General features: G+C 56.0%; 2 protein-coding genes across 2 annotated transcripts in view; one reads left to right on the top strand and one right to left on the bottom strand.

Annotated features, from left to right (window-relative positions):
• The first annotated feature begins 31,038 nt into the window (after positions 1-31,038).
• Positions 31,039-64,343, top strand: TUBGCP3 (tubulin gamma complex associated protein 3). The gene is made up of 22 exons (XM_052650061.1): positions 31,039-31,215; positions 35,979-36,086; positions 37,789-37,856; positions 39,291-39,368; positions 40,530-40,747; positions 41,923-42,095; positions 42,814-42,932; positions 43,529-43,654; positions 44,498-44,566; positions 44,912-45,044; positions 45,537-45,703; positions 49,060-49,170; positions 49,493-49,601; positions 50,597-50,786; positions 51,892-52,027; positions 52,345-52,413; positions 54,460-54,595; positions 59,294-59,382; positions 59,530-59,661; positions 60,792-60,932; positions 62,689-62,805; positions 63,359-64,343. The coding sequence occupies exons 1-22, from the start codon at positions 31,140-31,142 to the stop codon at positions 63,515-63,517; spliced, it is 2,724 nt and encodes a 907-aa protein (XP_052506021.1). The 5' UTR covers positions 31,039-31,139; the 3' UTR covers positions 63,518-64,343.
• Positions 64,344-67,854: 3,511 nt separating this feature from the next.
• Positions 67,855-69,109, bottom strand: part of SPACA7 (sperm acrosome associated 7) — a 15,384-nt gene continuing 14,129 nt past the window's right edge. The window contains exons 6-7 of the mRNA XM_052650047.1: positions 68,245-68,367; positions 67,855-68,006 (exon numbers count right to left, since the gene is read on the bottom strand). Of these exons, the coding sequence (XP_052506007.1) occupies positions 67,855-68,006; positions 68,245-68,367 (275 nt within the window). The remainder of the gene's footprint in view (positions 68,007-68,244; positions 68,368-69,109) is intronic.

The raw sequence follows: 69,109 nt of genomic DNA, 5'->3' as shown, positions 1-69,109 counted from the left end.
GAACCTGGCTCTGCTGGGGGCCCTGGGTGAAGGTCAGGTCCCAAGAGAGGCGCCCCCGTGCAGGGCCCCCCAGGCTGCCTGGACTGCCCTGTCAGCGGGCGGCGCTGGGGGGATCAGGCCGGGCTCTGAGCCGCCGTCAGGACGCCGTGTCTTGGCCCGGGTGCCCGAGCTGGCCCCCGGGTCCTCTGTGCTCCTCTCTGCGCCCAGTGGACCCCGCAGGAGCCGGAACCACAGTTCTGTGCTCTTTCTGGCTCCCTCACACCTCTGGGGCTCTAGGGGCCACCCCCGGCCCCCCACCCAGGGGACTCCTTTTCTAGGAGCTCTGCTAATGAGACGGACAAGTCGCTGCAGACAGCTGGCACAGCTCGGGGAGGCCCACGGCAGGACTGGAAGGGGGCGTCTGGGCTCCGCAGTGCGAGATGTCGATGCCGTCGGTGTTTCTGTGAAAGAAGCGCGGCCTGGCCCTGGCTCTCTGTTGCCTGAAATCAGTGTTCCCTGTAATCTTCTCCTCCCAGATATCACCTCAGCAAGGGAGATTTTGGGGGTGGTCAAGCTTTACAGCATCACCGATTATCAGCTCATCTGTCTACCCATCACTTTATTCATCAATACGTTATCAATCCCTATCTGACCAGACTCGGGTGTACACGCTGGGTCAACACACTTTCATCCTTGGCCAGGGAGTCCCTCGCTGGTTACTTCTGATAACGCAGTAAGTGTTATAAACGCACACCCCAAGCACAGCTAGGGCTTGAGCGTACCGACCTTGAACCTTGTGACTGCACGTCGCCCCACCCACGCCAGCCCCCTCCCCCAGCCCCAGGGACCCAGCCGCCTGAATCCCGTGTCTGTCCTCACCTTACCCTCACTTTCCTCTGGCCTTGCATCGCAGGCGTTCCTAAAAATTGTGTGTGAGCGTGGTTGGTGTCAGCTCTGTAAGCAGGTCTTGGCCTTCCTGCGGTGCTGCCAGACTTGCCGATCACCTATTAATTGCCGCTTCCCCACGTTGCTCCGTCTTGCTGTGGACCATCCGTTCTGCCGGTCATTGTAGGAAGGCCGCGTCCAGAGCTGTGTTGCCCGACTGTGAGCTCTCAAGGTAGCCCATGGGCCATGGGTCCGGCGGGGGTCAGGAGACCCCGTCCGGGACAAAGGGTGTGTCCCTCTTGGCCCAGCAGGCAGCACCAGCGTCGGCAGAACCATGCGGCCCCCTCGTCAAAGCCCCACGGTGGGGGGGGGGGGGGCGCCGATAGCCAGGTGGGGTCCGCACACGCAGAGGGTGCGGGGTGGAGGGGCCCTCACTCAGGGACGGGGATCTTTCCTTGTAGGCGACTGGTATCCGGGGCGCCAGCCACACTGCCGCCAAGGCTGTGAGCTGCACGGACCTTCTGGTACAGCCCGTTGGGGACCTGGGCAGGTGATCCCTTACCTGAAGGACATGTAGAATATGAGAGATGGCAGGGAAACCAGCTTGCAGTCCTTCAGGTCCTGTTGCTAAAGGAATAGAAACTTCTCAAAGAAAGTAAACCTCCTAGGCCTTTTCCATCCATTTGCCTATTAAAAAAAGTGAACTTACTTGCTTTTTACCACTTTTCGGGGTAAATGAGCTGAGCTTTAAAGGAGAGCCCAGGAGGGGGAGCGTTTCGGTCCCCGAGTTACGGGAGGTGGACGGGGAGTGGAGGCTACTGACGGGAGGTAGGCGGCTGCACCTCGGTTTTGCCTCTTGGGTCGTTTTATCCAAAGTGACCGCGGCCACACATCCACCAGGATGGATGCCAGCCGCCTGCACGGCCGCAGCGTCGAGCGGCAGTTCACGGACCTGACTGCGTGTTTGTGCTGATTCAGCCTCAAAGTCAGGGCGGACAGAAGGGACCCGGTTCCAGGAAGGAGAGAGCTCAGGCGGTAGTGTGGGGCAAGGCCCGGGCTGAAATCGAGCTGAGAAGACTCGTCTGGTCAAGAACCCCTTTCCCTCCAAGACTGTCCGCTCAACAGCCCTCGCAGCTTCTGCGGTGACTGAAGAAGCGCCCCCCGGGGCACCCCCGGGCAGAGTCCGACTGCTCCTACCCCGGGCACGGAGGCTCTCAGGCTCAGCTGTACCTGGGGCTCCCCGGGGGATGTTGACAAGCCCCTGCCAGGCCACGGCCACACCAAGGGCAGCGGAATCCCGGTGGCTCCAGGTGTCCGTTTCCTCACAAGGTGTCCAGCCCGCTCGCTGTGCGCTCTGGGTCGACCTCACGTGGACCCGGGCACAGACGGCGTTCACGGAGTCGGTGCTCACTTGAACTCAGTAGCTTCTCTTGCCCTCGCCTGTAGGATGGAGACCCAACAGCTCTTTCCACCTGGGGTCCCAGCCCTCAGTGGGCAGCTGGAGGCAGACCCCAGGGCCAGGGCCCCAGCGCTGGCCAAGGCTGGTATGGAAGGCTCCCGGGGGAGGCCTGAGGCCCAGCCTTTGCTGCCGTCTGCTCAGCACCGGCCCGGGGTGTCGCAGGGCCGGGGTGCAGGTCAGGGAGCCGTCGCGATTGGTCAGGCCCGCCGTCCCCTCCCGCCAATTCCACTTGGCGGAGAGCGGCCCCTGTTCCCCTGCACAAAGTGTCCTGAGAGCTCTTGCAGGGCCCACCCGGCTTCTCCACGAGATGCGTCCTGGGGTTCAATCAGCAGCGGAGGTGCCTGGTGAGCTGCGCTTGGGAAACGGGGATTCTCCAGTCTCCAGGGGCTCAGCCCTGGGCCTCGAGGCTTCTCTGTCCGGGGTTTCTCAGATTCCGGGGCAGCTGCGGGAAGGCCCGGGTCCCTGCAGCCCGAAGCAGCGTCCCTAGGTGACAGCCTGGCTGTGGAAACAAGGCTGGTTTCGGCTCTCCTTTGGGGCCTCTCCCACGTCCCCTGTGTTTCTTTAGACTTGGGGCTTCTCACTGGAGCTGACCGTGCTGACAGAGAGAAGAGCCTCAGGCTGAGCTCGGGGAAGGAAACTCTGGGGCGCTGTAAAGCTGCCTGGAGCCTCCTGGCTGCTTCCTGGGAGAGGCGTGGGGGCTCTGGGCTCCAGAGAGACGGCCTCACGGAGGGCGGGGCCACGTGGGGATGGAGGTCCCTGTGGGACGCTGTCATCCACACCCAGACCATCTGTCACCGGTCTCCCGGTGCCCCCGGGTCGAGCTGGGGACCCGGCAGATGCTGGGGGAGCCCGCGAGGCTGGCGGGGAGGCGTCACGGTGCTGGCTGGCGCCGCGTGGCCGTGACATGTGTGCCTCTGCCTGGGCGCGTGTGGACCCCTGGGAGGAGCAGGCCGCAGGGAGCGCAGGGGTGGGCCAGGCCGCTGGGGGTCTCATCCACCCTGACTTGCTGGCTGGTGCTGTTTCCAGCTTCCTCATCTGTGACGTGGGGACTGCTATAGTCCGTGAGAAGCACGCCGGGGGCCGTGTCACGCGCTGAGTGCCACCAGCGCCGGCTGTCCCTCCCTGCCATCCAGGAGGGAGCGGGCAGCCCCAAGCCCAGGGGGCGGGGGACAGGTCCAGCGCTGTCCAGTCTCGTATCTCTCCCGTCCGGCGAGCCTGGGCCCAGTAGCCTGCAGGCACCGCCCACCCCGCTGGCCTCAGACCTGCCGAGCGCGGGCCCCTCTGTCCACCAAGGCTGAGAGCGGCCTGACGGCCTAGCTGCTGTGTCTCAGCTCCATCACAGTCTCAAAGTAAAACGGGAAGCCCGGTCCTACTATTCCGGATTGGTGACTTGGTTAATTTGTAGAACCAGTTGACAAACTGAACGCAGGCTTGTCAGACACAGCGAGCGCAGGGCACAGATGAGGAGGAGAGCCCCAGACAGAGGGGCCCGCTGCAGAGACGGTGGCTTAAACGCCAGGTGAGGGGAAACAAGGTCTGACCTTTGAAAGAGAGGCCGATTTTTTTCCATCAGAAAAGTGAAAGGGCGGGGCATATTTGAAGCCCCCAGGAGTGGATAACCAGTATCAGCCAGATCAGCTCTCCCGCCAGCACGCGGCTCCGAAACGGCACTCGGGTTCTGACCATCTGCAAAGCTCCCGGGCTCTTGCTTCTCCTCTGAAGATTTCCAAATTCTGAAATAGCTAGATTTGGCCCAGAGAGCAGATAGCCTGAAATTGCTTGCTGCTGCTAAGTCACTTCACTTGTGTCCGACTCTGTGCGACCCCATAGACGGCAGCCCACCAGGCTCCTCCGTCCATGGGAGTTTCCAGGCAAGAGTGCTGGAGTGGGCTGCCACTGCCTTCTTATTACATTTCACCTAGAAAAAGGTTTGGAGGATTTTCATCTGGTATGGGCCGCATGGTTCTGCCTGGCCTTCCGGACAAGCCCCGTGGGCCTTTTGCTTGTCCCCTGCCTCTCTGTCAGCGACCGCCAGACTCGGGGTCACTGTGTCAGTGACTGGGGGACAGTGACTCGGGGCCGGGATTCCCTTCTGCTTCTCCGGCCCCTTGGCCAGCGGCAACACCATTGTCAGCGCCTCCTTGGGCCTGGGGAGGGGGCGCCGGGGCCCCTGAGGTCCTTTTCTCTTCCTCTGGACCCCGTCCTTTCAGGGCAGAAATCTGAGGCGGCCTGGAGGCCACGGAAGGATGAGCCCCGCTGCCTGCAGGCATTCTCCCCACTGCCCAGGGAAGAAAGAGCCTGTCGAAACCCAGGGACGAGCTGGGGCCGGGTGAGGGTGCTTCGCCGGGTCTGCCTCGCTGGAGGAGTGGACGGCCCCGGCCCTGTGCAACCCCTACCCCCATCAAGCTGTCTGCAGGGGAAGGCAGGGGCCGGGAGACCAGGGGCCAAGGAATGCGAAAGCCGCGAGCGGCTCCGGAGGAGATCCTGTCCCGGAGTCGAACAGGACGAAGGGCGCCCTGGGGTCAGTGATGCGGCTGGGCCACAGGCCAGGTCGGAGATCAGATGGGAACCTCACATCAGCGCTGAGTTCACCGGCCTCGACCAGGGCTCGGGGGTTGTGTTAGAGAACTTCGTCGGCTGAGGAAACCTGCCCCGAGGTCTGCAGAGGGTCGGTGACGTATGTGGCCGGGGTCCCGCGGCTCGGGGAGGGTGCGTGTTCACACGATCACCTGTGTCTGCCTGCGGTGGCTGCCCTGGGGGCTCAGGCCGTAGAGAACCTGCCTGCAACGCGGGAGACCCGGGCTTGATCCCTGCGTCGGGAAGATCCCCCGGGCTTGATTCCTGGGTTGGGAATGTTCCCTGGAGAAGGAAACGGCAACCTGCTCCAGTATTCTTGGCTGGAGAATCCCATGGACAGAGGAGCCTGGCAGGCCACAGTCCATGGGGTCGCAAAGGGTCAGACACGTTGAGCGACCACTCATGCATACACACGTGTCCGGGAGAGTGGGGACACCTTCGCCGAGCACGCAGGGCGGGACGCTAACAAGAGCTGAGCCTGGGCAAAACATTTATGGTCATTTCTGAGCTGAGCCTACATGTACTGTTAAGCGGTAGATTTTCCAAATAAAATCAAGTCTCTGCAATGAATGTTAATCTCACTGTGAGGCCCCTCTCTCTGACACCCACACTGACACCCACAGACACACACACTTACAAACACACTCTCTCACACACATCCAGACTCGCTGACACTCATACACACCCACCCCACACTCACGCATACCCCACACTCACCCACACACGCACTCATACACACTCTCTCACACACACACCGACACTCATATACACACACTTACCCACACTCATACACACACACACACTCACCCACACACAACCCACACTCACCCCCACACACCCCACACTCACCCCCCACACACACCCCCCACACCCCACACACTCTCACACCCATACTCACACACACACACTCATACACACTATCACACACACACACTCACCGACACTCATATACACACTTACCCACACTCATACACACACACACACACTCACCCACACCCCCCCACACACACCCCCCACACCCCCCCACACTCTCACACCCATACTCACACACACACACACTCTCTCACACCCACCCACTCTCACACCCACACCCCCACACCCACACTCACACACACACTCGCACCCACCCCCTCTCACACCCACACTCACACACACACTCGCACCCACCCCCTCTGACACCCACACTCACACACTCACACTCACACACACTCTCACATGGCATTTTCTCTCTCACTTTCCCTCCCCCATCATTCACGAGGCCACGCAGGCCTGGTTTTCCACGGCTCTGTTTCATTGGCAGAGCTAGTTTGAGAAGGTCGGTGTTTAAGCAGATGAACCAGGGACGTGGCAAACTTTCCAGTGTGAGGGGGTGACGGAGCAAAGCTGCGTGTGCCTGTGACGGCAAGCGCTTCGAGCCGGTGTTTGCCGCGGTCAGAGTTCACCTGCAGGTGCCGAGCGAGGCCAACGGGCGACTCATGTTAGAGACCCCGGGCTCCCCGCAGTCCTCCAGGCAGTCTGGGGGGCGAGGGTCCCCGGGTGCGTGACCACCCCAGGGCTGTCTCAGCCTTCTGGCTCCAGCCGGCCGGCCAGCATGTGGTCACCACAGTCCGGGGAAGCGGGCGTGGCTCTCGGTTTCCACAGGGAGATATTCATCATCGTATCTGTCCCTGCAGGAGGCCCTGGGAGCCGCTGACTAACTGCTGAGGCTGCGCTGTGGAATCGGGGGAGGCCCAGGGCACTAAGGCCTTTTTCTACAAATAAGAAACCGGAGGAGGAGGTCCCCACGGGCTCCAGCTTGGCTGCCAGCCCCCTTTCTGTGAGTCTCTCCATCCTGCAGGGGGCGGGGGCAGGCAGGCGCAGGAAAGGAAAGGGAGCCTTGGTTGGAGGGGTCCCTCAAGAACTCAGCGGGGGCCTTGGAATCAGCACTAGAATGAGGGGGTCTTTCATTATCTTACAAGCGACCTGACCGGGCGATTGGATCAGGAGCCAGGGTGGAGGGGCGAGACCCACACCTGATACTTAGGGCAGCAGCCTCCCCTGCTGCCGCCCCACCCCGCCTGGACACCCGGCTTCCAGAGCCCTCCGTCTGTAAGCCCTGAGCCTGCCCTCAGACCTGAGCTCCCAGCCCCCGCAGAGTCGTTGTTAAGCCCAGGATCCCGTTACAAATCGCAGAAGGCTCAGGGAGGAGCCGGAGGAGGCTCCCTGAACGCTGCCCTGCCTGGCACCGGGCAATACCCGACCTATCGATGGATAGACCCATGGATGGGCGGGTCGGCGCCATGCTCCCCTGCCTCTGGTTTAAGCTCCACTGAGGCTCAGAGACCACCCACACCCCGGGCGCCCCAGGCAGGCGGGCACCACGGTGCCTGACTCTTGGCCCCAGACTCCGTCCGCCAGTTCGGGGACGGGGTTCTCAGCACGGCCTCCTGCTGGGAGGTGTGGGCCACCGTGGGACAGCACATCGGGGATCTTTCTTCCTCCAGCTCTAGAGCAGCCTCAGCGCCACACGGAGAGGAAGGAGCTGGACCATCACTGGCACAGGAGCCATAGCCCGCCCTGGCCCTGGATACCGATGTGCTCCTTCACCTCTGACCCCAGCCTGAACTTAAGCTGCAGTCAGACCTCCAGAAACTCGGGAGGATGGGGGTGAAGAAGGCTGCGGAGTCAGCGGCAGGTGGAGCCTGCTCTTCCACCGGGGGTCTAAGGGGACCCACATTCCCATGCTCCAGCCCATGTCTCTGCCGGCATTTTTATGAGCAGTTCTCTTTCCAAATGAGCGCAGTGCGTCTGCGCACAGACGCAGCTCCATGCTGGGGCTTATCTGTCCCACTGCTAGTAAACTCCTGGTCTGGGGAGGGGACACCCGAGGCAGGAGCCAGGGCTGGTGAGCAGCCGTTTCCCACCTAATATTTCCTTATCTGCTCGCCTCACCCGCGAGACCCTCGAGGACAGACGTGCACTTTACTTCTCGCCAGGCTCCCAGCACCGACCCAGGGCCCAGCCTGTCGCAGGCACCGAATAAGCATTTTAGACGAATCCATGGGTGAAGCAGAGGCTTAGAGGCGACTCAGCAGGGAGGACGGATGAATCTGATGGCAAGGGGGGTAAAGGTCAGAGGAGCAGGACTCCTGGGCCGGGGGGTCAGGAAGGCCAGTGGGGGGTGACGCCGCAGCTGCAGGCGGGGAGGGGGGTTCCGGGAGGCGTCCAAGGAAGCACCCTGGCCAAGGCCGAGGCCATCTAAGCGGGACAGCCTGCTGTGGCCACAGGAAACACCAGGAACCACCCCCGAGTGCTGTCAGGAAGGAGGCGGAGGAAGGGCGGGAGGACCATCCTGTCAGCCCCGCGCTTGACGTCTGCACGGCCTCCGGCTGCCGAGTCTGAGGGATGACTCACGGGGCAGAGAGTGAGGAGCGGCCGGAGGCTTTCACAGGGAGACTGAGGCGGGAAACGGCTTTACTTCTCCGTCTGAAAATCAACGAAAGAAGAAACCTAACTTGGGAAGGTGCAACGATTAGCTAGATCCTGTCTGACCCTCTGTGAGCCCGTGGACTGCAGCCCGCCAGGCTCCTCTGTCCATGGATTTCCCAGGCAAGCATACGGGAGTGGTTGCCACTTCCTCCTCCAGGGCATCTTCCCGACCCGGGGATCGAACCCGTGTCTCCTGCCTCGGCCGGCGGGTTCTTTACCCTCCGACCCACCAGGAAAGCCTGGTGCTCAGTCGTGTCCGACTCTTTGCGACTCCGTGGACTGCAGCACGCCAGGCTTCCCTGTCCTCCGCTGTCTCCCTGCGTTTGCTCAAACTCACGTCCATCATGTGATAAGTAGATTAGGTAAATTCTTCTTTGCTTAGTTTCAGAACAGGAAGCGTGGAGAATGTGCCCGAAGACTAAATAGAGAAGTTCAGTGCAAACAAATGAGACTCTGGGTACACGTTCCCACAGGGAGCACAGCCACACCCAGCAGAGGGCTGTGCTTACAGCCCCCGACACCAGCAGAGTCCTCCCAGCACTTCCCGTGGGTGGCAGACTGCATCCTGGCAAAATGAAGCGGCTTCAGTCACCTGGTTAGACACAGGAGGAACTTTTAAAACAAATAAGTATTACTTAATACGTTCAGCAAAAAAAAAAAAAAATCAAAGTCTGTTAACCTCAAAGGATAGATTGGAACCAATATTTCAAATGTTTATATACATATCATATGGTATGTTGTATATTTAATAAAGTAGAAATGTAAGCTAAGGCTATTTTTTTTCTAAAACTTGAGAAATACATGAATCTCGCTTGAAAGAAAAAAATACTTTGGCTGTAAAGTTTCAATAAATTATTTTTTAATTATGCTAATACTCACATATGGACAGACCTTCCCCAGTAGTTCAGATGATAAACAATGTGCCTGCAGCGCGGGAGACCTGGGTTTGATCCCTGGGTCGGGAAGAGCCCCTGGAGAAGGGAAAGGCTACCCACCCCAGTATTCTGGCCTGGAGGATTCCATGGACAGAGGAGCCTGGTGGGCTACAGTCCACGGGGTCACAAAGAGCTGGACACGACTGAGCGACTAATACTTTAAATGTGCACAAATGTACAATTATGTATGAGCTCCTTATACTCATAGGAAATTAAGCAAGCCAAAGCTATAGAATCAGTAAAGCCCTAATGAGCATCATTTCATCCGAACAGATGAGCCATCCTGGTCTCTCTAAGATTCTGATGAGTTGCACGTTCTGTGCTTCTCTCGCTGGCCGAACAAACTCTTCTGGTTGTGAGTATACACCACCATCTGAGTCGTCGAGATCACATTTCTCTTTCTCTCCAATAAATCCATTTGGCCGCGGCTCATTATTTAGACGAGCCAGTCATAATCATGCGCCATCGGAACCGTGTGGAAACAGAGAAACAGCTGCGCAAATAAGTGAATGCGTGTGTGCACTAGTCGCCAGGCGTGTCTGACCCTCTGTGACCCCATGGACTGTAGCCTGCCAGGCTCCTCCGTCCATGGGATTCTCCAGGCCAGAATACTGGAGTGGGCTCCATTCCCTTCTCCAGGGGATCTTCCCAACCTGCTCTCCTGAATTGCAGGCAGATTCTTTACTGTCTGAGACATGAGGGAAGTCACACAGGCAAAAAAAAAAAAGAAATCCATAGGAGATATCTAGGTCTTCCCTGGCTCCATGATCCCTTGGATTTGCCACCGCTTGAAGTAAGGAAGAAGCAATTTCAAATGCATTTTGAAAACTGGAAGGTCCGAGGGGGCCTTGCCAGGGCTCGTGAGTGGTCTGTTTGGACGTGTGATGGGAGGAAATTCAGAAGACAGAAAATGCTCTGGTGTCTTGTAGACAGCTTACGAGCACGGTGAGTACAGGGCAATGCCGCAGGTCACCGAACGGCTGCTGAAGGTGGATGGGAGGAGCTCCGGCCTCCTCTGGACAAAGCGCGCGAAGTCCATGCTGGAATCGCTGGGGAGACGCTGCCAGTCCACCCAGGCACCGAGGAAGCGAGAGACGTGCGGAGCGAAGCCTGGCTGCAGTCAACCGCCTCTCGCGAGAAAGTAAGCTGGAAGGACGGAGTTACCTGTCTGAACTCGGAAGCCTTTGAGTGCAAGGCTGAATTCTGTAAAACCAGGAAGGTCAGAAGGGTGAACAGACTGATCCTAAACCCAGATCCCAGAATCTGCGGAAACTTACTTAGTTTGGAAAAGACACACTTAGTACTTTCCAAAGAAGGCATAAATTTTTCACAGCAAGTAAATTCATGGGGCCTCTGATCATATAGTTAACACTAGGGAGGTTTGGAAGACTTTAGACGTGACTGGTGGTTGAGACGTGAAGTCCCGTGGAGGGAAGCGGGGTTTCACCCACCTGGGGTCAGCCTGAGGAGCCCACGTGTCATCACCGTGGGGACAGAGTTCTGGGTGGTGGACCTCGGGCTTCTGCGATGACGACCTTGTGGGGAGAGGCTGCCTGGAAATGGCGAGCGCTGAAGGTAGGTTGATGGCCTACCAATTCAGAGGAAAACAACTTTCAACCTACTGGTGATGTTCCAAACTAAGGGACACCAGACTCCACTTCTGCTCTCGCACGGGGACAAGGCGAGGAGCAAAGGCGCCTTTTCTCAGCCTCCCGAAGCGCTTACGGATGCTTCCCTCTTGGCCCTCCCTCGAAATATTTATGACTCATGAATGGTCTTTCCCCTAAGTGCCTTTTGAATTGTATTTAATCAGCATTCATTTATTTATTTATAGCAAACACTTATTGAAAGGCAATACGTCGATAGTGGGAGGCAGGTATTAATACAATGTGGCCTCTGCCCCTCAGGAGCTCGTGGTCCAATGGATGAACCGCAGGTCGAGAGCCGAGGGCGCTGTGCAGAGCGTGGGCTCAGCCCCCACAGGCCAGCGGGCCAGCTGACCGCCCCAGCACCTGAGACCCCTTCCCGAGGGCTCCTCCGGTGTCCAGACGTGTGGGGGTCAACGCCCTGGCAGCAGCCCCGGAGTTGGTGGGCGGGGGAATGACGATGCTGTGTATACACGGAACATAAACTCTCAGTGAAGACAGGGTGTGAACCTGGGCGCTCTGCTCCTCGAGGGGCGGCTGACGGAGCAGGAACCCCGGGGGAGGCAAGGACAGTGATGGGAGCTCCATGGACTGGGGACCACGGTCCTGACTCCGCGGAAGGAGATGGTCCTGAACACCGGGGGTCATCTGGGCGGCTGGGAGGTGATGGGGACCGGGGTGCCGGCCGCAGGGCGGGGACAGGAGCAGCCCCGGGGAAGCGCCGCTCGTGGGCCCGCTCCCTGAAGGCTGCCCTGAGCCTCGTCCTCGGGAGCGACAGCCGCTGCCCGTTCAGCCTCTGGGCTCCTGCACTGTCTGCTCGTCCCGGCCCCAGGAGGTGGGCCGGGCAGCTCCTCTTATCCCCAACTCCACGGAGGCGTCCACAGTAAAAAGTGATGAGGATAAAACCTTGCGAGCTGTCGTTTTAGCTGGGTTTTGCACTTCTTTTCCTGGTTGAATATCAACAGCCTGCCCAGACTCTGCAGGACTCGGTAAAAGATGATGTGAGACTGGCCTCAGGGGTCCTGGGGCGTGGTCATGGGCCTCTGCTGGGGGAAGGGCCCCCAGGGTGTCAGGAGTCAGGTCGGGGATGACCTCTAGGGACACTGCACAGCGGGCATACGCAGGCCAGAGGCAGGCAGCAGTCCGCGAGCAAGGCGCGTTGGAACTGCGGCGGCTAAGAGCGAGGCTCTGCGGAGGAGAGGAGGGGGCTGGGGCTGCACGCAGAGCACCCGCCCTGGGCCAGGCCCCCGAGACCCCGGTGGGGCCGTGGCTTCCTCGTGCAGCTGTGCAGCCGGGACTGGGCACGGTGGGCAGCGCCGACGACCCGCCCCCTGCAGCCGCCGGGACACGCTCCTCCCGCGCTGAGCAGGGGCACAGCCCGTGCGGAGCAGGGGCACAGCCAGTGCTGAGCAGGGGCACAGCCCGCGGTGAGCGGGGGCACAGCCCGCGCGGATGCCTCCTGCCCTTCATCTCCTGCGTCGCTTAAATACACGGCAACCACTTTTCTCTCCAGCCATCTGCTGCAAGCACTACAAGCCTTGCAAGAAATGTGTCCTTGGTTACAGTCTGATGACCTATGAGATCACTGCAGAAGAAAAGCGTTTTTAACCATCATTTTATTTATTTTGCCAAAATTGCACTTTCGAGCCTGCCCCTGGCAGGGACCACAGCACCATTTCTAAGCATTATCGCGAAGACGATGCTGGCGGAGGGAAACCTGATCTAAAACACCCCTTCTTTGATATTGATTTAATATCAGAGGGCCATTTTCTCTTCGTCTCAACCAGATGCTAAAAGGAACTTGAGGTGGATAGAAAGGACATTTCCTGAGCAAGGTAATGCTCATTACCCTAGAATAAACGGCAGCTTGTTTCCTTCCTTTGAAACATCTTCGAGCATTTTTTATATATATATAGAAAGAAGCTTGTAGCTGTGTGTTGAGACAGCAAGATTCTAAAGGATAAAAATAAATGCGAAGGACACATTTTTGCCTGTTATGTGTGTCCTTCATTCTTTGCAGTTTTATCGAGATATAATGATCAGTAACACCGTGTGAGTTTAGGGGGCAGGACACGGCGCTTTGATACATACAGAAATGATCACCTCACCAGATGAGTTAACAGATCCGCCACTCTAAACAGTTGCCGTCTGTGTGTGCATACGTGTGGAAAGACCATTTAAATGCCGTAGTGTTCAGTTCAGTCGCTCAGTCGTGTCCGACCCTTTGCGACTCCAGGGACTGCAGATGCCAGGCCTCCCTGTCCGTCACAGTCTCACAGACTTTGCTCAAGCTCAGGTCCTTCAAGTCAGTGGTGCCATCCAACCATCTCGTCCTCCGTTGTCCCCTTCTCCTCCTGCCTTCAATCTTTCCCAGCATCAGGGTCTTTTCTAATGAGTTAGTTCTTGGAGTCTGTATTGGAAGCAAGCTGCAAATATTCGACACAGTTTTAATAGCTTTGGTTCCCAGGCTGAACACCAGTTTCGCCAAGCTTATGCCTCTTCTAACTGAAAGTCTGTATCCTTTGAGAAACACTCCCTCCCCCACTTCCTCCACCTCCCAGTCCCTGGAAACTAGCCTTCTACTCTCTGTCCATGAGCTGGACTTTTGGGATTTCACGATAAGTGAGATTGTACGTGTTTGTCTGTCTGCCTGGTTTCACTTTGCACAGCGCCCTCGGGCCCAGCCCTGCTGGTGCCAACGGCAGGGTCTCCCCTCTCTCTTGGCTGAATAGCATCCGGCGGGACTGGCACCGCGTCTTCGGTCCACTCACTTGCTGATGCAGGCTCAGTCGTTTCCAGGCCCTGGTTACTGTGGATCAGGCGGCACTGAATGTGGAGACTGAGATCCTGGTTCCACCTCCTGCAGATAAATACCCGCAAGTGGGTGGTCCTGTTTTGATTGTCGAGGACCGCCCCCCCCCCACATGCTGTTTTCCACGGCGGTGGCGCCGGCTTGCGTCTCCACCCACAGTGCTTGCGTCCCTTTGTTTCGGCTGTTTCTGACTTTCTGATGCTGCCCATCCTGATACGTGGGCAGCGTCTCTCACCGGGGCTCCGGCTCGCATTTCTCTGATGACTAGTGAGCCGCTTTCCTTGTATTTGGTGGCCATTTGTGTGTCTTCTTTGGAGAAATGCCTCCCAAGCCTTTTGCCCATTTTAAAATCGTATTACTTGTGTGTGGTTGCCGAGTTGTAGGAGCTCCCCGTCTACTTTAGATGTTATTTGCTCACACTGGGTTCACAGAGTCCTCCCTTCTCTGCCGTTTTCTAGAGGCGGCCGGCTGAGGTGCACTGGTGAAACCGTCTGGCTCTGGATATTTCCTGTTCAGAACCTTGAGTGCAAGGTCAGCTTTCTAAGACGGCTGTAAACCTACTCACGCTGCCCACTTCATCTCGGCTGACTTTCTGCAGTGTGCCGTCTTCGAGGGGCTGGTCCCTTTCTTCTGAGCTGTCACATGTGTGTGCCTTGTTCACAGAGCTCCCTCTCTGTCCTTTAGTGACCACAGGCTCTGCAGTGATGCTTATTGTTTTATACCCGACACCTCTGATTTGGGTAATCTATTCACCTTTCTCAGGCTTTCTAAAGGTCTGTCAACTTTGTTCATTTTTAAGCAGAAGAACTGACTTGGTGTTTCATCGAATTTCTCGATGTTTTTAATAATACCGATTACCGCCTTTATCATTTTTTTTTTTTTTCATTTTTCTTGCTTTGGACTTGTTCTGGCCTTCTCTTGCTAATTTCTCGAGCTGGGAACTTCTGGTATTGGCCTGAAACTTCCCTTACTTCCTGTTCTCGAGCTGGGAACTTCTGGTGTTGGCCCGAAGCTTCCTGAAGCTTTCCTGTCAGCTCTGCTTTCGGGCATCCCGCAGGTTCTCACACGCTGCGTGCTCACCTTCAATGATGCAGCTGCTGGGGCCCTCTCAATGCCGTTGTGGCCTGCTTATATTTCAGCAAGGTCAAAGTGTTACCAAGCATGTCTTCGCTTTGTAATTAGAGGAGTGAAAATTCAGTGTGACACGTGTCTCCTGCCTCCTCAGTCATCACGGAAGAGGCCAAGTCTGACACCAGGGTCAGAGGAACGGCCGAGAGTCCCGGCGGGGAGGAGGGAGCAGAGGGCGCGTGCTGGGCTGGGGCGGAGGGCACGGTCCGGCCGCGTCGGGCAGGGATGGCTCGCTGGCCTCTGCGTCCGCTGGGTTAAGACATCCGTCTCTAAGACCCTGTCCAGCACCTGAGAGGTGTTTGTGAGATGATCAGACTTGGACTCAGATTTAGGACCGCAGGCTCTGAGGCCAGAATGCTCTCTTTTACAAAGTGAGATGAAAGACAACACAGTCTTCATTAACTGACAGAATAATTTTCCACACTTACAACATGGCTCTAGAAATTTCACCTAGTATTCGTGACATTGTCTGTGACTTGTGTGTTTCAGATGGGCAGCAGAGCTCTGGACAGTGACCAGGGCACCCTGCGGAGAAAACCGTCCCTGCTGTGGAATCAATAATCTCTACAGACCAGACTCCTGCTCATTGATTAGATGGGGAAGTTTCCGCCTGCAGGGCAGGAGACACGGGCGAGCCCTTTGCTGGGAAGATCCCCTGGAGAAGGGCACGGCAACCCACCCCAGTGTTCTTGCCTGGAGAATCCCATGGACAGAGGAGCCTGGCGGGCTGCCGACCACGGGGTTGGAAAGAGCTGGGCATGACGGAATGACGAAGCACTATGGCTGCTGAAATAACTGTACATGTTTACAGGTTTTGCTGCTTTTCACCTTTATTTTAATACAAGTAGCACAAGAGTCGCGCACATGGAGTGCGGCAGTAGGCTTCCTTTTTAAACAGACTCAATGAGAAAATTAGTCTCTTTGCTGTTCCTTTTAATGTGATCTTGAAAAATTCAAATAGTGAAATCTACTAGTAGGCATTCCATAACCTATTATATAAACTCTTAATTTTCAAAAGTTTATCAGGTATTTTTTTAAACATTAACTTGTTGAATCCTCTCAAAGTTTGGCAAGCTGAATATGTTCATTCTATTTTAAAAATCAGAAAATTGAAGTTGGAACGAGGAAGCTGCTTGGAGTCATACGTCCACTAGCAGGCACTGAGCCCCACCTTCCTGGTGAAGCCTCGGTGCCCTCCGCTGTCTCCTCCTTCCTCTTACTGATGGCAGGGTGAAACAGTCTCAGAAGCATTCCGAAGATGAGGCAGACTCTTCCAACATCATTTTTGAAGATAGCATTCAATTCAATTGACACAGCAAAAACACACTCCCGATTACACACACTACCAATTAGCTCTTTGCAGTAAGGCAGGGACTGTGGGCCAGATAGAAAAGTGAAGGATATAATGTCTGCTAGAAGGGAATGGCAAACCACTTCAGTATTCTTGCCTTGAGAACCCCATGAACAGTATGAAAAGGCAAAATGATAGGATACTGAAAGAGGAACTCCCCAGGTCAGTAGGTGCCCAATATGCTACTGGAGATCAGTGGAGAAGTAACTCTAGAAAGAATGAAGGGACGGAGCCAAAGCAAAAACAACACCCAGCTGTGGTGTGACTGGTGATAGAAGCAAGGTCCGATGCTGTAAAGAGCAATATTGCATAGGAACCTGGAATGTCAGGTCCATGAATCCAGGCAAACTGGAAGTGGTCAAACAGGAGACGGCAAGGGTGAGCGTCGACATTCTAGGAATCAGCGAACTAAAATGGACTGGAATGGGTGAATTTAACTCAGATGACCATTATATCTGCTACTGTGGGCAGGAATCCCTCAGAAGAAATGGAGTAGCCATCATGGTCAACAGGAAAGTCCAAAATGCAGTACTTGGATGCAGTCTCAAAAATGACAGAATGATCTCTGTTCGTCTCCAAGGCAAACCATTCAATATCACAGTTATCCAAGTCTATGCCCCAACCAGTAACGGTGAAGAGGCTCAAGTTGAACGGTTCTATGAAGACCTACAAGACCTTTTAGAACTAACACTCAAAAAAGATGTCCTTTTCATTATAGGGGACTGGAATGCAAAAGTAGCAAGTCAGGAAACACCTGGAGTAACAGGCAAATTTGGCCTTGGAATGCAGAATGAAGCAGGGCAAAGACTAATAGAGTTTTGCCAAGAAAAGGCACTGGTCATAGCAAACACCCTCTTCCAACAACACAAGAGAAGACTCTACACATGGACATCACCAGATGGTCAACACCAAAATCAGACTGATTATGTTTTTTGTAGCCAAAGATGGAGAAGCTCTATACAGTCAGCAAAAACAAGACTGGGAGTTGACTGTGGCTCAGATCATGAACTCCTTATTGCCAAATTCAGACTGAAATTGAAGAAAGTAGGGAAAACCGCTGGACCATTCAGGTATGACCTAAATCAAATCCCTGAGGATTATACAGTGGAAGTGAGAAATAGATTTAAGGGCCTAGATCTGATAGATAGAGTGCCTGATGAACTATGGAATGAGGTTCATGACATTGTACAGGAGACAGGGATCAAGACCATCCCCATGGAAAAGAAATGCAAAAAAGCAAAATGGCTGTCTGGGGAGCCCTTACAAATAGCTGTGTAAAGAAGAGAGGCGAAAGCAAAGGAGAAAAGGAAAGATACAAGCATCTGAATGCAGAGTTCCAAATAATAGCAAGGAGAGATAAGAAAGCCTTCTTCAGTGATCAATGCAAAGAAATAGAGGAAAACAACAGAAAGGGAAAGACTAGAGATCTCTTCAAGAAAATTAGACATACCAAGGGAATGTTTCATGCAAAGATGGGCTTGATAAAGGACAGAAATGATATGGACCTAACAGAAGCAGAAGATATTAAGAAGAGGTGGCAAGGATACACAGAAGAACTGTACAAAAAAGATCTTCACGACCCATATAATCACGATGGTATGATCACTCACCTAGAGCCAGACATCCTGGAATGTGAAGTCAAATGGGCCTTAGAAAGCATCACTACGAACAAAGCTAGTGGAGGTGACGGAATTCCAGTTGAGCTGTTTCAAATCCTGAAAGATGATGCTGTGAAAGTGCTGTACTCAATATGCCAGCAAGTTTGGAAAACTCAGCAGTGGCCACAGGACTGGAAAAGGTCAGTTTTCATTCCAATCCCTAAGAAAGGCAATGCCAAAGAATGCTCAAACTACCGCACAACTGCACTCATCTCACATGCTAGTAAAGTAATGCTCAAAATTCTCCAAGGCAGGCTTCAGCAATATGTGAACCGTGAACTTCCAGATGTTCAAGCTGGTTTTAGAAAAGGCAGAGGAACCAGAGATCAAATTGCCAAAATCCGCTGGATCATCGAAAAAGCAAGAGAGTTCCAGAAAAAGCATCTATTTCTGCTTTATTGACTATGCCAAAGCCTTTGACTGCGTGGATCACAATAAATTGTGGAAAATTCTGAAAGAGATGGGAATACCAGACCACCTGACCTGCTTCTTGAGAAACCTATATGCAGGTCAGGAAGCAACACTTAAAACTGGACATGGAACAACAGACTGGTTCCAAATAGGAAAAGGAGTGCGTCAAGGCTGTATATTGTCACCCTGCTTATTTAACTTATATGCAGAGTATATCATGAGAAACGCTGGGCTGGAAGAAACACAAGCTGGAATCAAGATTGCCGGGAGAAATATCAATAACCTCAGATATGCAGATGACACCACCCTTATGGCAGAAAGTGAAGAGGAGCTAAAAAGCCTCTTGATGAAAGTGAAAGAGGAGAGTGACAAAGTTGGCTTAAAGCTCAACATTCAGAAAATGAAGATCACGGCATCCGGTCCCATCACTTCATGGGAAATAGATGGGGAAACAGTGGAAACAGTGTCAGACTTTATTTTTTGGGCTCCAAAATCACCGCAGATAGTGACTACAGCCGTGAAATTAAAAGACGCTTACTCCTTGGAAGAAAAGTTATGACCAACATTGATAGCATGTTGAAAAGCAGAGATATTACTTTGCCAACAAAGGTCCGTCTAGTCAAGGCTATGGTTTTTCCAGTGGTCATGTATGGATGTGAGAGTTGGACTGTGAAGAAAGCTGAGCACCGAAGAATTGATGCTTTTGAACTGTGGTGTTGGAGAAGACTCTTGAGTCCCTTGGACTGCAAGGAGATCCAACCAGTCCATCCTAAAGGAGATCAGTCCTGGGTGTTCTTTGGAAGGAATGATGCTAAAGCTGAAACTCCAGTACTTTGGCCACCTCATGCAAAGAGTTGACTCATTGGAAAAGACTGTGATGCTGAGAGGAATTGGGGGCAGGAGGAGAAGGGGACGACAGAGGATGAGATGGCTGGATGGCATCACCGACTCGACGGACGTGAGTCTGAGTGAACTCCGGGAGTTGGTGATGGACAGGGAGGCCTGGCGTGCTGCGATTCATAGGGTCGCAGAGTCGGACACGACTGAGCCGCTGAACTGAATTGAATTGAGGTTTTTTTCTCTAAAGCCCGTTGATTGGATTAAGTTGCAATACCCAGGTCTCACGGTGGCAATTCACCCCTCTGAACACCAGAGGGCAGCACCAGGCCGGCTCACGGAGACCGCCCGCAGCGACCCCCATCGCCTGGCTAGCGCCCCCGATTACCCGGCTGCAGCCCACCTCGGGCCTCTAGGGGGCGCTGGTGGCCTGGCGCTGTAATGACGAAGAGGGGATTCCTCGCTGGTCCTCGGAGGGTTTGCGGAATGGAGGGAAGAGTTGAGAAAATTCTGAACCAAACTACATTTTCTCCACCTAGTGATCCTGTCAGATTTCTGAATCCCACGTAGTGAATGCTTCCTTCAAAAATGTTTCTACTCTATGTCCTGCAGCAAGAATTCCAAATGATTTCCCAGGAAAAAAGAACCTGAAATTTCCACACAGCCCGCCGGGGACTTTCGGAAAGCAAAGAGCACTCACTGGGAAGGAAAAATAGCGTGGTGCTTTAAAAAAGCACACAGAGACAGGGGCTCTGACATGGCGCGTGCCAGCTGGCAAAGAATCCTTTTCTGCCTGTGGGATCGTCGTGCCCTGACCAGGGATTGAACCTGGGTCACAGCAGAGAAAGGGCTGAGGCTTAACCACTGGGCCGCCAGGGAGGCCCTGCAAGATGTTTCAATACACAATTTCATATTTAGTAAGTTTCTATCTTTAATAAGGTTTTATATTCAATACGTTTTATAAGTTTTTATCACCTAATTCTTAAATGAAGTGTTAAAATAAGCAGTATTAATATACTTCATGTTTGTGTGTTCAGCTGCGTCTGATTGTTTGCAGACCCAGGGGCTGCAGTTCAGACGGCAAAGAATCCGCCTGCAATGCAGGAGACCCAAGTTCAATCCCCGGGTGGGGAAGAGCCCCTGGAGAAGGGAATGGCAGCCCACCCCAGTACTCCTGCCTGGAGAGCTCTATGGACAGACCATGGGGTCCCAAAGAGTCAGACACGACCGAGTGATTTTACCCACTCACTCGCTCGCTCATGGACTGTCGTCCGCCAGGCTGCTCTGTCCCTGGGATTCTCCAGGCAAGAGCACTGGAGTGGGCTGCCGCCTCCTCCTCCAGGGGATCTTCCGGGTTCCGGGACCGACCCCGCGCCTCTCGTGTCTCCTGCACTGGCAGGCAGGTTCTTCACCACTAGGGCCACCTGGGAAGCAATGCCTCTTATAGGCCATCACTCACCAAATAGAGATTTAAACATTGCATTCCGGTTAGTAAGTTAGGCTTCTTTTAGTTACTCTTAGGTAGTGTGTTAAGGGCAGAAAGAACCTAGCCTGCAAGAAACATGGATCCCAGACTCTGCTTGACCGCTTGGCGCTGTGCCAGCTTAGGTAAAACCCTCAGCTTCTCTGAGCCGCAGGCTCCCTATTTCCGCAGCTGAGGTCACACAGTCCTCATCAGGGAGGCCTGGCGAGGAGAGCTGTCTCATCTCCGACGCCTGGTCGGCGGCACAGGTGTAACTGACGCAGGTGCTCAGGGTCACTGGCCAGAGCTCAGCCTGGGCGGCATCCAGCTCTGCTCTCCTCCGCAGCACGCCTGCCTCCACCGTCCTGGCCAGGAAGCCACGGTTCCAGCGCGGCCGAGCCTTTGCGGTGTCCCGTGGGTGGTCCACGGCGTGGGGGGGAAGCACTCGTGCACCCGCACCCTGCCCTCCCCGCCCCATGGCGCTGCCTGGCCGGCCTGGGAAGTGGAGGCGGCCCGACACCCCGTCTGCTCAGGAGACGGGCTAAGAGAACGCCATCCCCAGGGACATGGCTCTGATGAAGACTCAGCGTCTGGGTCTCCTCTGAACTCTCGGCTTTCCAAACGGACTTCAGCCGGTGGTTTGGGTCCAAGGCTGACTTCACTGGCTTTAATGTTCTTTACGTATAATAACAAAGCGTTTGAAAGCAACGGGGCTTCTAAGATGGGGGAGAGGAAGGTTCGTCATGTGAACTGTGGCATGTCCTTACACACTGCTCCGTGGCCATGCAGGGCCAGAGGGGGGCTGGGCATGCAGATGCTAAGACATTAACGCCCAAAACAAATTTGCTGGGGGAGGACGGCCCGGCGGCCCAGCAGCGAGGACCGCGCCTTCCGATGCAGAGGGCTCAGGTTCGATCTCTGGTCGGGGAGCTGAGATCCCGCACGTCTCACTGCCAAGCAACCGAAACAGAAAACAGAAGCAATATTGCAACAGATTCAGTAAAGGCTTAAAAAATGTCCACGTTAAAAAATCTCAAAAAAAGAGAAGACTAACGGGGGCTGTCCCTACGGGCACAATTATGCCTGATTTTTAGCCTTCAGGTACTTTTGTGGCTTCTCAATTTTTCCATGTACATTTGCTACTTGGGGGCAGAAAAAAGTCTACTTTAAAATAAGCATATGTATATATTGCCACTGAAATAAGAACGATTTTGTAAGTTAATATATGGAGACCATTTCCCCAACTACAAAGATGACAGAAGAAAACTCTGAGAATAGAAAATGAATGCTTCAATTGAGAATAAGAGGCCACAATGCCAAGACTAAGGAAAATGGGGTAAAACCTAATAGGACCTAGTAGAAATTAGAACAAAGCATTTGGCATTGATTGAATTGTTTTCTCCCAGGAAAATAAGAAATCCTATCTGGTTATGGCTAAAATGCTGTTTGGAGTTCCGGAAATAGAGCTTCGGCAGTGATGCTGTGTCTGGGAGCTTGCTCTGAGAGCCCAGGGAGAAACAGTGATCTGATCAGAGACGTGGACGGTCTCACGATAAAGAGCTGAGGGTCGGCTTGGAGCAGAGTCAGCGGGATGACAGTCTGGCTGTGAGGGGAGCGAGGCCAGTCTCTCCCCCCCCCCGCCCCCCGTCCACCCCCGGCCTCTTCATGCACACGTCACCTTCATCCCCCATCTGTACACACAGGTGAAAAAGACCCGTGGGACTCGCGTGTGGGACTGCTACCCTGGCTTCTTTTCCTTCCACGGGCCCTTGACGCGTTTGCTTATGGCCGCACGGGTCGTCACTGCTGCACGCGGGCGCTCCCTGGTCCTGGCGAGCAGGGGGGACGCGCCCGTGCGCCCACACCCTGCCCCCTGCCCCCAGCTGCGGCGGGCAGGCCTTTCTTTCTGCGGATTCTCCTGTCGCGGGTCACAGGCTCCAGGCACTCGGGCTTCGGGCTTCGGCAGTTGTGGCTCACGGCTTAGGTGTCCTGTGGCACGTGGGATCTTCCGGGACCAGGGGTCACACCCGTGCCCCCTGCGTTGGCAGGCAGATTCTTTACCACTGAGGCGCCAGGGAAGCCCTCTCCTGAACTGTTAATGGCTTCTAAGTTTCAAAGCCAAGCCAAGCCAATCTACCAGACATAGAGAAGTGGTAACTGAATTACCCACAAAGAGCCAAGGCGTGCCTAGTTTGAGGAGAAGGAAGCTCTGAAGCAGCCCCCTTACAGCCCAAAGGCAGCCGTGGGCGCTGCAGATGGCGCAGCCCTCTCGGGAAGTGCTTCCGTGACGGCTGGTGAGGGACGCTGGGGTGCCAAGGTCAGAGGTCAGAGTGGACGAGGCGCGGTCCGCTCGGTTCTTTCAACAAGAACCCCAAATTCATAAAACACCTCCATTTTTGCTTTTCAGATCAGTAAGTGGGCAAGAAGTGAAACCAGCAGCCCTCGTAAGGAGCGGAGGCGCCCGACAGCCTGCCTCTGGCCTCGGGGCTCTTCCTGCGCTTCAGTCAAGTCAGTCGCTTTCATAGGGAAAATAGCCTTTTTATCGAAATGCAGTGGGCTTCCGATGTCGCGTCACGTCTGCAACTTCTAAACTGTAAACTGAGTCTGCACACAGGGAGGCTTCAGACTGCAGTCCTTGCCTTGGGAATATCCTCACGGTAATCTCATATTTACATTATACTCCGAATGTGAGCACTGGGGAGGGACTGTGCGGGTGTGTGGTTTGTGCAAACTGAAGTGTTAACGTGTAAGACGCTTTGATTCTGTGCTTCATGTTGTATAGACTTGCCCTGTGTATCCCAGCTGTGTCTTTAAAAATACCCTCGAGCCGACTTTACGTAACAAGAACAAGCGGCCGGGTTGTACACAGTGGGTCCTGGGTCTGTCCCGTTGTCTTGGGAGGACAGTAGATGGACTGTTATGACCAAGAGCAAATGCTGTTCTCCACTCTGCAGAGATGAGCTGAATTCTGCTGCTGCCAAGGTAACGCAGGATAGGTATTTATAGAAATGAGAGAGCCATCCAGTCATTTCGTGTGCTTCAAATCAAGCCCGGAGCACAAAACCCCAGCCCGGGAGAAAGAATCTATTCAAACTGCCTGGGAGACCCCAGCGCCCACGACGGCTCCTGGAAGGCTTGCAGCCGAAGGTTCTGTGGCCCACGGAGGCTCCCTGGCTCCCATTGTTGATTTGGGCGCAGCGTTTGTTCTGCAAAAGGGGGCCAAGCGCTCTAATCATCCGGAAAACCAACTTCTTTTTTTCAAACGCTTAATCACATTTCTCCTTTGCAGCTTTCCTCGGACTCCTCAGGACTGAAGGGCTGAAGACCCGGGAGCTGCTCCAAGAGGTATCAGCGCTCAGGAGTGTCTTCACGAGGTGTTGAAACGGACTGCCTTTGGGTCCTGACACCCAGATGTGAACCCTGGGTCCACGGCCGGCTGAGACCTCGGCAGAGGGACTCATGGCTTCGGGGGGCAACGGGGGAACAGGATGGGGCTTGTGGAGATCAGCAAGGGGCTACTCCGTGCTGGACAGAGAGAGCAGGTCGCGGGGCCCATCACAACCCTGGCAACGCTGTGCTGGGCTGGTGGGCACCATAACCCAGCGGTCCCTGCAGAGGGCCCTGGGGGTCCTGAGTAGACGGAGGCAGCCTGGGTCCCAGAAGCATCACAGACTCTGGGACACGGGGGCCAGCCTGGGCCTGTGGAGATTTAGCTTGGGTTTATCAGCCTGATTTAGCCTGGGATGCCGTGACCAGTGGTGAAGCCAGATCTTAACTCCCTGCCCGGGAATTGAATGTGAGAAGCCTGGAAGGGAACCACGAATCGCAGCCACCAGACCAGTAAAGGAAACAGGCTAGAAGCGTTTCTCCCTGGATCTCTGCCCGGGTGAAAAAGGCGTTCATCGCGGAGGAAGAAACTGCACGCGCAGGCTCAGAGGTTATTCCTGGCGGCACAGCGCGAGAGCCCGCGGGGCCGCGCAGGCAGCAGCGCTGTGCTCGGCCGAGAGGACGCGGGGCAGAGACGCGCCCAGAGCGAAGGCGCGGACGGGCGCCCAGGGGGGCGGGCGCAGGGGAGGGGCGGCCACGCCGCTCAGGCTGGGCAGGTCTCCCTTCAGCCAATTACTGGTTTCTTCTTCCACACCGGACCTACCCGGGGACCCACCCTGGGTGAGCACACCCGCCTCAGCCAAGATGGATCTCAAAGTGAAGGCTTCTGGGGAGAGCAAGACTCATTACGGCCTGGCATTGGCCCTTGACTTTTGACCCACAAGGAGTCTTTCTGCACGTGTGTAGGGTCTCTTTTGTCCCGAAAAGGGCGGAGCGGAGGCCCTTGAGCCCTCACTCACACAGGGTTTTGCCCTCTTTGTCCTTGCCGTGACTGCCACGTTAACGTGCTCACAAAAGACAGACGCTGGCCTTTGCCCTGTTTCTGTCATCACTTCCGCTCCGGAGGGCAAGCAGGAGGCTGATTGTAAATGCTTCAGCTGGAGCCCACCCATCTCTTGACTCAGAAAATGCTGATAGCTCTAAGCATCCAGCCTGAAGCCCACTTGGTGCCCCAACAACTGCAGACGGGAATCCAGCCTGGAGCCCATCTCTCCCCTAAGTCGAGCCTACTGACGGTGCCTGGGGCGATGGAATAGGGCAGAGGGCAAGGAGGGACGTGCAGGGCGCACTGTCGCCTTCAACCTGGCCCGAGAGGCGTGTCCGGTCCCCAACCCTGGAGGCAGGTTCCAGGTCTCAAAGACCAGTCGCCCCGTGCCGACCTCAGGCCAGACCCTGCAGACGTGGCCCCAGCTCCGAGGACAGCCTCTCCACTGCACACCTCCACCTTCCTCACGCCTCACGATGGCTCTTCTTAGACTTGGGGAATCTTGAAAAAGTTGTTCAAACCTTCTACCAACAGAATCAACGTATCCCCAGTCACCCCCAGACAACAGAGTGAACAGTTAACCAGATGGGAATGAACTGGGATGTTCACGTTGGTAAATGCACGGTCAAATGGGTAGAGATGAGGGCAGGATGGAATTTTGCATCCAAATAGGGATGTTTCATCCCTATTTGGAGAAGGCAATGGCACCCCACTCCAGTACTCTTGCCTGGAAAATCCCATCGATGGAGGAGCCTGGTGGGCTGCAGTTCTGGGGTTGCGAAGAGTCGGACACAACTGAGCGATTTCACTTTCATGCATTGGAGAAGGAAATGGCAACCCACTCCAGTGTTCTTGCCTGGAGAATCCCAGGGATAGGGGAGCCTGGTGGGCTGCCATCTATGGGGTCACACAGAGTCGGACACGACTGAAGTGCCTGCCTTAGCAGCAGCAGCAGCAGCAGCAGCAGCAGCATCCCTGTTATGAAAAGTCATTTATTTTCTTTTACTAGTGTTTTAAACTTAATTTAAAATATGTTTAAAATCAAAGAAGCAACATTCCAGTTGAACACCATATTAAAAAAACGTGATATGCTTCAAACACTGTAAATACAGAGAAAGAAGATCAAAGAATGCAGGCAAAAACAGTGCTGGAAAACAGGGTGGGCGGAGGGTTTCTGCTTCCCAAGCTGGGCTGAGAAGGGAAGTTAGGACTCAGGCCTGGTGGTGTGTACAGCAAGGGTGTCAGGTGTCAGCCTTTGAAAACCGAGGCCAATTCTTCAGACGTGCAAGAAGAAGCATAACACACTCACAAAACAAGAAAACAGGAAGGGCAGTGGCTCAAAAGACTTCTTGACTTCTAGAGTGATTTATCCGTGGACTCACAAGGGCTGGATGACAAGTTCCTGAGACGCGTGCGTCTTCAAAGCTTAGTTGGAGTTTCTCTCTGTTGATCTGATGTCAGGACAGCAGATCATCATGGTCTCGAGAAAGAAGAGTGAATATTAATTGAAAAGTTCTCTGGAATTTGAAAGCCTGTTCACTAGTTGCAGTCAGTCAGTCACTAACAATCTTTACAATGGTGGAGTTGGGTACCAAAAGCTCGGGAATCACAAAGCTTCCCTTGGAGGTGGCTTCAATGCATTTTTCCAACCACGTCAAATGTGGCGTGGAAGACAGGAAATGAGAGAACCTTAAATCTGGCCCGGGTCAAGGGGAAGGTAGAGCGAGCACCTCATCACACGGCGACGAAGGGAAGGTGAGGAGCCCGGCGTGGAAACTGTCTCCCACGGGACTCAGCCTCAGATGGAGGGAGAAACGCAGCGGTGTATGGCCACGGAATCCACCGTCTTCTCGCAACATCCATCACCCCGAAGCACTGGGCTAACACAGACTTTGGACTTCAGTTAGCAATAACGTGTCCACGTTGCTCCATTCATCGTACACCGCCCTAACGCGGGTAGTAGGGCTTATTGACGGTGCAGGGGATAAGAATCCACCTGCCAACGCAGGGGACGTGGGCTTGATCCACGGTCTGGGAAGATGCCACACGCCTTGGAAGGACCAAGCCCTCGTGCGGCAAGCACTGCGGCAGCTCTGCTCTGGAGCCCGCCTGCCACGCCTGTGTGCTGTAGCCGCTGAGGTCTTTGCCCCTGGAGCCTGTGCTCCGCGGCAAGGGAAGGCCCTGCAGTGAGGAGCGGCGCCATCCGCCTCAACGAGAGAGGAGCCCACGCTGAGCAACAAGGGTCCGGCACAGCCCCAAACAACCAAATTAAGAAGGTTCGTAACAGGGGAGACTGTGTGCCCGGGCGGATGGGGGCGTGAGCGCTTCTGTGCCATCTACTCAGTTTTCTCTAAGTCTAAAAGGACATGAAAACCCACTGTCTACTTGTTATTTTTTAAGAACTCACAGCCACGTGGGAATGTCACAGGGCCACAGCAGTCGCCTGAGAGGGCTCCCGGGGCCAAGGCTGGAACAGTCTGAGCAGGAAGATGGGTGATGATGAGCACCCACCAGTGCATAGTGATGGAAGCGCATCGCTGAATGAACAAACAAGTGGGGGCGAATAAACTAATCTGCACGCAGAAGAAATTTAAAGAATCTGTGTGAATATTCCACGCCGAGGGGAGGGGGCCACAGCGCCCTCCTCCCTGCAGCCGGGCTGCACGGTGACGGCCTCCCAAAGAGCAAGAAAGAGAGAAGCAACCAACGCCGCCAAGGGCGGCCAACCAAGGTCAGCAGCAGGGAGACGCCCGGATGCACTGCAGCCTTCGCGAGCTGCGGTTAGGACTGTGCCTCGCCTCTGCGGACTTAGCGCATTTATGTCTAAGCCATTTGTGACCAATTTTGGCTTCAACATACCTTCTTGAAACGTTTCCTCGTTCCTCCTGTTCGGGGTTCACTTTTCGTTCCTATTTTTAATGGATGGTTTGTTTTTTTACTGTTCTGTATTCTACTGTATCATCTGTCTAGAGTGAGGGAAAGAGCTCAAGTTACTTCAAGGGACTGGCTCGCATGAGTGTGGGGCTGGTGAGTCCACAGTCTGCAGGCTGGGGAACCAGAGAAGAGTTGGTGCTGCAGCTCGAGTCTGAAGGCCACCTGCTGGCAGACTCCCACCTTCTTGAGGAGGGTCAGACTTTTGTTCTACTCCGGCCTTCAACTGATCAGATGTGGCCCACTCACACCATTTCCTCAAAGGCCACTATTTCCATGTAAATCTCATCCCCCAAACGCTCTCTCAGAAACACCTAGAACAGTGTCTGACCACACATCTGGGCACCACGGCCCAGTCGAGGTGACATGAAACCCACGCTCACAGCATGAAGATCCTGGCGGGGCTGCCACTTGCGCCAAGTGGGCGCCCAACTCTGGGCTTAGCTTGGGCTGCAGTGCCACGCTGTCAGCTCACCTGGCGAGCCACAGCTTTTCGCTGGAGCCTGCCCCTTCTGGGACCTCAGCTGATGGTCTGCAGCCGCCCTGCATGGGGGCACACACTCTCCCGGCTCCCGTTGTGCGGCGGGCCTGGAACAGCCCTGGTGAGACCACAGGTGCACGTGTCTCCCTAGAGACATCGCTTCTTCAGGAGCGAGTGCTTGCCAATTTGTGGTCCATCTCTGGTTGATTCCATGTGCCATGTCTTGGTTCATTTGGGCAATTTCGTCCAGTTTCACACTTTTTAAAAAATTTTGGTGGAAATGAGGTACTTACATCCTCACCCGTCACTTCTGTAAGCCCCACTGGCTCCATGTATTCTGCGGGCCTGTCCTCAGGCACACACGCAGTCACAGGAGTGTCTTCCCAATGAACTGGCCCTTTCGGCAGCACGAGATGTCCCTCTCTGTCTCGGATACTCCTTGTCTCCAAGTGTTTTCTACCTGATGTTAATGTGGCCACTCCAGCCTCGCTACACTTGCTGTTTCCATGGTATATCTTTTCTCTGCTCATTTACTCCCAACCAATGTACCTGACTGCAGCCATGAAATTAAAAGATGCTTACCCCTTGAAAGAAAAGTTATGACCAACCTAGACAGCATATTCAAAAGCAGAGACATTACTTTGCCAACTAAGGTCCGTCTAGTCAAGGCTACGGTTTTTCCAGTGGTCACGTATGGATGTGAGAGTTGGACTGTGAAGAAGGCTGGGCGCCGAAGAATTGATGCTTTTGGACTGTGGTGTTGGAGAAGACTCTTGAGAGTCCCTTGGGCTGCAAGGAGATCCAACCAGTCCATTCTGAAGGAGATCAGCCCTGGGATTTCTTTGGAAGGAATGGTGCTAAAGGTGAAACTGCAATACTTTGGCCACCTCATGTGAAGAGTTGACTCATTGGAAAAGACTGATGCTGGGAGGGATTGGGGGCAGGAGAAGGGGACGACAGAGGATGAGATGGCTGGATGGCATCACGGACTCGATGGACGTGAGTCTGAGTGAACTCTGGGAGTTGGTGATGGACAGGGAGGCCTGGCGTGCTGCAATTCGTGGGGTCGCAAAGAGTCAGACACGACTGAGTGACTGAACTGCACTGAACTGAATGTACATCTTTGTATTAAATAGGTCCTCAACGTGACCTGTGATTAAGTTCTGCTCTTTTCCTTCACTCATTCTGCCGATCTCGGCCTTCTGACAGGGTGTTTCATCCACCATCAAACTTGCTGCAGTCATTAGTGTGGGTAGGTTGGATCTATGAACAGGTTTGAAAGTCTGCTTTCTGTTTTCCTCTAAGATTTTCGTTTGTCCACTCTTTCATCCCTTCTTCTGGATGATTTGAGTCATTTTGAATTCTGCTTTATTTGCCACTGAGCCACCCTGGTTCTTTAGCAAATCAAGGAAAGGCCAGACTCTGCACACACACGAGGAGGGGATCCTGCTGTGTTGAGGGAGGTTCAGGCTGTTTGGGTTTTCATGTTTTACTCAAACATCTCAGGGTCCACTTCTTCTTAATTAGCAAGCCATCCTTAATAGGAGAGACTCCGTAGGCCTGTGTATTCAACTCACATCATCATTTACAACTCAAACAATCAGGATCGGAGTCTGGTCCTCAGTTCTGATGACTCTGCAGGTACAGAGTAAGAGACTTCTTCTCGGGCTGTTACTGGGCTCTCTGGTTCTGTCCACACCTGCGCCTCTAGCTAGCAATGCAAGGGCCCCAGCTTTCCGCAGCACAGTCCACACCACGCGGTCTCTCTGCAGCCATCACCGCGGCAGTCAACCCCGATCACCGTGGCTGCTGAAATCCCCCATGTCTTGTCATCCGCAGGTCTTTGTCCCAAGAAGCCACACGGTCATATAAGCCTTTTCGGTGGTCCAAAGGCCCGCCCCGTCTCCCACTGCTGTGTGATTAGTTATCTGGGGCTGAGGGCGTTGCTGCTGTTGTTCAATAGCTAAGTCTTGTCTGACTCCAAGTGTTGGAGCCTCAGCTGGGGGTGGGGAGGAGCCAACACCGCTCTTAAGAGAAGCCAGAAAGGACTGATGCCGGAGCTCCAATACTCTGACCGCCCGATGCGAAGAACTGACTCCTTGGAAAAGCCCCTGATGCTGGGAAAGATTGAAGGCAGGAGGAGAAGGGGGAGACAGAGGCTGAGATGGTCGGATGGCATCACGACTCAGTGGACATGGGTCAAGCTCCGGGGGCTGGCGGTGGACAGGGAGGCCTGGCGTGCTGCGGTCCATGGGTCGCAGAGCTGACACGACTGCGCGACCGAAAAATAACGAGACACTGGGGCAGGTGCGGATGCTCAGCCAGTGCAGAAAATCATAACACCCTCGTGCTTCCATAAGCGGGCTTCTTCCACCCCAGATGAAAGTAGAACCAACGACCTTGTAAAATCGGCGAGCCCCGTGAAGGCGCTCCTGGGCGCCCAGCGCTCCCTGCAGGCTCAGGCCCTCCGCCGGGCGCGTTTGGGGGCGTCTGAGCACCGTGGGCGTGAGCGGCTGCCACGCCTGGGGCCGGAACTCTTCTGCCGTGGCCGCAGGGCTCGGGGGGAACTCGGAGGCCTGCGCCCCCGCGGCCGCGCGCGCCCGGAAGAAGCGGGGCATTGTGGGAGGGGCGCGCGTTTCGGCGGGTTCCGTTAAAATGGCGCCCTTCTTGCCGGCGCTGCCCGCGGGGCCTTAGCCGGTGGGGGAGCCGGGAGCCCGCGGGGCCGGCGCGGGCAGCCCCGGGCGAGGATGGCGACCCCGGACCAGAAGTCGCCCAACGTCCTGCTGCAGAGCCTGTGCTGCCGGATCCTGGGCAGGAGCGAAGGTAGCGGGGCTGCGAGGCGCCCCCGGGCCCTCGGGGTCGGGGCGGCCGGGGGAGGGGCCGGGCCGGCTGAGTCACGGCGGCCCCGGGCGAGGAGGCCTCGGGCGCGGAGCGGGCCCCGGGCGCGGAGCGGGCCCCGGGCGCGGAGCGGGCCCCGGGCGCGGAGCGGGCCCCGGGCGCGGAGCGGGCCCCGGGCGCGGAGGCCCCGGGGGGCGCGGGCGCGGAGCGGGCCCCGGGGGGCGCGGAGGCCCCGGGCGCGCGCGAGGAGCGGGCCCCGGGCGAGGCGCGGGCCCCGGGCGCGGGCGAGGCGCGGGGCGGGGCGGCCCTGCGAGGGCGCTCCGGGCGCTGGAGGCAGCGTTGTCGTCCCCTAGGCGCCACGGTGCGGGCAGGAGTCTGCAGGCTTTGCAGGGAGCCTTGGAGCTACCCAGAGGCGGCGGGGCGGCCCCTGTGCTCCCGCGCAGCCTGCCTGGCGAAAGATGGCTGTTTCGGTTCAGCCCGTGAAGTGACCCTGGCTCCACGCGGGCCTCGCTCCAGTGTCCGCTCGGTTCCTCTGAGAAGCCTGGGCTTCCCCCCGCTGCAGGCTCTGCGCGAGGTGCCGGTGGCGCAGAGCGGGAGACAGGGCCTCCTGCTTCCTGCTGACCGTGCAGGGGAGCCGGCAGAATCAGCGCGCTCACGGTGGGGAGCAGTGGCGTGTCTGCGGAAAAAGCGCGCGGGGCACGTGGCTGTGGAGGGAACGCAGACCCGAGTGCACACAGCGGGGTCCCCGGCACCCCGGGGCCAAGGTCTTGAGGCGGGTGGGGGCCTGGCTGTCTTCGTCGTTTGCCTCCAGCGCTTCCTGCGCTCCGAGTGGCCTTTCTGATTTGACATCCGGATCTTCCAGACCTGAGGATACCCGTAGACGCCAGGGAACTGAACTTGGTGGTCAGGACTCAGGCGTGTTTCACTGCGGTTTGCTTTAAAGCAGCGGGCCCTCAGTTGTCCTCGAGTGAAGCCACACGTTCCTGAGTTACCGTGGTCACAGCTGGACTCTCTGAAGACGTTCACGGTGCCCATGGTGTTTCTCAGAATACTTTTTTTTTTAACATCTGAGGATCCTGTCGATTGACTTAGCTTCACCTATTCTAGGAGGCTGAAAAACTTCTTTTCAGAAAGTTGTGCACCACCCTCATTTAGAATTTTGTCTAAATTAAGAGTAAATAGGCTCCTGTACACCTTAGACTTACAGAGTGATATATGTCAGTTACATTTCTACAAAATTGGAAAAAAAAGTAAATAACTTATGAGATCCTCTCATAATAAAATGTAAAATTCGCTAAAATGATGCTCTCTTTCCCCTGTTCTGGACAACTAGAATTGCCAAACAATTGTATTCACGTTTCCAAGTTATGCTTCTGTTCACTGAAGAATTTATGTCTTTAATAGCACCCCTTGCTCTGATTTCTTCTGCCGTCTGAGTAAAGAAGCAGTGCTAGTTGCTGCCTCTACAGTTTTTGAGATTTTAAAGGGGTCTCACTGGTGGCTGCTCTGCTCACTAACTGGAGCATTTGGTCAACTACTTCATTTTCTAGTGATGTTACAAACAACTGGCCTTATGCTTTTATGATTTACTGCTTTTCTAAGACTATGAAATTGAAGCTAAAGACACTTGGTACTTTTTATGTGAACTTCATATGAATTACTTTTTCATAAAGTATTTCTAAAGATTTGTAGTTGTACTCAACAGACCTTCAGAAACCAAGCCCTGAGCTCTAATGGTGCTTGATATTTTTATAAAGTTAGTGTAACCATTATTGCCCACCTTTTCCTACTTATAACACTTGTGGGTTTGCTGGAAACACCCAGTGCCAGCCAGTGACAGGGGAGGTCTCAGCACCCCTGAGCCTCCCCTGGAGAACATTTTACTTATTATGACATCTTTGGATAGTATTTCTGTCTTTGGAAACATTGTCCTTGACTTTACATCGCTTCACCTCTGCCAGAGGCAACATTCCTTTCCTTACTTTGTAGCCCTGTTTCTAGTTGGAGGTTAAGGAGAAGCGCAGGAGTTTCTGTTAGGTTGAGTGTTTCGCGCAAATGCTTAGGTGGGGCTACAGTCCCCTGCACAGTGCGGCCGGACGATGACCTGACCTGGAAGCCCTGTGTGAGGGTCGTGGGAGCCCCCGTGCGGGCAGGGATGGGTGTCTTGGTAGCTCATGGGCCGCAAGTGGTGTTGCTGTGATTTTTGAAGATGGTGAAGAGCTCTCGATGAAGTTCCAAATAAAGAATAGTCTTACTCTTGGGGAAATGAATGTGTATTAGATATCCATTAAAACTTGTCATGTATTATTAAAATGTTCACCAAGTGTTGATTAATGGGTATGTTACTTTTTAAAGGTTTAGGCTTCACTTGAAAATTGTACTTAATGGGCTCGTTATTTTAAAGGAATTAGTATTTAAATAGTCTTGGTTTACATTTCTAATACAGTATAGATAGATGTGACCCCATAAAGAAAAACTCCCAGGGGCCTCAGTCTTAGATGTGTAAAGGGGACTTAAGACCGGGAAGCTTGAGAACCACCAGCCTAGAGCAGTGTTTTGGTTTTGTTTTTGAGTGTTGCTTTTCAGCTGGCTGTGTGGTCAGAGTGGCCTGTGACCCCTGAGAAGCTGATGCACCGCTGCTGCTCTGGGGAGAGGAGCTGGTGGCCAGACAGTGGTGGAGGGGCGGCCTCCCCGTGTCCGCCGGTGGCCTTTCCACCGCGAACCCTCTCAGTGTGGCGCTGGCTCCGAGCAAGTCCGTGCACCCCGTCTGCTGAGACCGTGGTGTCTGGCACACAGGCATTCTGACCTGCATCTGGGCTGGGGATTGGTTTAAGAAAAAGCTGATGGATTTTCCAAGTATTTTATCATTAGCAGGAAAGACAGACTGGAAGTGTGGCTGGCGGACAGACGGAAACTGCAGCGTGGCTGCGGAGGTGGGAGGGACATGAGAGGCTCATGGACACGTGGCGAGGGTGTGGAGATGGGGGTGTGCTTCTGGCACCGAGGAGGCCTGGATTTGTGGTCGGAGAAAATTCAGACGCTTGTGAAACTCTTAGACTGGGGATTTTTGTCTGACGTCCCTGAGCATGCTGTTAATGGACTGTTGTTTGGAGAGCTCAGGATCCTGGCAGTCTAAAAATAATTTTTAACTAAAATAGTTGCCCAGCTCTCCTTTTAAATACGTGATTTCAGTGACCCTTTTAATGTTTATAAAATTAAAGTATTCTTGATCTAGCAAAATGTTTGCGTGTGGAGCAGCATGAGGAAGAAGATCCCCCTCGAGCCCCGTGAGCTCACGGGAGCACTCCGTGTTCCTCCCTTTGGCTCTTCCCTCCACGTGTCTCACTGTGTCAGTACCAGCGTCGTGCGTGCCGGTGTCCGAGGAAGACGCCGTGCGTGTGTGTGTGCGTGCATGTGTGTGTGTGTGCGTGCGCGCTGCTGTGGGGAGCGGGGCAGCGGTCTGGGAGCTGGGGGGAGGTCAAGGATCTCAGTGGGCCTGAGCGGGTCCTCGCTGGTGCTGTGAGCCGGACTCTGCTCAGACCGCCGTGCCTGGAGGGGCATTCGCTCCAGGGGCAGGAGGAGCAGGCGCCTGCTCCTCAGGATGCTGCGACGGGCCAGAGGCTGTGGCGTGGTCGCGGAGGGACAACATGCTGGGAGAAGCGGGGTCAGCAGGTTAGGGAGAGAGCAAATGAGCCAAGACGGCGGTGGCCAGGCCCTCTCGCCCCGCGTGTTGTAGATCCGTGCTCGTGTGACAGCCGGGATGCCTCACAGCACTGCGCGTGCCGCTGTACCCGCTTGGCCGCGGGCGGTCCGTCAGCGCGCCTGACGCGCCCTGGGGCTGCCTTACGGCCGCCCTGGTCAGCCGCAGAGAACGCAGCGAGCCTGCTGCGACGGCCGGCCGGGTGCCAGCCGGGGAGAGCAAGCCTGTCTGCAGTTCCCGCCGCTCCCAGCTTCCCCGCTCCCGCCTCCCCTCCCGGGTGCAACCGACAGTGAGACTCGGCCGACAGCAGGGTTTACTGATCCGCCTGGTTTCCTTTGCTCTCGTAGCTTTATGCCTTCAGTCTCCCTTTTCCTAAGTTTAGTGGGGCTTCTGAAGGGCGTGGCGACACGCGTCTGTGTTTAAGCCGTCCTCTTTATCTGGAATGGCACACATGGTCAAAAGTTACTGCCCCTGTTGGCAGCTTGTGGCCACTCCTGGTGTGTGTGTGTGTGTGTGTGTGTGCGTGCACACGTGAGTAAGCCCTGAGTACCGTGGTGTGTGTGAATGTATGTGTGCGTGTGTAAGCCCTGCTCCGCAGGTACCGTGGTGTGTGTGTGTGTGTGCACACACGTGTGAGTAAGCCCTGAGTACCGTGGTGTGTGTGAATGTGTGTGCGTGTGTAAGCCCTGCTCCGCAGGTACCGTTTGTGTGTGTGTGTGCGCGTGCACACACGTGTGAGTAAGCCCTGCTCCGCAGGTACCGTGGTGTGGCTGGGACTTTGCCTGCTCCTTAGGATCATCTGTCCAGTTGGGTTTCTGGCTCCGAGCGGCTTCCAGGCTTGGTGGCCCGCCGCCGCTGTCTTTCTTTGCCCAGAAAACACTCCTTTTAGTCCTTCATCCTGTTGCCTTGTGGCCCTTCGGTCCACTCAGGTAGGACCTGGGGCAGGTGGGAGGTACTGCCCAGCGCGCTGTCTTGAAGAAGCGGGAGCTTCAGGTGATCACCGCTGAGCCTGATTGGCCGTAACTTGCATTCTCTGTTTACCTTCCAGCCGATGTGGCCCAGCAGTTCCAGTATGCCGTGCGCGTCATTGGCAGCAACTTTGCCCCAACTGTTGAAAGAGATGAATTTCTAGTAGCTGAGAAAATCAAGAAGGAACGTATGTATTTTTCTTCAGCGTTATCTCGTGTTGCATTGTTAACCTTGTCAAAGCTTAAGAATGTGTGTGTGCACCCAGGTATGTACCTCTGTCTCTGTAGCTCTGTATGTACATGGTAACGTAGGGACGGCTCAGTTCTTTTACCAGAACATGGGAGGGGGTTGTTTTAAATACTGTTTCAACAGCACAACTTGGGATAAGAATGTGAGGAAGATGAGACTTGATATCACTTGCTGCCTCTCTTGTGATTCACGGTTTTAATCCTACGCGCCTTTTGAGCAGGTAACCTAGCATGTTATCTTGGCAGCTAAACAGCCGTGTGAGTTGAGTACTGCGTCTGTTGATTGTCGCCATCCAGAATTCCAGTGCTTTGCAACTTCCTGTTGAACGTTTTCTGAGATGGTACCGAAGCTCTCCTACACCTTGTCGCCTTAGAGAAGAAAGCTGTCCGTGTGTTAGCGCCTGGTTAGGAATGGGTCTCTGCCTGTGTGTTCTCGGAGAGGCTTTGAGCACCGGGACCCCCTGTGAGAGCCACTCCTGTCCTGGTCACAGGGTCATCCTCTCTGGTCGCCAGGCCCCCTTTCCTCATAGCTCCCGGGCCTTAGGAGCGGGTCCCCGCCGCCCGGGACGCAGCCTTGGCCAGTGCGTCCCCCCTGCGGGCCTGGCTGTTGCAGGCGGTAGCGATGCCTCCTAGGAGGAGGCTCCCACGGCACGGTCTCTACCCGCCCCGGCTGTTGCGTTATTAATTATAATAATATTGGCTGGCGTCTGCGTGGATGTCCTGTTTCAGAGCTGGGTGCTGTGGCAGCTGGGGGTGGGGTGAGGCCCTGGCGCGTGAGCGACTGGGCCTGGCGGGGGCCTGGTGGGCCGTGCAGGACTGAGGTGGTCAGTTCTTGGGGTGCTCTAGCGTGTGGGTGTACTGAGGTGGGGGTGGTAGGCCGTCTGTCCTGCTGTAAACCCGCACTTTCCCTTCTTGTCTGTGAAACGGAACCTGAGGCCTTTGTAGCGCCTTCTTGGTCTCTGATGCTTAGCGCATTTTGGATCACTAGTGAGGACCCCAGTACTGGGTGTGTTCACAGACCGTTTGTTTGCAGTGCACAGATCCAGGCCCCCGGTGGGCATGTTACACGCGCTGGGAGCAGCTGAAGATGGTCTGTCTTCAGAGTTAGAGGCCGGGCGGCCGTGCTGCCGAGGGGGTCCTGAGGGTCTGTTTGCAGGAAGGAGATTGTAGCCGTGTGCAGATGGCCACTCTGCGTGCTCTCTGCGGTTTGAAGCAAGGCTTGCTGTGTAGACACAGTGCTCTTCCTCTGCCGGTTGCCCGCTGGTGCCCGCAGCTGTCTGGGGCCCCTGCCCGAGTGCCTGACCCTGGCGCGGCCCTGGCCTTCTCTGTCAGCTGACCAGCCTGGCGGCACTCGGCCTCACCGGCTCTTCACTACTGTTTATAGATGGAAATGATGGGGTTTTCAGAGATTCTATTACTTCAGCTACTGTTCACGGGAATTCTTTGATTCCAGCCTAATTGTGTTCATGTTTTACAAATATCAGTGTTTTGATGACTTGATGAAATTCATGGAACGAAGTGACTGGTGGTTCTGACTCTTCAGCTCAGGAGTCCCTGCAGACGTCAGTTACCTGTGGCTGTGGGGATAGTGTCGTGGGAGCACGCTTTGTGTCACTAACACGCTCCTCTCCGGCCTTGCAGTGACCCGGCAGAGACGAGAGGCGGACGCGGCGCTGTTCTCAGAGCTCCACAGGAAGCTGCACTCGCAGGTACGCGTGGAGTCCGCGGGGCGGCCGCTCTGCACGGCTGCGCTCCGTCGCGTGGGGGTCCCGAGCGCGTCCGGCGCTGCCAGGCTCGGGCCCGCAGGCCCCTCTGCTCCGTCTCCTGTGCCCGCACGATGAGCGCGGCCTTGTTTGCAGACCGTTTTGGCTCCTTAGTGCGGTTGGGTTGACTTGGATTCATTGCTCTGAGTCTGTTTTTCCGTCTCTGATAATATACGTGAGGTTACGAAACAGGAACTTTTCTGTATGGCCATTTTTAGGCAGACAGTCTCAAACTGCTGCATCACTTGTTTTTCCTGAATTTTTCTCTATTTTTAAAAGCAGCTCCGTCTCAGGAGTCATATCCCAAGGTGCTCATAGGCCTTACCAAGACTGCAGCGTGAGAGACCTGGGTTCGATCCCTGGGTTGGGAGGATCCCCTGGAGAAGGGAGCAGCTCACCCACTCCAGTTTTCTGGCCTGGAGACTCCCACGGACTGTATAGTCCATGGGGTTGCAGAGAGTCAGACACGACTGAGCGCTTTCACCTTCAGGACCCTGAACAGGAGATTGGTCGGTGACAGCTGTTGTGGCTGCTCGCATTGGCCCTTCTGTGATCACACGTTGAGGCGGTTTGATTGGAACGGTTGCTTTCCACAGTTCAGTTTGGAACCCTGAATGCTTATTCTTGAAGTAGTCATGTTTTAAATAGTAGCCAGCTTCCTGGGGCTCAGGGCGTGGCTGAAGGAGGATGGGAGGTGTCAGGGAGCCGTGCGCCCGCACCTTCTTGTTGCTGAAACGTCTGGTTCTTGGAAACTGCAGCTGTGGTCGCTGTTCCGTCCTCTCTCCTGCCCATCAGGGCCTCTGATCAGCGTGTCCGTGGAAACGAACGGGATCTCTGTGACAACCGTGCACGAACCCTGGGGGGACTGCTGACTTCTGAATGTTTCAGGACCTGAGTTTCCCAGGACTGCCTGATGCCAAGACCCACATCTTAGACTTTAGAACTATTTTCTTTTTGTCTAATATTCTTTTGTCATGGCCTAAGTCAGGCTTACGTGGGGGAGGCATTCACACACTTCATGATGGCACTGTTCTGAGAATCACTGTGTTTGGGAAGCTGGCTATTGAGAGGGTTGTTTCAGGGACGACATGCCGTGCGTCGGGAATAGGGTAATCTGAAAGCTTGTGCGCTTCAGGCCTTGGGGTGAGCTTCCAGGGGTTGAAGGCTCCCAGGGGCTTGGGCTCTGAGCGCTCTCTCGCCTGCTGCTGGGGCACTGTGGCCGCGCCTGAAAGCGGGTGCGCTCGGGTGCCATGTCGCCACGTTGCCGCATGGGTTTTAAGATGCGCTTCCATTTTGGGAAATCAGGATAACTTAGGAGAGGGGACGGTGAAACTGCGGGGTAGCACAGAGTTTTTCTTCTAACGTTTTCTTTCTCAACAGGGAGTTTTGAAAAATAAATGGTCGATTCTCTACCTCTTGCTAAGCCTCAGTGAAGATCCGCGCAGGCAGCCTGGCAAGGTGAGGCTGTTTTCACATCGCGGCGCCGCCCCAAGGCACGGTGTTGTGTCGGGATAGCTACACCAAGTGCTGAGAGGAATGGGCTTCTGTACTCAAGAAAACAATATTAGAAAAGCAAAAAGCTTGCTTTCTGGGCGGCCATGAGGGTCGAGGGTTTTTCCCTTTACTTTTAAGGGCATTTTTAGTCATTGCGCTGTGTTCCCTTACGGTGTCTTTGAGAATCACATTACAACATTGCTTCAAACACCACCTCTGGTCAGCAGAGCAGAGCTGCCGCTGCTCAGGTTTTTGCTGTGCACAGTTGCTGTGAGCCCGGCTTCGTTGTTCTTTGAGTCAGAAGAGCTTTTAGGGTTTTCTTTTCAGATGGCACGATGAGCATTAATTACTGTTATATGCTGAAAAGCTCGTTGTCTGTGGGTTCAGGTTTTGACCCATGCAGTGTTTGAAGGTGCGATTGGGCAGCTGCCCGAGTCCCCGAGGGTCTGGTGTAATGAGGTGCCCCGCCCCAGAAGTCTGAGCGCTTAGGAGGCTGAGAGCGTGCGCGAAGGAGTCAGATTTGCCTTGAAAGCCAGTCTTGAGTAACCAGCCTTCTTTCCTTATACAACAACGCCAGACTTTTAAAGCTATTTGAGTAGTTATTTGACTTTTAGTTTGCTTAGCTTCTGAGTAGAGTGTTTAGTTATCAGACCGTGTGGGACTCTTGGGATTCAGAAAGCTTTCTAAAACTTTTATTGGCTCGAGCATACTTCAGAAGTCAGCTGATGTATCGTTTACTGAGCTCAGCACATGTTTGTGCTTCGCAGGTGCTGTGCTTGCCTGCTTTTTTGTAAGTGGAAGGTTTGTGGCAGCTGTGCCTGGTCGGGTGATGGTTGCCATTTCAAGCGGGAAGGCGTTTAAGGTGTGCGTGTTGCTCTAGAGGCCTGCTGCTCTGCCCGCTCAGCAGACGGGCAGCGTGCGCAGGGCCCGCAGGCGCGCTGGGAAGGCAGACGCTCGTGTGGCCTGCTCTGCCGTTTGCTTCCCGGAGCTGGTCTGGACTTTCTGAGGTCTGCCTGTGCCACTCCGGGCACAGAAACGCAGCTGAAGGGAGACGGAGTGTGAGCTGTCTGTCGGCTGGGGACGCATGTGATTCTGTAGCTGCATTCGCGATGCGCTTATTTTCAGGTCTCCAGCTATGCCACGCTGTTCGCTCAGGCGTTACCACGCGATGCCCACTCCACGCCCTACTACTACACCCGGCCTCAGACCCTGCCGCTGAACTACCAGGAGCGCAGCGCCCCGTCGGCCCAGAGCTCAGGCAGCCTGGGGAGCAGCGGCATCAGCAGCATCGGTGTGCACACCCTCAACGGCCCGACCCCGCCGCCCCCGTCCCTGCTGCCGGGGTAAGCTGGTGCTCGCGCGGGTCCCCCGCGGTGGAGGCGGGCGTGGCCTTGCTCTCAGCCCAGCATTCAGTCTTCAGAGCCTCGTGCGTGTCCGGGGTGTCTCGGCCCTGGGTCCGACGTGCTCTGGTGGGAGTCAGCTGTCTAAGCACACCCTCCGGTTGCTCCCGTCTGCGTTGACGGTTGGGTCGGCTGCCTCCTGACCTGGTAGCGCAGCTGCTGCGGCAGGGCCGGCTCGCAGGGAGGTGTGCGGTGCCTTGGTTGGTGGGAACTGGGAGTGGGCTGGCGCAGCCGCCTTCAGACGGTGTCCGCACGTGGGCGTGGCCCGGCGATGCTCCTGTCACTGGATCAGTCAGGTGAGAGCTTATTGGAGCTACTGGGAGACAGAACGCGTGTCCAGACACGGGGATTATAGACAGAGCCTAGGACTTTATAAAGACAGCACCATGTACCCCAAAATTTAATCTCAGACTCACATTCTGGCTGAAGGAGTCTGGCTGAAACACATTTTCTTATTTTCGCCTTTAATATAAGTAGTTGAAATAGTTATTGTCATGATATTGAAAAAGCGGTATAGAGAACTGTGAACTGAAGTGGTCGTTTAGACTTTCTCTTAAATTTGGAACTATACTCAAAACCATCGTTTGATCAGTGTCTCCCCTGCCGGGGGCAGGGTGGGGGGAGGGCTGTCTCGGGGTCCTTGTGGAACTCCCTGGTGGGCTGCCCGCGGGCGTCACTGAGCGCCGTCCTGACGGGGGTGGCCTCTCCCTACGGTTGATGTTGCTGTGTGTGACACTGGTTGCAGATCCCACTGTTTGCGTCAAGTGCTGTGAAGGCTGAGAGATAGACAGGGCAGGGGGCGGTGTCATCGGTTTTTACTCAGCAAACGTGGATGGGTTTCCAGGGTGAAATCAGCAGTGAACCCTAGAGTGCTCTGAGCTGGAAGTGTATGTGGGTGTTTGCAGGCAGAGCCGGGTCGGCCTGTGACAGAGCCGGGAGGGCTGTGCAGGAGGCGGGAGGAGCCCGGGGGCCGCAGTCGGGGAGGGACAGCCGCGCGGGGCTCGGGCTCACCCGGGCCAGTGGCTCAGTGTGGTGACTCAGGGAGCGTGTCTGCAGCGTCTCAGCGACCTCTGTGACTAGCCTGGCGTGCGGACCCAGCAGGCACCTCCTCTTTTCAGACAGTCTCACCTGGGCCCAGGGACGGGCGACTGTCTCCGGCAGCAGCTGGGTGCCCGTCTGGCATGGACATTGACTGCAAGCCAGCCTTCCTTACAAACCACTACCTCCAAAGGCGTCCCCAGCGCGACTTCCCGCAGCGTGACTCGGCCACGGAGAGACGGGGATGCAGGCGGTGAGTGAGGACGGGCTCCGGGTTTTCCGGGGTTTGCAGCCGACAGCGTCCCGCACGCCCCGTGGGGGTGCCTGTGTTGGCCTTGTCACCCAGCCCCGCCTGCGCTCACGACTGCCAGGCGTGGCCCTGGGTGTGCACCCTCCTCCTCCTCCTCCCGGCCGGCCTGTTTCTGTTTATCTGGTGTTTGTGGAGGGTCGCCCCGTGCTGGCGGCCGCCCCGGAGGGCCCCCGGCTGTGCTCGGACGGGGCCTCTCCCACTGGAACCTCGCCTCTCTGGGCCTTGCCTTCTTGTGATATTGGGTGACAGCTACGCTCTGAGCTGGCCTTTGTTCCAGGGTTTGTGGGGCTCGTAAGCCCTCTCCGGTGTGTTAACGCCTTTGCTCTGGTGGAGATGGAGCCCGGCTTGCACGCCTGCTGCGTAGTCGGTCGGGTTTCTGACGCCATATGAACCGGCTGTCCGCCCCTCTGGGATTGGTTTGTGCTGCGCCTGGATCATATGTTAAACTCCCGCAGATTGCTTTGTCTTTCAAAAAAGGACTTTTGGAAGACAAACCATATGATCTCCAGATGCTCTTCAGAAAATCCGTTTTTTTAAAAATATAACTTCATATTCTTTTCCATTTTAAACTTAGTTAGCTTTTAAATTTTGTTCTGGTTGCAAATATATTACCTAGAACGAATCATGTCGTGCAGTTCACCGTACGGAAACCGTGTTACAGGTGCTGTGGAGGTCACCGAGGCGGCCCTCGTCAGAGACATCCTGTACGTCTTCCAGGGCATAGACGGCAGGAACATCAAGATGAGTGGCGCTGACAACTGTTACAAAGTGGAGGGGAAGGTACAGTGCCCTGACCCGCTGCAGCCCTCACGAGTCAGGGTGACTGTCCCCAGGGCCAGGCGGGAGCCGCTGGTCTGGGAGGTGCTGCTCGTTGATGCGGGTGGTCTGCAGGCGAGGTCTTGGCCCCCGTACCGGCTCGTCCTCCGTGCTCACCTCCTCCCTCCTGTGGTGCCGGTGCCAGGCTTACCTGCCGGACCGCTGTCCTGGCACCCGTGCTCTGACGCAGGCCCCACGTGAGGCGCTCCTGCCCAGTTTCGCTCCCTCCGGAGCCTGCCTTTCTCACAGCTCTTCTTGCTGACGATCTGTCCGTCTGCGTCTCTTGGCTGAGGCTCAGGCAGCTGGCCTCACAGATGGCCCTTGCCACGCCGGGCCCTCCTGGGGGTGGTGGCCCTCCCGCCTGACGCATGTCTGCGCCAGGGCGCGGCCTGTGTCCCGGGCCTCACTGTCCCCATGTCAGGGTGGTGTGTTGGTGATCTTTAAGTTTCTCGTGTTGAAGCCTGAGAATCACAAACATAAAAGTGCAAGTGGTTGGAAAAAAGTAATAAAATTCCAGCGTTAAAAGCATTTTTTAAACTGTGGACGTGTTTGCTTTTTAGGCAAACCTGAACAGATCCTTGCGGGATACGGCTATGAGGCTGGCCGAGCTGGGGTGGCTGCACAACAAGATCAGAAAGTACACGGACCAGAGGAGCCTGGACCGCTCGCTTGGGCTTGTCGGCCAGGTGTGTGCTTCGGTAGCGAGACGCCTGGGGATGCGGGCGGCGCTCGCCTCAGGAAGCGCTTCATCTCCTTAGAACCTCATGTGAAAGTCATCCTGAGGCAGGTCCTTTTTACATGAAGCAGGTTTGATACGATGCACTTTGTCAGCCACGGTCCTCTCAAGAAAATAGAAAGCACAGTAAATATTGACACAGGTGATTGACCAGGAAACTTTTAACGTTTAACGAATATTTAGGAACGCTGACCTTTCCGAGTCACTTTACGTATTTTAATGACTTTCCTTTGACCTAAATTCTCTCAGTTAAACTTTGTTTAATTGAAGGATAATTGGTTTTCAGTGTCGTGTTTCAAGTGTATGTCAAAGTGATTCGGTTATGTGTATATATGTTAAGTTGCTTCTGTCGTGTCCGACTCAGCATGACCCCACGGACTGTAGCCCACCAGGCTCCTCTGTCCATGGGATTTTGCAGGCAAGAGTACTGGGGTGGGTTGCCATTCCCTCCTTCAGGGGATCTTCCTGACTTTGCTGTTCACCTGAAGCTAACATGGCATTGTACATCAACGGTACTTCCATGAACCAGAGTAAAAGGCATGTAGCTAAAAATACAGCGTCAGTGTGTGGAGGGAGGAAACGCCCTGCAGGTTATGAGCACGGCGCTGCGTCTCCGCTGTGCTCCTGCAAAGCCCGTGCTGAGACGGCCCCCGACACCGTTGAGTCCGTGTGTTGAGGTGGTTCACCTGCACGAGCTCCGTGGACAGAAGCAGGCGCGTCTGAGGGCCGTCCTGCACAGCTGGGCGGCGCCTGTCCTGAGCGCAGCGACCACGACCTGCCTCTTTTTCCACAGAGCTTCTGCGCGGCCTTGCACCAGGAGCTCAAGGAGTACTACCGGCTACTCTCCGTCCTGCACTCCCAGGTGAGCCCTTGTGTTTATTTCACCACGGTCTGAAATGCCACAGAAGTCCACTCTCCAGAATCCCTGCATTTCCTCCTACGTCACTTTTAAGGTGTGGTGGTCCTGGTGGAAGGGTTGGGCCCCTGTAGAGCTGTGGTGTGTCCTGGAGTCAGCTTGCGGCTTGCTTTCAGGGTCCTGTCGGCCTGAGGCAGACCTCCTGTATCTTGAAGGAGCTGTCCTCTCCCAGAGGCCCTCTGTCTTGTTTACGTGAGGATCACCCCTTCCCTGGGACTTGACGTGGGTTAAGACGTGGGTTAGGGCTCCTGGGTGGCTGTACTCAGCTGTTCTTTTGTTCCCGTTTTTCAGCTGCAGCTGGAGGACGATCAGGGTGTGAATTTGGGCTTCGAGAGCAGCTTGACGCTCCGGCGCCTCCTGGTGTGGACCTATGACCCCAAGATAAGACTGAAGACCCTGGCGGCCCTGGTGGACCACTGCCAAGGTCATTCTGCGCGGTTTCAAGGCAGCTCTAGGGAGGGTCACTGAGGCCTGACTCTGTGTCTGCCCTGTATGCATGGCAGCTGGAAGGGTGCTACCAAAGACAGGTGGATAGACTTGGACTTCCAGGGGGAGAGCCCGTGGGCCAGGGTTTACGCTCGTGGCGCTCAGGACCTCCCTGAGATGAAGTAGGCATGGGGGTGTGGTCCCCTGAGGCCTCTTGTGCTCCTGAGCCCCCGGGGTGATGGGGCTTATCGGAGCTGCCCTTACTCTGCGGCCTCCCCTCGGCCTCCCTCGGCCCCAGGTTTGGCTCAGCAGCCGTGTTGCACACCCCTGTGCGTGCGTCTGCCTGGGCCTCTCCCACCTTCAGCCTGGGCCTCGGCGCTCTGCGCAGCGCGCGTGCTCTCCTGGCCGGGGCCCCTTGCCTTTTCCTCCTCGCTTTGTCTCTGCGCCTTGGCCTCAGCGTTTGTGTTCACGGTGGCTTCTGTGTCCCCAGGAAGGAAGGGAGGCGAGCTGGCCTCGGCCGTCCACGCCTACACCAAGACAGGGGACCCGTCCATGCGGTCCCTGGTGCAGCACATCCTCAGCCTGGTGTCACACCCCGTCCTGAGCTTCCTGTACCGCTGGATCTACGACGGTGAGCTGGAGGACGCGCACCACGAGGTGAGGCGGCCTGCGGCGTCTTTTCAGAGCAGCGGGGCGCCGGGCGCGCCCCGGGGTGAGGCGGCCCGCGGCGTCTTCTCAGAGCAGCGGGGCGCCGGGCGCGCCCCGGGGTGAGACGGCCCGCGGCGTCTTCTCAGAGCAGCGGGGCGCCGGGCGCGCCCCGGGGTGAGGCGGCCCGTGGTATCTTAGAGCAGCGGGGCTCTGGGTGCACCCATGGGCTGGGCCTGCGGTGTCTCAAAGCAGCGAGGCGCAGGGCGCACCCGTGGGCCAGGCTTGCAGGCATCTCTTTGGAGCAGTGAGGCACCAGGCGCACCCATGGGCTGGGTGTGCGGTGTTTCAGAGCAGCGGGGTGCCGGGCGCACCCTGAGGTGAGGCAGACCTGCGGTGTTTCCTTGGAGCAGCAAGGTGCCAGGCACACCCACGGGCCAGGCTTGCAGGCATCTCCTTGGAGCAGCAGGGTGCTGGGCGCACCCATGGGCCAGCCTGTCCTCCCAACACCGGGTCGAGCAGAGCTGTGTGCGATGGTGGGAAATGGTTCTCCCCGTAACTCAGGAGCCTGGGCCGGGTCCCTGCTCCTCAGCACGCTGGCGGCAGCGCTGGGGCCTGGGTGTCCTCGTCCTGCTCTGTCCTGGAGGCGCCCATTGTGTGTTCTGATGCCGTCATGGTTACTGGTTAGCTGAGCCAGGCCATCTGTATGTGTATTTGTATTCTACACATTGAAACATGCTTAGTTCTGCTAGAAAGCAACGTATTTGTCTGAAAGTCACTGTTACAGTCATCCCGTGAAACTGCAGGCTTCTGACCAGAAGTAGAGAGGGCCCGCCGCTCGGCCTTGACGCTGTGCCATGTTAGTGAAGAAGGGGATCAAGTGGGAGTACAGTAAGCGGTTAAGAAACGTGCGGATTCTAGAATAAACGTGGCCGTGACCTTGGCAAAGCCCAGGGGTTGGCAGGTGGGCCTGGGCGGAGTGGCAGTGGGAGGTCCTGGCCCTTGTGGCTGGGTTCCTGGGTTCACCTCGGTTCTCGTGGGTGAAACTGCATGTGAATAATGGAAGTAGACAGGACCACACTGCCCTGTTCCCTGGTGTGAGCACACGCGGGGCCCCGTGCGTGTGCCCTGGGCACCCCGTCCCCTGGTGTGAGCCCCCATGCGTGTGCTCCGGGTGCCCCGTCCCTTGTGTGAGCGCACACGGGCCCCGTGCGTGTGCCCTGGGCGCCCGTCCCTGGTGTGAGCACACGTGGGGCCCCGTGCCTGTGCTCCGGGCGCCCCGTCCCCTGGTGTGAGCCCCCGTGCGTGTGTCCTGGGCTCCCTGTCCCTGGTGTGAGCGCATGCGGGCCCCGTGTGTGTGCTCTGGGGGCCCAGCAGCCCCCGTGGCGTGGCTCCGGCGTGGACTCGGTGCTCGACCCGGTGACTCTGTCTGAGCAGATCGTGCTCTTGTAGGTGCGCGTCTCCACCGCATTAATGAGGTGGCCGTGCCTTCCTGGGCCTCCATGTGTGTCTAGCAGCTTCTCTGAAGTCAGTTCTGGAGGGGGGCTGGCTTGGCGGTGGAGGGGCCTGCACCTGTAGCTTTGAGTTTGTCTCCTGCGCTGGGGGGCTGTCCCCCGCCCACCCTGCACCCCACTGGCTTATCCCTCCCTTCTGTGCGCCTCACATGACTCACCCTGAGCAGGACTGTTTTTCATCTAACGCTGGCCCCGGGCTCATCGTGTGGGCCTCCCAGGCAGCTCTCTTGAACACCGTGTTTCCCTGCTGTTGGGCACTTCCCTCTCCTGCTGCTGCTGCAGAGTGAGGCCCAGCGTCCCACCTTGGCTGCCTCTGGGTGGGACTGACCTACACCCTAGGGTCGAGTTTTCACTCCTTTTCCCTGAAAGAAAAAATCCCAGGTAACCTCTGAGCTTTGCTACTTCTGCAGCAGTATTAAAACTGCCTCTGGGTCCACTAGTTGGGCAAGACTAGAGCCCTGAAGGGACCTTCTGAAATAGGCATTTCTCCAGAGGAGACGCAGAGACGGTCCACAGGCACGTAAAGGGAGGCTCAGCATCACTAATGGTTAGAGACACGCAAACCGAGGCCGCAGGGAGGCATTACGGCACTTCACGCCTGTCAGGCTGGCCGTCAGGAAACGGCCGATGTTGGCGAGCGTGCAGGAAAGGGGTCTGTTGCTGGTGACGGGCACTGGCGCAGCCCCTGTGGAGACAGCACAGAGCTTTCTCAACAAACGCCGCCTCCTGGGCTTTCACCCAACGAACAGAAGCGCCCATTTGGAAAGAGGTGCGGGCTGGTGTTCGCAGCATCGTTACTGCCGGTTGCTAAAGTGTGGAAGCAGCTGAAGTGTCCCGTCAGCAGGTGCATGAGGAAAGAAGATGCGGTGTGTCCGCAGTGGAATACTACTCAGCCAGGGAAGAGTGAGGTTCTGCCATTTTCAGCAACACGGATGGACTTGGAGGGACATTATGCTGAGTGAAAGAAGACAGAGAAAGGCCAGCACTGTGTGAGTCAGCCCTTAGACGTGCGATCTGGAGATACGGCAGACTCATGAGCGTGACGGGAAGGGAGCTCACTTGGATGTAGAGAGTAAGATGGAGTTTACAAAATAAAAGCGCAAGTTTGTTAGGACTGTGACTGGAAAAGGAGAATGTCCTCGGTGCAGAAGCAAAGGAGCTGGAAGCAGCGGTGACTCAGTTTCCTCCTTCGCGTCCCGCGTCGTTACTGCCGTCAGCCATCAGGCTGGTCCCCGGGTTGGTGAGGCTGAGGAAGCGGACCGGGGAGCTTCCGAGCACGGTGGTTCTCAGGACAGAGCCGCCCCGAGAAGGTCACTCCGCGTGGGACAGCTGGGTGGGCCGGTGCTGGCCGTGCGCAGGTCGGGAGCTGGCCACGCCCGGCCTCTGAGCTGTGTGCCTCAGGCAAGGCACCTGTGCTCCAGACCCAGGCCCCTGCAGGGCTGGGGCAGACACCCTGGCGGCGGAGACGCAGTTGTTTGACACAGGAGGGCGGGAAAACTCTTGAGTCGGCTTGAGTTGAAAATGGAGCTGGGCTCGGAGGTCTGGGAAGAGTCCCTGTGGGTTAGCACTGCCCCCACCCACCCTCCAGGTGGAGAGCAGATGCTGTGATTGAAGGGCCACCTCGTGTCTTAGGGAAAAAGCTTGTCTCAGCACCCACCTTTTGTTACAAGAAATGGGGAATAAGTGATTGCGTTTAGAGAGAGCTGTCCAGGATGCCCTTTGAAACAAGTGTTACTGTAAACGGCAGCTCTCCTGCATCTGGAGGTCTAGGGTTGCTGGCTTTCTGCTGTGCAGTTAGTGCACACTTTGCCGGAAGCATCACTTTGTCGCGACTTACCGCCTCCTCACTTGCAGTTCTTCGTGGCGTCGGATCCGACCGTGAAGACGGACCGGCTGTGGCATGACAAGTACACGCTGCGCACGTCCATGATCCCGTCCTTCATGACGATGGACCAGTGCCGGAAGGTGGGCTCCTGCGGCTCGGGCATCAGTGTGTGCCTGCCTTCGCGGGGGACAAGGCCAGTCTGCGGTGAAACGCGCCTCGTGGCCTTTTAGGGTTTGCGTTCTTGAGGTGGAGTGTATGTTAGTTGACTGCATCAGCGTGTATTTGTATGTGTCTGTTAATAACAGTTTTTTCAGTTCCTGAAATTCCCCTGATACTATCTCCAGTGTTCCTGCTGGTTTTGAGTCAGTGGAAAAACCTGTGGCTTATGAATGTCTGTGGAGCTTGGATGTGCGATCGTTCTAATTCTGGGTGAAGGTGACTCCTGGGTGTCTCCCCCTTCAGGTCCTTCTGATAGGAAAGTCAATAAACTTCCTGCACCAGGTGTGCCACGACCAGACGCCCCCCGCGAAGGCGATCGCCGTGGCCAGGTCTGCGGAGCCCCTGCAGGACGGTACGTGGGCGACACTGGTGCCTCTCCTCACCTGCGCATGCGGCGTCGGGGTTTCCAGTAGAAACCCAGTGTTGAGATGTGGTTTTGGGTTACATGGGTGCAAACCTGCGTTAAGAAGCTGCTTGTGTGAATCAGCTCCGGGTGCTCCTCCTCCTCCATCTGAAGCTGGGGGCTCGGCCCCTCTGGGCCCCGTGTGCTGCTCCCATCTGCCCTGGATGCTGTCTGGCCTCCCTGGAGCCTGTGATGCCCTGATGTGGCTGCATGCTGGGGGCGCCTAGCCGTCATGCCTGTAACACGTGCCATCTCGGGCTTATCCTCAACACCATCACCCCTGACCCGCCCCATGCCCTCTGAACCACTGTTTCAGTGCGGCCTGGAGTTGGCTCCGTTGTGGAAGGGCTGTGACCTTTAAATCTGTGATGTGAGCAGTCCCCTCTGGGCTTCTCCAGGTGGGAACACAGGTGTCTGCTCCACGTCCAGCATTGGCAGTGTTGTGGGGTCCCAGCTGGGGATGCTGGTGGCCCCGGCGGCTCCTGTGGCCTGTCTTGGAGCCACGGGCAGGCGTGGGCTGACACGTGTGCGTGAGGAGCCACGGGCGGGCGTGGGCCAACGCGTGTGCGTGTGAGGAGCCACGGGGGGCGTGGGCCGACGCGTGTGCGTGTGAGGAGCCACGGGGGGCGTGGGCCGACGCGTGTGCGTGTGAGGAGCCACGGGCGGGCGTGGGCCGACGTGTGCGTGAGGAGCCACGGGGGGCGTGGGCCGACGTGTGTGCGTGTGAGGAGCCACGGGGGGCGTGGGCCGACACGTGTGCGTGAGGAGCCACGGGGGGCATGGGCCGACGCGTGTGCGTGTGAGGAGCCACGGGGGGCGTGGGCCGACGCGTGTGCGTGTGAGGAGCCACAGGGGGCATGGGCCGACGCGTGTGCCTGGGAGCCTCTCACTCCTCCGTGAAACGTGATTATGTGTTGTGTGCTCTCCTCTTTTGTTCTTCACAGCTGCAGATTTATTCACAGATTTGGAAAATGCGTTTCAGGGGAAAATTGATGCAGCTTATTTTGAGACCAGCAAGTACCTCCTGGACGTCCTGAACAGGAAGTACAGCCTGCTGGACCACATGCAGGCCGTGCGCCGGTACCTGCTGCTCGGCCAGGGGGACTTCATCCGGCACCTGATGGACCTGCTCAAGTGAGGCGGCGCCGGGCGCTCCCATGCGTGTGCGGGGGTTCAGCAAGGCCGGGGGCTGGCAGTTGTTGTTTAAAGAGCGAGCGGCATTAGAGGAAATTTGTTGACTTCGCGTAGAGCCTTGGGAAGATAAAGCCTTGTCACGTCAGTCCCTCTAGCTCTGTTTGCCTTGTTCGCGGAGGCTCGTGTGCCTGTGAATCCAGGCCCCGACGGATGTGTAAGGGGTGTGTGCCCTGCTCTGTTGGCTTAGCTTTGGGTGAAAGTTGTCTGTAGGGCAAATGGGAGCAAACGTGAGTGTGTGAGGGGAGCAGGTGGGAGGAGCAGGTGGGGGGGGTGGGCGGGGACACGGGCGTTTCTGAACCTTTAGGGCCACGTTACAGATCTCGTCCTCTGGGTGACTTACCTGTGTTTGCCTTCTGCTCGGTTTTAATAATTGGAGCATCTCATCCTTGGTATCAAACGAAAGCTTCATTTCTTCTCAAAAGTGCGTTTCCAGTTTCTAATTTAAAAGGAGGCGCCATCCCTGGCCAGCTTGCCTCGGCACGTGAGCGACGCTGGCGTTGTTGGTCTCCTCAGCCTCTCCTGCTGACATCCTGCGCCCTGAAGGCTGCAGGGCAGTTTCTGCGCACCGCTGGGGAGGGTGGGCTTGGCCAGAGAGCTGTTAGCGTGGTGTGTGGGGCCGCAGCTGCCGCTCGTCCTCAGGGTCTGCTGGCGGTGCGGCTCTGGGTGTCCCACGCCCCGTTGCTCTGGTTTAGCCGAGGCCTGTCCTCCACGGGGATCTGCAGGCGGTGCCAGGGCTCACGCTGCCCCAGGGCCGGGCTGGAGTGAGGAGCTGTGTTTCCTAACACGTGGCGTGGTTCAGTGTTTTAAGAATCAAAACTCTCAAGACCAGTTTTAAGCTGAATCGAAATTAATTTTTAAAGGAATGTCTTACTCCCCCAGTGCCCGACGGAATCTCACTCGCCGTTGATGCTGTGAAACTTCTGCTCCCGGGTTGTGTCGTTTCCATCTGTGTTTTTATAATTTGAGCTCTGTAATTTTAAGTTTCTCCAGAGATGATTGTGAATTCAAGTAATGTTCTCTTTTACTTTTATACGAATCTGTGAAGACCAGAGCTTGCCCGTCCAGCTACGACTCTGTACCAGCACAACTTGACTGGAATTCTGGAGACCGCCGTCAGAGCCACCAATGCCCAGTTTGACAGCCCGGAGATCCTCAGGCGACTGGACGTGAGGCTGCTGGAGGTGCCGACTCTGGGCCCCACGCTGGGCTGTGGGCAGTGCCTCGTGGGGCTTGGGGCCCTGCTGTCGAGGCTGCTCTGGTCTGGGGGTGGTCTGGAGGGGGAGGGGGTGAGTCTGAACCGGACGTGCCCTTCATCCCTGCACGTGATGCCCAGCGCCGTGCGGACAGAGCTGCGCGTCTCTGCTCGCGCTCGGCTGGCGCTCCACACGCTGAGTGGGTTTAGAAGCGGCTTCGTTTACTGTTCTCTTTGGGGTGTGGCCGCATGAGGGCCGTGGCTGCGCGGGGCTGGAGGCCCTGCAGTGTGTGTGCTCTCCCGCAGGTCTCTCCGGGGGACACCGGCTGGGATGTGTTCAGCCTGGACTACCACGTGGACGGCCCCATCGCCACTGTAAGGCCCACGGGCAGCTTCAGAGCTGCTGCGTCTCTGACAGCCTCTCTTGGAAGTGATCGCTTGGCACCAAGACATACCCGCTGAATGAGCACTCAAGCCAGGGGCGTGCGTGTGTGTGTGTGTGTGTGAGGCAGTCACTGAGTGCTAAAGTGCTTTAATATTTTAACAGTTGTTAAAAATATCATTTATCCTATCGTAGGTTTCAGCGGGTACTTGATAGATGGATTATTCGTTTTGTTCCGTTATTCTTAGACTGGATCGACTAATTTAGGATCATTTGAAGCGAACTACGAAGTGTGCTTTGGGGGAGTCGTATTTTTGCTCCTTGGGTAACGTTTGGTGTTTATTACTCGTTTAAATGGCTGAGGGCATAGCTGTCCTGTCGTGTGTAGCGCTTTCACTGTGTTTAAACAGAAGCACTGTTGGCTTGAATGGGAGTGACCAGCAGGGCCCTCTCCCGCCTCTCTAGTTAGACACCCTCTTCACGCCCAGTCTGTCTTACGGAGACTCAGGAGGACGTCCTTGACCGAGGTCCCTCTGGCCTTGCTTGTCGCTTTCCCTCTGAAGTATTGAAGATGGACCCCCGTTTCTTCTCATTCTCGGGAGCTCCCGTGTTGAGGCGCCGCGTCCCCGGCTCTGCAGCGGCTCCCTCGTGGCCTCTGTGGGCACCGTCCTGGCCAGCCTGCCTGTCCCCAGCGGCCCAGCCCGGCCAGGTGGACTGTCGGCACCAAGGCCGGGCTCCCCCGCGGCTGCCGGCTCTGCCGTCCGTCTGCTCCGAGGTGGCAGCTGCCGGGGCAGGTTTTTACACACAGATTCCCAGATCAAAGCTACCGTGTTTTCAATACATAGCTGCTCTCAAGGTTTATTTTTGGTCATATGCAAATTAGTTTTTTCCCCATTAACGTATATCTTAAACAGTTCTAGTAATTTTAGGGTACAAAACCGGATATTGTAACAAGTTGTTGGAAACTGTCATATCATCTACCATGTTAATATTGTATACTGATGTGTTTTTTTTTTTGTAGTATAAATGATACCATAGCAAAGCCAGCTGCCTCGATTATTTCACAAAACGTGTCTGGAATAATAGCTGAACAGAACTTGGTCTGCATATATGGTTACTTAGTTATTGTAGTATCGAGGTTGTGTGCTGTGGACTTTGCATAAACGATCGACTGTGCAGTGTTCTGTCTTCAGAATTTTAGATTTTTAAAAGCTCAAGTAGAGTTAGGAAAAGAAGTTGGCATCGTAGATTTATTTGAAAAGAAATTTGGGATAGATCCTACCTGTGGCTAATAGGCGTCAGTTTCCATGCCATCTCCAGTGGGTTGGTGGTCCGATGAGAGAGTCTGGGTTGGAAGGACGAGGGGTCTCGTCATTGGTTGGTGGAGGTCCGCCAGGGACTTGCAGGGAAGTGGCCGCTGCCCATCCGGTCTTTGCCCTCCAGCCCTCGGGTGGGCATTTGTCTTGGGTTGCTGCGTGCTCAGCCAATGTCTTTCACACGGAACTTGTGGTCATCAGGCCAGGCCGTTGAGTATGCTCTGGCACACTAGTGGTCAGTGAGGCTGTTACACGAGGAGGCTTTCCTAAAATGGACTGTGTGCGTGCTTACCTACTGCTTAGAAGGTGTGAGAGCTGGTTCTGTGTGCTCTGGCTTGTTTTGGGAGCACGCAGGAGACGCAGCCCTGCCTGGGAGGGTGCATGGCCCTGGCTTCTTGTTTTGGGAGCGCACAGGAGACGCAGCCCTGCCTGGGAGGGTGCGCGTGTCCTGGCTTCTTGTTTTGGGAGCACACAGGAGACGCAGCCCTGCCCGGGAGGACGTGCGTGTCCTGGCTTCTTGTTTTGGGAGCACACAGGAGACGCAGCCCTGCCCGGGAGGGTGCATGGCCCTGGCTTCTTGTTTTGGGAGCACACAGGAGACGCAGCCCTGCCCGGGAGGGTGCATGGCCCTGGCTTCTTGTTTTGGGAGCGCACAGGAGACGCAGCCCTGCCCGGGAGGACGTGCGTGTGCTGCGCCCCGTCAGCCTGCTCTGCTCTTCGCAGGTGTTCACTCGAGAGTGCATGAACCACTACCTGCGCGTGTTCAACTTCCTGTGGAGGGCCAAGCGGATGGAGTACATCCTCACAGACATCCGGAAGGGCCACATGTGCAACGCCAAGCTCCTGAGAAGCCTGCCAGGTAGCCGCCCACCCACGGCGTCCGCAGCCTAACGCGGAGGTCCCTAAAGAGGTTGAAAAGTGTACCGGTGGGTTTGTCTTTTGTGAAGAGGCTCGTTTGTAATATCGCTATCTTGACTTCAGTGCAAATCAGGAAAAACAAATTGAGTCGTTAGCTTTATTTTAGGCCATGAAGTTTCTTACAGAATCATATAGTGTTCATACACGTTTAAAAAAATATTAAGGAAAGAAAGCCGTTTAGTAAATCACCAGCTCGTTTAAAATTCACTTATTAGTGTTTTAATTAAAGTCTATATGGAAATTGCTTTATATACTGATTTGGATTATTAACCAGAACATGAAAAGATTTTATAATTTTTACAATTAAAAGCTGTAATAAAACTCTCATGTCATATAGTTAAGTTTATTTTAATTTTATAAATATTGAATGACTTCAGTTGTAATTTTGAAGTCTTTGTATTGAAAGGAATTTGATCAGAACCTTCAAGAAAGTATTTCCACCAATGATGTCACCAGAAGAACAAGCAGTCATACCCTTAGTCCTCTGGTGGTGGAAGCAGGTTCTGTAAAGGGGCCCATGTGGGCTCTGCCTGTTCACCAGGTGGAGGCCCCCGAGTTCAGGTCAGGGGCAGCCCTGAGGCTGGGGCTGGCAGGCACCCAGCCCTGTCTGATCTTGCGGAGTCGAGGGCTTGCTGGACGCCCTCGCTGCCCGTATCCCCGGGACCCGGCCGGTGGCCCGTGGTGCCCTTGTGGTCCTGGCCCAGCTTTCTCTGGGCTCATTTCCAAGGTGGGTAGTGGGGCCCCTGAAGTAGCTGGGGCGCAGGCCAGAGGGGATGTGTCCCGTTAGATTCTGCCATGGTTGTGGACGGTAAATGCCTTCAGCGTCCACCTTCTAGTGGCCGTGTGCTGCCTCACCTGTGGGACCTTTGGGAGGAGCACCCCTGCGTGTTCCTGGCCCGTCCCACCTTCCCTCTGCCCTGCCCTCCTTCCTGTGGGCCCAGGGTTCCCATCCTCCCCGTTGCCTGATGTGGGTCCGTTCAGTGTGGTGGATGGACTTTGTCATTATTTCAGTCTTCTAAATAAGCATCTGTGATGTTTATAGACGGGAGATCTGAGCTCTGTAGCAGCTGAGCGTGTTAGCTGGTTGTGGTGCATTTTCTCATGGGGGTATCAGCAACGTCTGTGTGAACTGGCTTCTGTCTTACTTTGCCTAATCATCAGTGAGTTTACTCCTTGGAGATAACTACACACTTATTTGATCAATTTTCTGTGTAATTTTAACATAATTTTATTATGTTGTGTTCAGTCTCAGCTTCTTTCACTGAACCTTTTTGCTTGTCATTAAAACTTCCTGTAAAACACTTTTGATAGCATGACATTGCCTCATGTGGACATATTTTATCTTTTCTCTTTGGTTAGTCGTTTTTTTACCTATTCTCCACTAGTATAAATAATGCCGTGTTTTATAAATACGTATTTACGTGCCTCTGAATGTTTCTTTAGCATAGGTGAATTGGAAGTGGAATTGCTGGGGTAACAGGTACGACTCTTGCTCTTACTTTATACTCACTGACGTTTATATCTGTTAGTCTTTTCACTTTAGCTCCCTTGGTGCACACTGTCAGATCGCTTTCTAGGAAAGCTGTACCAGTTCATTCACATCCCCGTAAACACAGCTCTCACTGGCTGAAAGCTGTCTGTGCTGCTGGTTGGGGTTTTTTTGGGAGGGGGTGCTAACACTGGATATTAAATTGTTCAGACTGTCAGTTTGATAGGTGAACATTGAGGTTCATTTATTTACTTTTATTGTTTGTTATTCTAAGTTTTTTTTTGGCTGTGCCCCAGAGCATACAAGATCTTGGTTCTGACCAGGAATGGAGCCTGTGCCCCCTGCCGTGGGTGTGCAGAGCCCTACCACTGAGGGCATTCCCGTCGCATCTCCCTTCCAGGGAGGACCCTGGAAGCTCACTTCCTTCCCTTTAAGCTTTAAAATCGCCTTTGCCTGCAGAGCCTCTTCATGTGTCATTGGTGTTTCCTTTCCCAGCAAGTTGCCCTTTTTGCCCTTGATTCTGTTGGGGTACAGGGTTCTTACTTTTAACTTAACTTACAGGACAGTATTTTCCTTGTTAATGGCCAGGCAGCTTGATGAGCAGAGATCCATTGGGTGGTTTGTCTTGTTAACACAGGAGGTTTAGAAACGTCCTTCCCACTGTAAACCTGAGGCAGAAATACGGGAAGACTCACAAAATGCTCCTGTAAATGGCGTGTGAGCCCTTCACACCTGAGCCTGTCTGTCTGGTCACGTGCACAGTGTCAGTGATGAGCATCCTAGGTGTCCTTTCAGTAATGTTCGTCAAGGTCAGCTGTTTGGAATAAATAGTTAGGCCTGAAAATGATTTGCTTAGGAAAAGAGTTTTTGATAATGGTCTGCCTACATGATTAAATCCATTTATATATATTTAACTGGACAAAAGACAACGTTGATCTGAAATGGTTTAAAGAGGTTTTTTTTCTTTGAAAAGAAATGGTAATTCTTTCATTAGATTCAGTGAATCTCAAAACTGTTGCTGTTAGTGGCAACTGGGTTTATATTTCAGATAAGCTGTAGCCAGGTGAGATGGACGTGCAGTCCAGGGTCACTGGTGATGAGCTTCCTGTGTTCTTTCTAACAGCTTTTGTGTCAGGGGTCTGGGGGAAGTGCAGGGAGGCCCCCTCCCCAAAGAGTAGTGTTTAGATAGCCCCTTTTTGGTCCTTGTTGGAAATAAAACTGAGCAGGGAGGAGTGGTTGGCTCCCCGTCACCTCGGGACTGTTTTCCTTTCCTGGCGATGAATATGGCAGCGGTCCCTCTCACACTTGGAGTGGTCCAGGCTTGTGGGATGGTGCCTCTAAGGCCGGTGGGCCTTCTTCGCTGTGAGCTTCCCTTTGTGTCTCGTTTCTGTCCCTGTGGATGAGTAGGTCGTCCTCATCTGTTTGCTAGCTTCTAAGCCAGGCGGTTAGCGCTCTGCCCAGCTGCTGGGCAGCGCTGCCCAGCGGGGCTGTGGCCTCGGCTGGTTCCTGGTCTCCTGCCTCAGTGCCGCACCCGGGCGCCGGGCCGGCCATCAGGAAGGGGTCTGTGCAGCGCTCAGGGGCCCCAGTGGACGGTGGATATCAGATGGGTCTGCTGGAGGCCTGGCTCTGATCGGAGGCCCCGAATCCGGGGGAGACCTGAGGCCTCACCAGTGTCCTCTGACTCCAGAGCCTCGAGAGACGAGCCGCGAGGGTCGGGGGTGAGGCTACTTTCAAACACCGCTGCGTCCGCTGCGGATCCAAGCGGGAGGAGGCGATTCTGAATTTGTGAATACCTGGTTTTAGGGTATTTTTGTATTTTCAACAACTCTCAAGGCTGTTGCCGGTGCTTCTCCAGTTGGCGGAAGCGTCCGGTGCAGATGCTCAGAGGCCAGCCAAGGCCGGAGGGGTCGAGCCCTTGAGAGCTGGTGTGTCTGAAGCCAGCCCTGAAGTTCTTCCTGCAGCCTTGAGGGGGCAGTAGAGAGTCACTCACGGTCTGACACCGTGGTCAGCGGAGGGGAGGTGGCCCCTCCTGGTGTCTGTGCAGCTCTCTGCTGCCCACTCGCTCCAGCGGGAGGGGTGCTTGCTTGCGTCCTTACTGGACCTCAGGGTGAAGGTTGCTTTGCTCTTTGGATTTTTAGAATTATGTGCGTATTTGTGGATCAGTTGTGAAAACAGAAGTACTTAATGTTTAACTGTGCTTTAAACGTATTCCCACGGCACTGGGTAAAGAGACTCAGGGCTGCCTCAGGCGTGAGTTGTATTTCTCGGAGTGAAGGGCCAGCTGACAGCTTGTGAGTCCAGCGGCCTCACGCCTCAGCTTCTCCCCGGCCAGGAGTTGCTGTGGCCCGCAGAGCCCCTGCGTGTGGCCTGGCCTCAGCTTGAGGGGAGTGTTGGGCGCACAGCGTGGAGGTCTCTTCACCCTGCTCGTGGGTCTCGCGGGGTCGCTCCTCTCTGAGGAGGGGTGCAGACGGTTCCTCCCGGAGCCACAGCTGCAGCGAGCGGGCTGTCTGGGCAGCTCAGCACAGGCCGGGAGCAGCCCCAGTGGTGTGCCGGGGCACGTCTCCTTGTCGCTGTCCGTCCCGTGCCAGTCCCTGAAGGGGCCTTGGGGACAGTGGTATCTCGTAATGGTCCAGCAGAGCCCCTGAATAAGTGAAAACTCCAAGCAGACAGCGGCTGCTCCCTGGTGACCCTCCAGCCTTTTGCTGGTTTTGTAAAGAACAGGAGTGGAGTCTAAACTCTGCCCATCCCCTCCAAGTTCACGTTCCTCCCAGGTGACAAGGTCCTATTCCTTAAGGGATGTCATTTTTGTCTCCAAATAGCTAGGGAACAGTAAAAGTCTCACACACTGTAGGCAGACCGAGTTAACTGTAAAGAAACCATAAAATTGATCTTATTCAAGATACTGCGTTATTATAAAATGACTTTTTCTTTAATTTTGAAACTCGGTTACGCTCTGTGCTTTGCGTTTCTCGTCAGACCCTCGTGTTCTGTGGGAGCGCTGCTCAGTTGGGCGGCCCTGTCTGTCTGCGCACGGAGGCTGGCTCGGGAAGGCTGCCGGCCGTGGGGCCGAGCGGCAGAGCCGGCGCTGCAGGAAGAGCGCCCTGCCCCGCGGCCTGCCCGGAGTCCGACAGCCGCCCCGCTCTCTTGCAGAGTTCTCCGGGGTGCTGCACCACTGCCACGTCCTGGCCTCCGAGATGGTTCACTTCATCCACCAGACGCAGTATTACATCACCTTTGAGGTGGGCCCCGCCCCGCGGCCCCGCCCCGCGGCGCGGTGTTCCTGGGCCAGGCCGGGCCGCGCCACCTGCTCCCTTGGGCCTGGGTGTCGGTTCCAGCTGCCCAAGCGCTCCTGGGACGACTCCCCTGGGCCTGGGTGTCGGTTCCAGGTGCTCGAGTGCTCCTGGGACGAGCTGTGGAACCAGGTGCAGCAGGCGCAGGACCTAGACCACATCATCGCTGCACACGAGGCCTTCCTGGGCACCGTCATCTCCCGCTGCCTGCTGGACGCCGACTCCAGGGTAAGGTGGCCGGACGGGCCTGTCACGGCGCTGGTGTATGTGTCTGCTGGGGCAGTGGGGCTGAGGCAGGAGCGGGCGTGAGGCAGGGAGAGAGTGCTGTGACTGCCTGCCTCCTGGGTGGGGGAGCGGTCCTGATGGACGGGGACCTCTGACAGCCACACAGCCCCAGGCAGCTCGGGAATGAGTGTTCAGGGCTTGCTCCTCCATCGGGGGCGCAGGTGGAAGCCTGACCTCGGGCCCTGGCTGCAGTCAGGACAGGCCATCTGTCAGGATAACCCCTTGTTGCTGACTGTCCCTCCTGCAGGCCCTGCTCTGAACGTTGTGTCTTATGTGTGCTGAGGCTTCTGGGAGCTTTGATTTTATTCAAAAATCTGGGGAAATAAGCAACACTTTGCTTTCACTTGAGATAAATGTGAAGTAGGAAGTAGAATTTCAAGTGCATCTTTGACGTTTAACTATGTGACTTCAGTGGCACGTCAGGCTTACTGAGGGCCGCTCCCCACTAAACCTGTGCTCACCTCGGGGGCCCTTCTGGGGAGCATGATGTTTACAGGGCCTTTCCTTCCACCTGAGTTTTTGAGTCTGCTGGTTAGCCGTCTGTGACTGGGCAAAGATACTTTGAATTAAGCAGATGTACTGTCATTCTTGTTCAGAACCGCCCTTCCATTCCTGGTGCGAAGCCTGGTATGATACCGTTTTCTAAAAATCCTTGCAGAATCTGTACATTTTTTAAAGAGTTTCTCTCATATCCTGTGGGTCTGGTTTGGGCATGTGGCACCAAAAAAAAAAATTAAATGATGCTTTCCCATCTCTTTCTGGCCCTCAGAGTGGCTGCACTGCAGACGCGGCTCCGGGCTCCAGGGGTTGGGCGGCACGTGGGGGCTCGAGAGGTCGTGGCGGGGCCAGAAGGTGGGGTGGGCGGGGCTGGCTCTGGCCACTCCCGTCACTGTGGAGGCTCGGGGACTGGTGTGGATGAGTGAGAACAGCTAAGAGCCCCTGAGAGTCAGAGTTGATGTCTGGGTTTGCAGTGGTTTTTCGCTAATGGTCAGTGTATTAGTTGAAAGGCGTCGTGATTAATACACATGTTGAGGGCTCTGATCATAAGAAAAAAGGCTGTTCTCTGTCTCCAGGCCCTTCTCAACCAGCTGAGAGCCGTCTTCGACCAGATCATTGAGCTTCAGAGCACGCAGGATGCCATCTGCAGGGCCGCCCTGGAGGAACTGCAGAGACGCCTGCAGTTTGAGGACAAGAAGCAGCAGCGGGAAGCTGAGGTGTGGTTTGGGGGCGGCTGGCGTGTTGGTTCAGGTGGTGAGCAGTTGCCGTGGAAACCGCAAGCCCGCAGGGGCTCTGCTGCGGCCGCCTTGTGCCCTACCGGGCCCTGAGTGAGCTGGGTGGTCACCGTCACCCAGCTTAAAAACGAATGCAGGCCAAGTGCACGGGAAACTCGGGTCTCCGGCCAGTGTCCCTCAGGGAGTGTCCAGACGCCCGTCTGCGTCGGTGTCTCCGCTGGGCGATGCCTGACTGCACGCACTCATCTGGAGCGGGTAGACACAGGTGTGCACACAGGAACTGGATTTCTGCCCTTTGGCTGTGTTTAGCGACCTCCCTGAAGTCTTTCACGTATAACCTTGGAGTGCAAATGCTGAATGAGTGTGGGTCTTGGTGGGGCTCCTTGTATGGGGCATAATCTGTACAGGCTTTGGCTTTTTCAAGGTGCTTGTTCTCGGGGTGGTGACAGATGGCTTTTCAGCTGCCACAGTTCGGTTCTGTGTTGAATATTTCCTTGTCTGTGTCAGTGGGGGTGTAACTTGGAAGAATCCAGTGTGTCCGGCACGTTGTCTTCCGTGTATGTGGAGACAGGTGTTTCAGGGCCGTCCCCTCACGGTTCTGACGCACCGGGTCATGGACGTGTGGCTGGGAAATCACCCTCCTGCTGCACCATGGGGAAGAGGTCAAGACGCCTGCTCTGAAGCCGAGGTGTGCACAGGTGTGTACAGGTGTGTGTGTGTTGGGGGGGAGTGGTCAGAGAGCAAAGCTGGATGGGCTCCTGCTGGCACGAGACACACAGAAGGCTCCTGTATGTGTCCTGAACATGTGTTCACCCCACTTGCATTGCCAGGAGCAGGGTTTGTGGCTGAGACATCAGAGCTGGCGACACCCGCAGGGCCTCCTGGGCAGGGCAGCCTGGAGGCTCTCGCCTGTCTCCGGCTTCCTGCCTTTGCTGACTTGCCCTGCCGGAGCTCCATTTCCTGATTCACAAAGTGGGAGTGAGGATAAATACACACACTCCCTGGGGCGCCCGTTCTCACGTGCTCGTCCGTGTCAGCTGCTGGGCAGGCAGGCAGTGTTGGGGAAGCCAGCCATGCTGACTCCCAGACCGCCCCGGCCTGGAGAGCCTGCCCTTTCCCGGGAGCCGTGAGCCTGCGCTCTGGGCCAGGCCCCTCTGCAGACGGCACCCACTGTGCGCGTCAGCGCCTTGCGGAGCAGACCTGCATAGTGAGGCCGGTTGTTCGGTGTGTTGTGTCCAGACGGCAGGAGTCGGCAGAGCTGAAACTGTGCCTGAGAAGTGATTGACATTCAGGAGGCCGTGACCCAAGAAGCCACTGTCAGACCTGAGGCCTGCACATGGGGGCCTGTGCGGGGGCCTGGGGAGCTGTTTTCTGCTCTCTCCCAGCTTCCTGCAGCACCCGCGGATGTGGTCAGGTTTCTAGGACACATACAGGATCCTTCTGTGTGTCTCGTGTTTGGAAGTCTTGTTTTCCAGCAGGAACCCACCCCTCTCTTTGCTCTCTGACCCCCACCCCCCGACGCACATAGCTGTGCACACGTGTGCATGCCGCGGTCTTGGAGCGGGCGTCCCGGACTCTCCCCCATGGTGTAGCAGCAGCGTGATTTCCCGGCTGCGTGTCCTTGACCACGCGCGTCAGAACCGCGAGGAGACAGCCCTGAAACAGCTCCCCCACCCACGTCTACCCCAGCCCGCATGCGCCTCCGTTCGGAGTCTGACCTCTGGTTCTCCTGCCTCAGGGCCAGTGGGGCGTGACAGCAGCGGAGGAGGAGCAGGAGGGCCAGAGGGTCCGGGAGTTCCGGGAGTCCATCCCGAAGATGTGCTCCCAGCTGCGCATCCTGACCCATTTTTACCAGGTGCGTGTCCAGACCTCGTGCCGTCCCCGCAAGGACACATGCTGTCGAGGGGCGGACAGGCCTCCCTCAGTCAGTGTGGCCTCGTCTCTGCGGCTCAGACGGGTCGGAACTCCCAGACGCGTCCCCCGAGTGGAGGAGGATCTGTGGTGTGAGCGGGGGCCCCTCTAGCGACTCGGCCCTGGCCCTGGGCCCTGAGGCCGTGGTTCCCAGCGCGCGTCTGCTCCTTAAGCTCTTGAGTGTCTCTGGCGGGGCTTCCTGGCTCTGTGTGCTTTCTAGGCACGTGGAAGGTGAGCAGGCTTTCCTGCTCGGAATTAAGACAGGTGCCCTCTCCGTGCTTGCTTCCTGCTTCACCGACTCCTGTAGAGCTTAAGGGCCAGAAGGAAAATCTGTTGGCTAGTCCTTTCCCGTGAAGCTGCTGTTGTGAATTTCATCGATGGTGTGACCCCTGGTCCCGGGACCCTGCCAGGGTGGGAGCTGCTGGAAACCCCCACGGGGCTCCACGGCGGGGCCTCCGATGGCGCCTGAGCGAGCGCATCCCCCTCTGTCTCCGCAGGGTGTGGTGCAGCAGTTCCTGGTGCTGCTGACGACCAGCCCCGACGAGAGCCTGCGCTTCCTGAGCTTCAGGCTGGACTTCAACGAGCACTACCGGGCGCGGGAGCCGCGGCTGCGTGTGTCCCTGGGCGCCCGCGGCCGGCGCAGCTCCCACACCTGAGGCCCAGCGCGGGGGGCCGCCATGGAAACGTTGCCGGGGCCTCCGGGACGGCCGGCTCGGCCAGAGGCAGGGCGTGCTTCTAGACAGCGGAGCTGACCGTGTTTGTGACGTCACTAAGTTAAACAGGCTGGCTTGCACTATCCGAATTTATTTTTTAAAGTCTTCATATGTAAAGATACCATACTTAGAGGCTTCTTAAGCCCTCCACAATATAATTTATATTTGTCACTTTTTAAAATTTAAGATCACACTTTCTTTTAGAGAAAATTAAGGCGATGGATATTCATCAGTTAAGATGGTAATGTCATTGCTATTTTTTTAACATCCTCTTTAGAGGCAATTCTTGTTAATATAACCAAATTAAATTGAAGTTTAATGTCCCTACCAAGGAAACAGAGAGAGCATTTTATTTTGGTTTTTAGTGTTGTAAAATATTAACCTAAGGGCCTTTCTATCAGCGTGTTCACACGTTTGTCCTTTTTTTCTCTTCTTTCAAAGTGGACATTTCTGTATCTCATTTACTCTCAGACACCTTGGGAAACAGTGCAGAAAAGGGCAGAGTCCTGACGCCTCAGTTCTCTGGGCATCAGCTGAAGCTCCGTGTGAATGTGGATGCCTGAAAAGCTAACGAAGTGCTCTATTCTCAGGATTCTGATAAGCATCGGAAAGAAATTGTCTTGAATAATGAGGATTCCCTTTTCCTTGCCTATTTTTTCATTGTAAATATTTATATACTGTGCCCAGATGTTGGGGGGACATTTTTTGTAAAAATGTCGTATCAGGCCACATAAATCTGCCTTTATTATGCTGCGTAAGTGAAAACTCAGACAGTCAAAAGCAGCTATCTTTCAGACATGTTGGCTCTTTCTCGATTCGTCTGAGGACAGTTCAGTCTCTGGGCTCCAGGGCCGGGGGTCAGCAGGGTCTGTGCTTCAGCACGGGAATCACGGTCTGTGAAGCCAGGAAACAAGCCGTGTGTGCCCCTCGGGCTTGGGTGAGTGAGGGCCCCTGAGTCGGGCGGGGTGAGGGGAGATCGGTGTTCTGACACCCACACTGGCTCCTCGGGGCGCAGGGTCCCGCAGGACAGGGGGCACCAGGGGCCCCGGCTGCCCAGAGGCAGACCCAGGGTGAGGGGCAGAGCTCCCTAGGATACACCCTTACTTTCGGTTTAGAAATTCGTGTGGCAGAGCTGGGAAGCAGGTTCTCCAGCGCACAGCTCCCCAGAGGGGCCACTGTGCACTGCTAGACGGACTGCGCAGAGCCCGAGGGGCTTGGAGCCTGCCTCTGCTCTGTCCTGAGCGTCTCCCAAAGATGAGTCCTTGGCAGAAAGCACGCTCGCATGCCGCTCTGCGTCTAGAGAGCTGTCAAGCAGTCAGGCCGACCTGTGGGCTGAGGAGGAGCTTCCCGGGGCCGGGGCCAGAGCCGTGGGGCGGGGCCAAGTGGAGGCCCTCACACCTCAGGACAGGCTGTGGGTCTGGGCCCCGAGGGTCAGGCAGCCTGTCACCCAGCAGGGTCTCACCCAGAAGAGTTGGCGTTGAGTGGGGGCTCCGCCTGGGGAGGGGGAGGGGAGAGCCCACCGTGAGTGAGCTGTCTGGAGGCAGGAGCCCCCTGTGGCCCCGGGAGGTCACTGCTTCCACCAGAAAGTGATCACTGCTCTCAGCTTCCAGGTCATCACGGGGTTCAGCCTGCATGGGGCCAGTGCGCAGTCCTTGGCCAGGGGCCCCCGGCCCCCGCCACCACCCAGGGGGGCCAGTTGCTGAGGCCGAAGCCCCAAGGCTGGGCTCCTGCTGGATGACTGGCTGCTCGTCCTGGGAGGCAAGTGCCCTGTCCCCCGGGCCTGGTCCCCAGCAGACTCCATTGTGGGCGACTCCCTGTCTCTGGGGAGGGTGTGTCCTCCAGACTGGACTCGGACAGGAGGGCACAGCCCATGGAAAACCCCACTTGCAGGGAAAAGAGTCTTGGGTTGAGTAGCGACGGTCACACTCAGACTGGGTCACGGCGCCAGGTCCGCATGAGGGCAAGAGGGGCGGAAACCACGGCCGCCACAGGGCAAGGAGGGGAGGGGGTGGTCGCCCTGGGGGCGTCTCCACTGCTGTGTGTTCTGGGGGGACCCAGGTGCAGCAGGTGCCGTGCCGGGGTCACCTGGCGCTGGGCCCCGGGCCTCGGGGTCAGACCCCCGCCTGCTTGGAGTGGGCACCGCGGGGGGTGCACCGCTGCAGCCTCCTCATGCCCCGCCCCGCCCTGTGGACTCAGGGAGCAGGGCCGTGAGCACACGGGGATCTCTGCCTCCAGAGAATTGAGTCAAATGGTACGAGTGATTATGGATATTGTTCTGAGGCCGTGTTTCCAGGTGTCTCTTCAGGAAGAGAAATGCGTTTCTCTGCCTTTCTTCCGGTTTAAGGTTTTAATAAAAATGCAAGGAGGGAAAGTCGCATAGCAACTTGCCTGGAGCCCAGCTTCGTGCTGCTGACGGCAGCTTCCACCTGGTGTCCTCCCAGGGGTTCACCAGCTCCACCACTAACCTCACCCCTGCCCCCACCCCCGAGGGTCCCCAGAGGGTGCGACAGCCTGTGTCTGCCTCACGGGGATGCTGGCCAGCCGCCTCCCTCAGGCCTCCCCTCCCTACGAGAGTGCAGACCAGCCTTGCGGGGGACCCGCCCTACTCCAGGCATCCCCTGCGGCTGTCGCGGCTTCCATATTACCCGGGTATCTGGAGACGCCCCTGTGGGCACAGGGCTGGTCCCACGGGTGGTTCGTTACCCCACGGGGGCCGGGCCTGGCCCCTGCCAGTTCCTGTCTGGACAGCTGCACCCCTGCGACCCAGGCCTTCTGGACCTGGTCTGACAGGTGTGGGCAGCCGGTGCCTACCTCTCGCCCTCCTCTGGCGCCGAGTCTCGCTTGGGGTGAAACTTGGACAAGAGTTTCCATGGAGGCCCTGGACCTCCCGGGCACACCGGCCGGTGGTGGCCTCGAGGCCCTCGCGTCTCCATCCCCCCCTCCTGGCCGCCACGCAGACCTTGCTTGCCTCTGGTTCAGGATTTCTGTGGTGGGGACGACGTCCGCGTGTTGACCCAGGCTGGAGCGGTAGAGAGTGATCAGATTAGTAAACGACAAGCTGTTCCATTCCAGGGAGTCCTGCCTTCTTCCCCGGCTCGCCCTCCCTTAGAGGTTCTTCTTGTCCTCTCTTTAGCTCAACAAAGACAGTGCAGGCTGCCCTGGTAATTGTGTAGCAGAGGTCTCTGCAGACACATTGGCTTAGCTGCGGAGAGGTTGACTTTCAGCTGTACACAGCGCCTTTTCAGCGGAATGGGATCCAACGGAAAGACGTCCATGGAGGGTTCGCAGACAGGAGCATAGCACAGTACCCTGGCCGGCCGTGGTGGGGGCAGTGGGGGTCAGACGGAGGTGCTGCTGCCCAGATCCTCTCGCACCCCTGACCGTGTTCCTCTGTGTTCTCATGCTCATTTCGTAAAACCTGCACGGAGCCCCACTTTGCGTTTCCCCAGCCTGGCAAACGTGGCAACGCAACAGCAGTGTGTGTGTGTGTGTGTGTGTGTGTATGTGAATCTGAGTGTGTGTGGAGTGTGTGCGTGCGTGTGTGTGTGTGTGCGTGCGCGTGCGTTTGCACGTGGCAACGCAACAGCAGTGTGTGTGTGTGTGTGTGTGTGTATGTGAATGTGTGTGTGGAGTGTGTGCGTGCGTGTGTGTGTGTGCGCGCGTGCGTTTGCATGTCGCACATGTATGTGCACTTTGTTGCCTGAGGAGGGAGGCAGGAGGGCTGACACTCAGGCCTTCAGACTGGCTCTTCATGGACAGGACCCTCGAGGGTTGCAAGCCTTGCCCTGCAGCGAAGAGGCAGGTCTCCATGCTCTTCTTCTCAAATGTATTTGTTTGTTTCTTGTTTCTTTACACAAACCCTCACCTTCTAGCTTAACATTTAAAGGGACTGCTTAAGGTCCCAGAACAGAACTGTTCTGCAGAGCGGTTACCAGCGTGACGTATGTACATACATATGCTCTTTATTGCCAAGGGTGGGTGTGTGCTCACGCAGTCTGGGTGCCCCGCTCGGGAGCTCCCTCGGAGCGCACAGCCCCGGACCCCTCTCCAAGACGCCTCTGGGCCTCTCTTCCTCTGCCGCTTACTGGAGAGAGTTTCCTGTGCGGAGAGAGATTTCCTTGAGAAATTCTAGGGCTTCCACCTCCGCCCTGAGCCTCCCGTGGGATCCCAGCGGCTCGACTGGCGATGCCCTGGTCTGCGGGCAGCGAGAGGAAGGGCTGTGAGGCTACGAGGTGGGTTTGCATGGAGGAGGAGGAGGGAGGGTGGGTTTAGGGGGGTTCTCAGCGAGCGAAGAGCAGATGCAGAACGCAGCTCCCGGAGGCTCGAGAGGCAGCGGCCGAGGCGTCTGAAAAGGCCTGGGAAGCAGGTCCCAGGTGGGAGGTGCCGGCGGCGAGGGGCGTGGCTGCCCACCGGTGCGATGACCTCCCTGGGCCTGGACACCAGGACACATGGGTGTGTGACAGTCCCCCTCAGCCCCGTTATCTCTGGAAAGAGGCTCAGTCTTGCTCAGTTCAGCCAAGGAGGAGGGGGAGCCTGCAGGTGGCTGGTGACCCCGGGACTGTGGGCTCTGGTGTGGGGCTTGCAGGGTCCCCCTAGGATGGAGGCTCCTCTCCAGAGCTGCTCACGGCTCCCGTGGGTCCTCTGAGCGGGCTCAGTGCTTCCCTTCTCACCAGGGGGAGGACCCCTCGTCACCACACCATTGTTCACTTTACCTGAAGATTTTCCGATATTTTGAAGGATCATGTCCAGAACCGATTGTTTCAATTGTTGGTCAGTTTTGGGGTGCTTCTTTCCTGGGGGAAAAATTAATAGAACAATCAAGCCTTTTGAAAGTTAAGGCAAGATTCCAAACGTCTTTTCAACATTAAAAAACCATGAGCTCCAAGACAGCAGTGCCTCACGGAGCCCATGGCGTGGCCTGTGGCCTCGGGCAAGGCCGTGGGTACACCCTTCCAGGCAGCTATCGCCATCAAGTACAGGTGGGAAAATTCAGTGCATTGTAGCAAACTGAATCCAAGATGTATAGCAATGAAACTGTCATGACCAACTGGGTTTATTCTGGGAATACAAGGCTGGGTCAACACTCAAAAATCAATTTCGTGTAACTCATCATATAAGCATTAAAAAAACAAAACAGTTGATCATTTCCAAAGATCAGTGATTGGTGAATGAGGACTTGTGGGCTGTAAGTTATTGTGTTAAAAGCAGTGACCTCTGCTTTTCTTGCCTCTTTTCTCTTGATGAGGGTGGATCAGCACCTATTCTAATGAATGCAGTTTTGTTGATGAGACGCTCACCCAGGCTTCCGTGCGTCGTCTCTGGCTGCTTCTGTGCCAGGATACATAAGCCGTGGGAGCAGGAGCCACGTTGCCCCCAGAAGCTAAATTCTGCACCGTCTGGCTTTTCACCAACAAAGTCCACTGTGCCTACGACAGGCACCGAAACAGACTTGGCTGAGACTCAGCACCCGGTTCACTGTCAGAACTCGGGGCAGAGCGGGGCTTCACCGTCAGAACTCGGGGCAGAGCGGGCCTT

This window comes from Budorcas taxicolor, chromosome 12 (genome assembly GCF_023091745.1).
Source record: "Budorcas taxicolor isolate Tak-1 chromosome 12, Takin1.1, whole genome shotgun sequence".
NCBI lineage: Eukaryota > Metazoa > Chordata > Mammalia > Artiodactyla > Bovidae > Budorcas > Budorcas taxicolor.
This window is presented reverse-complemented; position numbering and strand designations above follow the sequence as displayed.

Excerpts from the sequence above, each read along its gene's own strand:
- TUBGCP3 (XM_052650061.1), top strand. The coding sequence starts at position 31,140 with ATGGCGACCCCGGACCAGAAGTCGCCCAACGTCCTGCTGCAGAGCCTG. Across the intron at positions 45,704-49,059 it reads TGGAGGACGCGCACCACGAG|TTCTTCGTGGCGTCGGATCC; the intron begins GTGAGGCGGCCT and ends CCTCACTTGCAG. Across the intron at positions 60,933-62,688 it reads AGCAGCAGCGGGAAGCTGAG|GGCCAGTGGGGCGTGACAGC; the intron begins GTGTGGTTTGGG and ends CTCCTGCCTCAG.